At 37.2% G+C, this 72,089-nt stretch overlaps 1 protein-coding gene across 1 annotated transcript; it reads left to right on the top strand.

Annotated features, from left to right (window-relative positions):
* Positions 1 to 18,616: 18,616 nt before the first annotated feature.
* On the top strand, positions 18,617 to 70,685 carry LOC139127022 (SID1 transmembrane family member 1-like). The gene is made up of 24 exons (XM_070692951.1): positions 18,617 to 18,793; positions 29,257 to 29,502; positions 42,183 to 42,304; positions 44,438 to 44,584; positions 44,870 to 44,915; positions 46,603 to 46,701; positions 47,527 to 47,610; positions 49,972 to 50,071; positions 52,998 to 53,069; positions 54,881 to 54,971; positions 55,655 to 55,716; positions 57,939 to 58,000; positions 58,302 to 58,442; positions 61,144 to 61,217; positions 62,553 to 62,667; positions 62,928 to 63,045; positions 64,681 to 64,817; positions 65,255 to 65,357; positions 65,727 to 65,782; positions 66,606 to 66,652; positions 66,912 to 67,017; positions 67,217 to 67,336; positions 67,525 to 67,638; positions 70,421 to 70,685. Exons 2-24 carry the CDS (start codon positions 29,257 to 29,259, stop codon positions 70,484 to 70,486), a joined length of 2,328 nt encoding a protein of 775 aa, XP_070549052.1. The 5' UTR covers positions 18,617 to 18,793; the 3' UTR covers positions 70,487 to 70,685.
* The last annotated feature ends 1,404 nt before the right edge of the window (positions 70,686 to 72,089 follow it).

The raw sequence follows: 72,089 nt of genomic DNA, 5'->3' as shown, positions 1-72,089 counted from the left end.
CAGCACAAAAATCCAGGTATTTTATGTTTGTTTGACAGGGTTGTTGACGAAGGTGAAACTTCAGATAGTCCTGTTTGTTATTACACAAAGTCTGGTATTCTCATGCGAAAATGGAGACCTCCAGGTGTATTGGTTGATGACGATTGGGCTAAAAATATCAAATTGTGGTTCCAAAGTCCCATGGTGCTGAAATATTGCGCCTGGCCCACGAAACCCTCCTGGGCTGGCCATTTTAGAGTCAGGAAGACCTATCATAAAATTCTCAATAACTTTTATTGGCCTAATCTCAGGTAGGATGCAGTACATTTCTGTAAACCTTGTCACAGAAGTCAAATGGTAGGAAAACCAAATCGGGCCATTCTAAACGCCCGTTTACAGCCAATTCCTGCATTTCAAGAACCGTTTAGAAGGATACTTATAGACTATGTTGGGCCCCTGCCGTAAACAAGATCAGGGAATTGGTACATGTTGACAATAATGTGTACATCTACACGGATTCCTGAAGCCATGCCACTGAGAAACATAAAGGCAAAGGCTATAGTAAGAGCTTTAGTCAAATGTTTCACTTTATCAGGCCTCCTTAAATGTGTCCAGTCCGATCAAGGCTCCAACTTTATGTCTGGAATTTTTCAACCAGTCATGGAACAGCTAGGCATTAAACAGTAAAGATCCTCCGCCTATCACCAAGAAAGGCAGGGTACTCTAGAGCGATTTCATCAAACTTCGAAAAGCATGATCAGGACCTACTGTGTTGACACAGAGAAGTAGTGGGATGAAGGAATTTATTTTCTCCTCTTTTCTGTTAGAGAGTCAATTCAAGAGTCTCTTGGTTTTAGCCCATTTGAGTTTTTATTTATACATACAGTCTGTGGCCCGCTTAAGCTCTTTAAAGAGAAATTTCAATCAGAAGATAATTGTTTTCTGAATATTTAACAATAAGTGTCAGAATTTCGTACAAAATTTACAAAGGCATGTGAATTAGCCAGAGAAAACCTGAGTCATTTCAGCAGTCAATGAAAGTCAAATACGATAAAAACCCCTCAAAACGGAAGTTTGAACCTGGTCAAAAAGTTCTTGTTCTTCTTCCGGTTCCTGGCAAACCACTCCATGCTCGTTACTTTGGTCCTTATCTAATTGATAAGAAATTAAGTGATTTAAATTACATCATAATAACGTCTGACAGGCGAAAACAAAAACAGTTATGCCACATAAATATGCTTAAGCCATATTTAGATAGGAATAATCCTACAGTAACACAACCTGTCAGTGCAGTCAGTTCAAACCATTATCAAGGTAGCGATAGTGAAATTGACTTGAGTGAAAATACTCTAAATTCAAAGCTGGGATCGGTCAAACTCCAGAATTCAGAAATCCTGGAGAATCTTGAGTCAAAGTTGGCACACCTCCAGCCTTCACAACAACAACAGGTGAAAGAACTGATCCACGAATACAAACACTTGTTCCAAGATGTTCCAACGAAGACAACCATCATTTATCACGATGTTGATGTTTGCGAAAGTAAGCCTGTGAAACAACATCCATAAAGACTGAATCCAACGAAAGCGAAATATCTCCAGGAAGAAGTCAAATACCTGCTGGACAATGACTGTATTAAACCCAGTGTAAGTAACTGGAGTTCACCGTGCATACTTGATGCCAAAATCAGTGCCATTTCAAGTTTTCTAATACCAAAAACAAAAACAAACAAACAAACAAACAAACAAAACTGATGCGCTTTCTCGGAATAGCTGGTTACTACAGAAAATTCTGTTCAAATTTATCTACAATTACTGAGCCTTTGACAAACTTACTTAAAAAGAAAGTAAAGTTTGTTTGGTCAGAACAATGCCAACAGGCATTTGATACACTTTAAGCCATACTGCAAATGCTCAAACTCTTGTCTGCACCAGGTTTCAGTTTGCCATTTAAATTAGCTGTAGATGCTAGTGATACGGCTGCTGGTGCTATTTTATTGCAAGAGGATAGTCCTGGGATAGATCATCCTGTTTGCTACTTTTCATACAAATTCAACAAATCCCAGAGAAACTACTCTGCAGTTGAAAAAGTGTGTTTATCTTTGATATTAGATTTAAAGCATTTTGAAGTTTATGTAACTTCTTCAAATCAGCCAATAGTGGTTTATATTGATCACAGCCCTCTAATTTTTTTCGCAGAAATTAAAAGGCAAAAATCAGAGATTGCTAAGATGGAGTTTAATGTTACAGGAGTTTGACCTTGTCATTAAACATAATATTATATAGGGCTCAGCCCTTGGTGTCGCGCCAGGGGTTATTAGATCAGAAATGTTATTTGTATTGATTCATAATTAGTAATAGTAAAGGATGAAATAGAATTAATTGTTACTTACTATATACGTTTGTACGACAATTATGCCCAGTTTACCCCAGTCTACCCTCTGATGAAAACATTTCATGTACACGATACCCTGCAAGATCTAATGTTTAAAAATGTTGGACATAATAATTGGCAATTTTTATCATGATAACTCCCTATTGTGTTTAACAAGGGACGTATTGTGCCATCATTATCGTTGCAAGAGAAACTGAACTGCCCAACTTCCACTTGCAAACTGAAAACTGACAATTTTTGCATCCAGTTATTGACACAGAGGGCGCGTTCCAAAATTCAATCCAAGCATTCTTTGCGTATGTCCTCGTTTACATGCATGACAGTTTTCTTACTCTTTCTGTTTTTAGGCGTGATAGTAACTATATTTTGTATCAGTGACGTGGTGGATAATAATACTTACTGGCTATATAAAAGAAGGATATTTATTGATGGCATGTTATAAAATGAAACTTTGCACGTTTGTATTTATTTACGAGCACTAAAAAACATTGCGGCACCCATGAAAGTCGGGTACACTTCCGGTTACTCGCATGGTATATTAAGAATCAGCACATGCGTAGTCAGTTACTCGCATAGTATATTAAGAATTAGCACATGCGTAGTCAGTAAGCCGCTGGCGCGACTATCGAGGGCAGAGGCAATTTGATTGCAGACTGTCTCTCTCGTATTTAGAGCTAATTGTTGTTCATATTTTTATAACACATTTGTAAAAGTAATATTTTTCTTTGAAAAATTGTCTCTTTTTTGAAAAGGGGTGTGTTATGTTGGTCTTTTCCCCAACAATCATGACCTACGTTTAACTAATCTAGAACATTCTTAGTCACTGTCCTTCATGATCTTGAAGTGAATGAGTAATGCTTACAACTTTCTGAGAAATTCAATTCGTCACAAGTAGAGATAATTTTAGAGCAGTAATTACCATATCAATAGAAGTTTTAGATTGTTCTTATATTCTCATATGTAACCATTTGAGTATAATAGGGATGGCGTGATTTTCTGTCAGATATTTGGGATCGTGTCTCTGACATGTTACTTCAAGACTTTGGAAACTCCAGCAGTATTCAAGACTTTTCAAGACCTTCAGAACAGTGCTGGATTTATTCTGTGGGCTTTGTGCAACCTCAAGCCTGCAAGCAAGCCAGGAAGGACTGTTCACTTTGTCTCATTGTGTGACTCAAGTCTGGAGCTGTGTACTATCCAAGTTGAGATAAGTAGCCTCTAAACTTTTACAGTTTGTATTCTATCCCTTGACTTAGCGAGTATTTATAGTTTTTTGTAATAAATGTCGTTGTAAAGGAAATTGCTGAGTTCACAGTTTGTTCGTTTTCTCTCACGTAACACTCTATACAAACCTTTGCAAAATTTGACCCCCCCCCTCCAATTATTGATTGTAAAATTTGACCCCATAAAATGGTTTGTAAAAGTCAATCTCCCCCTGAGTTCTATCGTCACCCTTCCCCGAGAAAAAACGAATGCTCCCAAGTGATTTATAATATTAATTATTGATAACATCTGTGATGCCACTCTTACCTTTGCATACAGACATATTGAGGAAATTGTGTGGGTGTTCACTTGAAGGTTACAAAAGAAAATATCGGGTGAGTTATACAGAAAGGTCTATCGCATGTTGCATGAAGATCTGCAAATTCACAAAACTTACTTAGCTCTAGTGCGACTTACCTTTGAACAATTTTTCCTGATATATTGTGAATGTATTGTGTTATGGATTTCCAAACTGTGAACTTTATCACTCAAAAGTTACTGTATGAAAACACTTCCTTTTGACATTTGATTTATTCGTATTAAGATTTCTGTATCATGTAAATAAATGGGGCCACGGTTTCCAATTGAGGTAGGTAGGTGTTTAGAATGACCAATACAGTAAACATTTATTAAGGAAAATGTCTATAGCCTACAAATTAATAAAATGTTTAATTTTACTATATCATGCTACCATGCACCACTCTGATTGGACGAGAGCTTATTCCACCGCTGCTAAAATATTGTTTTATCATTGATACTAGTGCAAAAACGGGTCCCTAAGCCAGCATATTCGAAGATTGCCCAGTCGGTACATTTGACCGTACCTATCTAAACTTAATCCGAAACACTCCGTTTTATTTCAAGGACGGAAGCCCGAATTTCGATACTCAGATAAAGTATAGGTCTCTAACTCACCTCGCAGTGAAAATAAGTTGAGGAGATGATGAAAGAAATCTCCGAAGCAACATATTTTAATACGATGTACACAAATCATTTCATTGAATAGGGTAGTGCAAGGTGCACCTCCCTAGATTCAGCGTGAGTCGAGACGCGACAGACCGCTCTTTAAAATGAAGCTAGCATTCGTTCATACAAAATAAATAGACACTTCCTCACAGTACCAGTGTGTCAAATATTCTTTACCAAAGTTTTGGCTGTAACAGACCGGGGTGTTCTAACGATGTAGACCAAGAAGTTCCAAATAATGCGATGAAACCTGGCGACTGCTACGAAATTCGACATCAGATGCCACAGGCAGTGTCAGCGTCCAGCTCTCGCTGAATCGGGCAACACACTCTGCAAAACTATTCATCACAGTTGCAATCATCTCACGTCTCGATTATTTCAAAACTGCACGTTTTTGGTACAATTAACGTCAACACTATCCACCAAACAAGCACCTTTATTTTCACTTTACCCTCGTTGAATGTTGCAGAGGTTGGCGCATACGGTACAGAACGAGACAAATCTAGTATGTCAAAAAGCCAGGACTATTGTGCTTATGTAAATCTACGGAAAAAAGTTGTTACTTGTTATTTTGCTTTGAACTGTCAATCTATTGTCAGTGTCTGCAGCAGGTCGCAGCAGGTCGCAAGTTATGAAATGTTAATGAACATAATGCGTATATTATCTGGCGTGTGTTGTCAACGTAATCCAAACTTGTAAAAATGTCCGGTCTCGGGCGCTGAATTTCCGACGCTCGATCTCTCTGATGTTCTGTGTCTGCATTTGGGGCTTCAAGTGATGAAAACAACCACGTAAGACGACAGAGACACACAAGTTGATATAATATAATAGCAATAACCCCGCCGCAGTCAGGTATGCACTCGATGTTGGTACGATACGATCCATATAGCACTCGCCTATCGGCTCGTGCTATATGTCGTGCATTGTACTAAAATCTCGTGTATACCCGCTTGCGGCGGAGGTTATTGCTTAATGTTACTATATTCTTTGTAAATGGAAATGATTATTACTTTATTTTCTTTCCATCTATTTCAATATTGTAGAACTGATAGCAGCCATTGCCTTGTTATGAGAGCGTTTTTGTGATTGTGTATGATAGATTGCAACTGAGTCACGGCTACAAAAGGACGCTTGGTCCTAACAGTTTTATTTCTAGTTTGATCTTCAACACTTATAGGAGATTAGGGAGTGCATTCGTCAGTGTAGCCATTGCCATTAACATTGTAAAGGAGAATATGACTTTGTGCGACGAATGTGTATGTGTTACAAATCTGAAAAAAATAGGCTAAGGCAGAGTGCCACTTCTCAGGAAATGAATATTTGATATGTGTTTCAAAACTATTCTTAATAATAACGATATGATTTCCCGGTGTTTACGGATAGTGTAATTCTTACATTGACATCAAGAAAACCTGCCTCTATATTGTCTAAAGTGCTAGATGACCCCTATCGATCTTATTTCGTTATGAACTTGGTGTAATATTATTTTCTCTTTTGCTTTCAGAGTCGGCTTGTATTTGTTCTTTGCATCATTATCTTCAACTTGATGGCGTAAGTTTCAAAGTTGGTTTGTTAATTTTTTTCGTTGATATAAATTCGCGATTTGTTACAGGGTATTGGTCAAAAGACTTGTAAATATACTATTGTTATACAGCACCTTTCGGGTCTTGTGTCGCAGTGATATCGACAAAGATGCATAGATAAACATACGATGAAGCTAAATGAAGTGTTTTCATTTAAATATAATTCATTTCTTTTTCTTAATCTTATTCATTTTTAGGGCCTTCATAACCGTAATCGTAATCGCAATTGATGTATCTAAAATCACCTTTGCGATGTATCTGTTTATAATCTTACTGGTAAATAGCGCGTGGTACTTTATATATTACATGGTTTGCAAGGTAAATAATACTCCTTTTTTAGTTTAGTCAAAATTTTAAACAACAGTGCGCCCATGTTTTCAAGTTGTAACACCTAAACTCCCAGCATGCATTAGTAAACACAAGCACAACCGATAACATGGAAGTTAAAGAGGCACTCCACTTGGTAACATTTTTAAAACACATTTTTAATGCCAACGGTCGATATTTGACATGGCGACTGCGCGCGGATCGCGAGATATCGATTAATACATGTCCTCAAAAAGGTAAAGTTGGAATTCCGGTGGCCCACCTAAAGTCAGCTTCCGAACATCGAACGTTCGGCACTGGGGCCATTGTCAACTAAGCTATGGAGTACGAGTCTACGCTGACGCTGCTGTACGCCACAGCAGTACCACTCGCGTCGGTGAGCGGTCATGTCACATGGGAGAAAGCCGAGTCCTACTTACTCGGCAAAAAAACCCGAAAAACAAAGTTTGCTGATTCTACCAGAATTCGCATTGGTGACTAGCACAGATAGGTGCGGTTGATACACAGTATGCATCGTGGCCGCCGCGTGGTATGCGCGCATACCACACGCGGCGGCCGCTATGTATCGAACCACGTGTAACTGTGTGGCAGACGACAAAATGTAGTCACCAGAGGCAACTAATATTTTACACGTAAAAACTGATATCTATGCGGTATTGTTAAAAAATTTAATACAACTGATTGAGAATATTGAAAAGGACAAAAACTAAGGAGTAATTTTAAAAAGAATTACTAGAGGTAAAGGCATTGATAATGATGTATATAAAGTCATCGCAGTAGGAGGTAAATTAATTGCGTCATTCGAACGTTTTTGGACTCCTTAGAATATCGTCAATCAGCACAACAGCACACTTTCGGGGGATTTCGGATCATAACCAGAAACGATCCTAAAACTTCGGGATGTGAAAAATACGCTCGGGAAACGACATGTTTTAATCGATATCTCGCGATCCGCGCGGAGTCGCCACGTCAAATATCGACCGTTGGCATTTAAAATGTGTTTGAAAAATGTTACCGAGGGGAGTGCCTCTTTAAGATACCTACAACTAAATTCTGTCATTGCATGTGTTCGCAAGATTTCGTTCTCATACATGAATGTTTATGCAACTATACTGGTCTAAATTTCATTTCAGTGTATATCAGTTTGTAAAGATCCAAAACCCAAAGGATGCTGTTGTAAGTGTTGTAGATATTGTCCATGCACTGGACCAGCTGGCCTATGTCTTGTGTTGAGCTTGCTCCTCTGGGCTGCAGCAGCGTACTTCTTTATTCAAGGACTGGCAAAGTGGGAAGTGAGTTTAAGCCACTCTTATGCATACTTTGTTTACGTTGCATATCTATCTCCTTAGTAGTATAACAGACGCTAGGTGCAGCGTACATATGCATACTTTGTTTACGTTGCATATCTATGGCTTCAGTTGTATAACAGACGCCAGGTGCAGCTGCCGATGTTGGACAGCATGGTTGTACTGTTTCTTAACATTACTTTTATATCTCTGTGCGTGCAAACATTTGAATTCGTATCTTCGCTAACTTGTTTCTTATATTTGTAGTTTACATTTTCATTTTGTACAGAATACCCCAGCAGAATCCCGTGAGGGAAATCGAGATTGTCTTTTTTTGGATTTCTACGATCATCACGACGTATGGCATTTCTTGTCAGCCTTCGCCCTGTTTTTCACATTCATGGTAAGCGTGTACGATGAAGTCATGCAGAGAACATTGTTTACTTCATGTAAGGTGCACTGTTCTGCTCAGCGTTCTTTGCGATTTGCAGGTGTGCGTCTTTCATTACGTTGCTGATATAAACTGCTATCTGGATACTAATATCCTTCATTTAAACATAAAATATCTACGACGCGATCAGGGGAGAACACGAACTTGTCAGTGTTTAACAGGTTGAATTTAATTAACGAAAATCTGTGCATACAACTAAGTCCTTTTTTGCACATCCTTACATAGATCCACCCATCAATCAATCCGTCCGTCAATCCGTCCAATCAATTCATCCAACAATCCTCCCCTCATCCATCCGTTGGTCTATCCATCTATCCATCCATCCATCCATCCATCCATCCATTCATCCATCCATCCATCCTTCCATCCATACATACATACATACATACGTACACGTACGTACGTACACAAACACACACACATACATACATACATACATACATACATACATACATACATACATACATACATACATACATACATACATACATACAGATATACATACAGACATACATACATACATACAGACAAACAAGGAGTCAGTAAGTCAGTCAGTCGGTTTGACTAACTCCATCAGTAGTCCTGCCTGCTGAACAGTTAATGAGGTTACCGACAATGCTGTTTTGATTTGTGCACTCAGACACTGTTCGCTAGATTATAATCCAATGTTATTCATTTCAGAACATTTTTAATATTAGAATTTATTGTCAAGAGTATGTGTTGAAACTTTGCTCAAAATATATTGATTATGAGCAAAGTCGAGAGTAACTTGTAAAAGAAGCCGATGTTTGTAGATAATCTGAAAATTGTACCCTTTCATTGTGACGTAATCAGCAATGGATGGTTTCATCGAACGCCTGCCAGACATGCAAATTTCCTTTATCATTAGCATGACAAAAATTGATGCCCTTTACCAACAAAGGTGCAACTTATTCCCATAGTTTCCTTTAAAGTACTTGTAAGGTTGTCAAAATTTCTTTTGATAAAATATAAAAATCTGCTATTTCCTCTATTTAAAAGAGGGTGATCTTCTCATTCAAAGTTTGAAATAAAAAAGACATGATGATGAGGAACATTTGATTAGAAATTAGAAAAACAGGCGAAGCTACTCTGTGTACAGAAATTTGCTTCTCAGTTAAATGAATGGTCTCAGTCTGTACATATCAAGGATTACTGTTGGCAAAGTCACTTACTTTTTGACGGGCTACTGTGCAGTGCTATCTGCCTACCTTGTCTATACCTAAACACAACTATCTCTAGTTTTATACACGTAAGATAAACGTGTGGTTACAAACACGAAGGCTTACATATTCTAAATGTTGTTGTTTTCCTTAGACTCTGTTGTGTATTGATGATAACGTTGATGCTGTCAAAGCAAGAAACAAAATACCTGCGTTTTAGATTCAGTGTGAAGCAGAACATGTCAACGAGGTCGAGCATCGGGATATAGTCGATTTTATATGTACTTCATTCATTTTCGCAAAGGAAATTGAATAGAGGTAAATAGGATAATAATTTAGCAAAACAGACTTAAAGGTATACTGTCACCTGTTCCAATTTTGCCACAGTTACCATGGAAAGAGAAAATCTAACCAATCACAGATTTTAAGCGGGTGGCTCCTTTTTAAAAACAGCGCCCTCACATGGACATTTTGAATACCAAGGAACGCCCCTCTGACCATATATGGGCATATTCAGATTACAGGTGACTGTACACCTTTAAAGTAGGTACACCCAATTTCATTTGGAAGTATGCATAGTTAATGTCTGGAGATGTCTGTTGCAGATATCTTGATTGATTATGTGTAATTGTGTAATATTATTTCGATGTCATGTTCGTGTGAACAGCTGGCAGACATGCTTTCTAGTTGGAGTGAAACAAATAAAGTGACCGTTTGTTACAACTAATTGCATCAATGAACTGTTATAGCCTACGAACACACATGGAGTGTTATCGTAGCTTAATACAATCAACGAATACAAAACAAGTATGGAGTCATGGTATAATACGATCATATTTTCCATGGTGTAATATTACATACTCTGACTCAAACGAAATCTGGCAAATTTTATATAAAGATACACACATAACTTGCTGTACGGCAACTGCATGTTATTCACTGTAAGCTCTGATAGATGTGATATAGCAGTTATACAAGCTTAATAGTTTTTGTTGTTAAGTAAGGATATGATGTTATTTTCAGACATTCTTTTTCGCGTTTTTGTATTTTTCAGTAGTTTTTTATAATAGACACACTATAGTTACGATCCATAGCACAATATTGAGAATTACGTCTTTCCTTAATTACTTCTTTTCATGTAGTTTGTATCTTTTATCACACTCTTGTTCATACTCTCGTTCTCGTATATGTGTATATTTTTGTTAGGTTCTATTAGAGTATAACGTGATACAATTTTCGATGTGTCTGTACGTACATAGGTATTTTTGATGTTAGGTTTGTTGTACAAAATCAGTATTTTCAGACAATCAATTGCAGTATTAAAATCATTTGTGTTGTTCTATAGTTTGTCCTGCGTTGATCTTAATATTAATGGTGTTACCTTTCTTGAATATTAATGATCATGACTATCTAGAACAGAGATGTGATTGCCAAAATTGATATTCATTTATGTATCGTTAGCAAATTTGGTTGAGAACATTTTGATGATACTAAGAACTGAAAACTGACAAAACATAGACACGATTTTATTACTTAACAACGCTTTTTATTAAATTAAAACATATCGTCACTGAATCATACTTTGCTTTGGTTTCCATTTCATGAGTAAATTATTTCGAGTCACCATATAATAATATATTCATTTGCAAACCTGATTTACGGATTGACATGAGAGAGAGAGAGAGAGAGAGAGAGAGAGAGAGAGAGAGAGAGAGAGAGAGAGAGAGAGAGAGGAGATCGGTGTGGAGTATAGGTATCTTATGAGGACAGAGCCGACGCAAAGCATACTTGACGATGGCTTTCTAAAAATGAAGATATGAGTTCACGCGAATATATTCGTTGTGATTTTCTATTTTATGACCCTTAGCTCAAATCTATTTGGATAAGATAAAATATAATTAACGCCTAACCACCAAATTGAACAGCATTATGGAGAAATTGAAAGAATATTTAAATTTTAGTCGACTTTTATCAAAAGTGTTTAGAGAGTGTTTGAATTATGGCTTGATACTAAAAGATTGAAATGGAGAGGCGGCAAAATTTACTATACTTACGAAAAAGGTGTACAGAGCATTAATGCACCAGGCTAAATTGTCAATCAGACGGTAGTTGCAAAACGTGGTAAATACAGACTGAAAATCAATTCCTGACACCGTGACTCAAAAGGAAGGTGAGAGAAAATCCAGGAACAACATAAAGGGGCAAACAAAAAAGTAGCGATGAAAATGGCCAGAAAACACAGATCAGTACACACTGCATACGGTGGTGGTATTGACAAAGGTGATGCGCCCTCCTCGTCCAATACCTCGGTAAACATCCCTTGAGGCTATGCTGCAATCACCAATCTTTGCTTTCCTACGACAACAGCGTAAGTGACCATTGAACAAAGTATGTCAATCTGGAGAAAGGCGCTGTTTCTTCGAGCAGAAAACATCCTCCAGAGTCACCACCTAACCTCACAAAAGTCTTCAAGAAGAGACAAAAACCGTGACAACTGTCTACTGATTTTCTTGACGTCAGATTGCAATGTGGTCAATCGAGTTAACATTTAATGACACACAGCGTCTCCAGAACACAAAGAGACATCAGTGTTTCATTAGTTACAGGAACAGAAACCACCGGTGATTTTTCTTCGGAGAACTCATTCTACAACGGAAATCGAAGAGGATTTTCAACGCTATTGGAAGAGGCAAGTGTTAGACACATACAACTGTAAGTGTAAGTGTATTGATTTGTCAAACTAGATGTCAACTTTCATGCTGCCCCTTGTTTTAATTATAACATCACTAAGAAGACTTTGATGCCCTTGATTAGATGGTGACGTAATAAGCAGGGGCATAACATGGGACAAAGAACACATTGGCGTGAGCACTTATCTGAGATCAAAAACAGAAGTGTCTTGGAAAACAGTTTTAATTAATTGATGGATGAGAATGAGGATTGGTGGTTACGTCAGCGGCGCAGGTATTGTCATTGTGAAATGTCATGCAGACACTGACGAATCCCGATCCCATGGGACTTATTAAATATTTAATCACAGAAATATATATTTGATTGGAACCTATCAACTATCAGTTTATGACACCATTTATGTTGTTGAATGCGTTGTAAATTGAATGTAACCGCTATTTGTAATAATCTAAATCTAGTACTCTTAATAACGCCAGTCACCTATAGTTTGGGTAATCCAGTAATGATCATACACTTTATTTACAATCAGAAATTGAGAAGTCTCTGCAACGTAGACACGAAATATTGGTTGAAACAATGACAATTTTAACTTGAATAATAATGTTTTGCAGGTTTTTCTTCAAACAAGTCGATTTCTGGAATAAGACCCTGGCATGCCTTGTCTCTTGTGAACCGTAGGGGTAGTGGTCACCCTACTTCTAACGCTAATACGAGTGTTAATATTGCAGTAATATAACACATGCACTATTTTAGTCGTTCGCCCTTCAGAGTACGTGAGACTTGTAGGCCATGTGACCAAGACCGGCATGTTGAATATGAAGAGCTGATGAGGCCTTTTATTGTGATTAGAGTTGGCATTATTGCTGCAGATCGGTTCCACGCCAATATTTACAAATAAAAAATCCTATGATATTGTTGTTGCCAGTGGCCAGTGGATATATGACGTCACTCTTTATCGCTTCAGTAGACTTAATACAATGCGCATTAAATGATTTCCTGGTTTCATATTCGGCCATGACTGTCAGATATTAAGAAGTCTGTGCAACGTACACAAAGTATAGGTTTCGCCATTGAAAAAGTTGACTTGAAAATGCTTTGCAATGCTAAATTTAATCGGAAGATAATGTGTCGATGTATCCCTTTGTCTTTATGATATTGAGTAAATTTATCCGTTTGTCAGTGTGATATCATTTATATTCACGGTTTATTTTTGCTTTTGTTTATATGCATGGGTGGGTGCACCCCCGTCATATTGCTAAAAAAGAAATTAGACTTCGCGTAGTCATCATGTTTTACATCTGGTCTTTTTACTGTAACATTTGATTTTGCGTAAGGTCATTGGGTGTGGGCGTTGAAGCTTTGGCTTGCAGTAGATTGCTCCAATTCGTGGGCATATAAACATAAAAACAGAATAAATAAAAGAAATGAACTTCACGCTATGTGGTAGGCTGGCGCTTGGATCGTTGGATGAACGCCTTAGCCCAGTCAGTTACTGCTGCTAAGAAAAGCCAAGTGGCTTGGGGCCAGTCTAGTTTGCATTCGCGGCAGTGAATAGTCAGACAAAGGTTATACCATCGGCCTGACAGAGGGCGCACTCAGGTTTAAGCCTGTTCTCCCCGTCACCCCTTTTGAGAGAAAATCGGGGGGCTAGGTATTGAGTCAATAACAAATTACCGAGGCTGGTTTTTGTGTGTTCTAATAGTATGAGTGAATTCTTAGACAAATAGAAAGGGCTGCCGAGACAAACGCATGACGATTATGTGACACAAATGTGTTGTATTCAATCGTCAGAAAAATTACAAGGCACGCAAGTTTGGCTGTTAAATTGAAGTGATATTCCCCATAAGGGCCATTGTGTTGTATTTTACATTTTCATAGGGGAAGTGGCTAATCACGAATCAAGCAGTGTTCAATTGAACCGAAAGTGAGATAACATTGAAGTTTTTTAAATGCATGGGTTCCTGTTTTTCGAATCCATTTGTTTTGTTATGTTCGACAACAAATAAATGATTAAACACAATATAAACTACTTACGATGCGATCCCGACTCAAAGCACTTACAAAAGACCAAGGCTTTCAAAACTCACACGAGCTGCATATTTGCCTGCTTATGATGTTTCCCATTTTTGCATTTTGTTTTTCGATTTTACCGTTGGTATGTCTTTGCTATATTCAAATCAAATATAGAATTGCTTATATTAGAAATATACTTGGATAAGTATTGTCTTGATTCAAAAGAAGAACAAGGCCGGACAATAATGATATATTATGTAACTATATACAATTACATCTCCCGTGCTTATGAAAAATTGCATTGTCTTATCACATCGTCACATTTATTGTTGTGTCGATTATTTAATGAACGTTAAAGGTCAAGTACCAAGCAAGTACGTTAACAATTAACCGAAACCAGCTATTCATTGAGCGAATGGTTGACCCACGTACACAATGATAGATAGTATTTCTTTTCCTAAACAATATTTAGATTTCCATTCGGACTTAACACGTCGTAACGTTTAGCTTTAAAATAGACCTATAAATAGTAAATGTTGCTTAGAATAATGAATAGATCATAGCAATTTAAAATGCTGCATTGCAAGAAACAAATATATAAATGTTTTATTTCTGAAGAATATGTACTATTTCTGCGCAGGAACACAAAAGAACTAATGATTTATTAGTTTTTTGGTGCTTTGCGTTCGTTAGTCTTCCTTAATTGCTCTCTCCCTGGATTCTGCAATTATTTAATTCAGAACGCACACTGCTTACTCTCAAGAAAACACCGTAGAACTTGCAGTCAAGTAGACGATGGACGAACTAAAAGATATTGCTTGAAGGGGTGACAGGGTTCAAAGGGAAATCATGCTTGAGGACATTCGCGCCTTTTGTATCTTTTTTAACCCAAGCCTGCTTATTTGAAATGTTATTTCTTTTGTTTTGTCTGACCAACGAGTTGACATATCATAATATTATATAGGGCTCAGCCCTTGGTGTCGCGCCAGGGGTTAAGATTGGCAATGTTATTTATATTGATTCATGATAAACTGTAATTGTTACTTCATAAACGTTTATATGACAACTATGCCCAGTTTCCCTCTGATGAAAGCAGTTCACGTACGTACACGACGTCAAACCCTGCAGCAGGGCAGGTATAGATTTTCTGTAGCGTGTAAAAATTTTGGACAAAAATTGGCAATTTTTACAATGATAACAGCCTATTGCGTTAAACAAGGGACGTATTATGCAATCATTATCATTGCAATGGTAACCGCACTGCCCACCTTCCACTTGCAAGCTGAAAACTATAGCGTTCCGTCTAAAAACTGGCAATTTTTGAATCTAATTATTGACACAGGGGGCGCTCTTCTATAATTCAATCCCAGCATTCTTTGCGTATGCCCCGTTCATATGCACGACAGTTTTCTCCCTTTATCTATATTAACGATATTTTGTATCAGCGACAAGGTGCATAATAACATTTACTGGCTAATAAAGAGGTATATTTTATAAAGGCATGTTATATAATAGTAATTTGTTTCGTATTGTTTATTTACGAGTACTCCAAAAAAAAACATGGCGGCGCCCACGAAAGAAGGGTACACTTCCGGTTACTCGCATAGTATATTATGAATAAGCGCATGCGTAGTCAGTAAGCCGCTGGCGCGACTATTATATTGGTAATAACCGTTTATATCTCTATGGCAAAATTAAGGAGTCATATCCGTCAGACGCACTTAGGGATGGGCAGTACGTCTGTGACAAGTACCAACTTGAAGCGAGTATGTTAACAATGAAGCGAAACCAGCCATATGTTGAATGGATGGCTGACCCACCAACATAATGATTGATGATGTTTTCTTGGCTAAACAGTATTTAGATATCATTTAGGACCATTTTGCCGCAATGTTAAAGCTTCAAAACTGTGCCTTAAGGTGGAGCTGAATGTTGCCAACACAGTTTTTTCAAAGCAATATTTCTCATCGAAGATGACAAGGAAACCCCCTCATACTATACATTTTCTAAAAAGCAGAGACTCTTAAGTTTAGTATGGTAGCAGTAGTTCACTCGAAAGATGGATAAGGTGTATATTTGGGGTAAAAAAACCCCTCAATTTTGGTATTAATGATAAAAATAAATTTAAGTAAAAAAACTTGACACTTTTTTCTGAAATATAATATTTAGCTTTAAAGAAGAGTATCAGTAGCCAAAAACGACTATTTTATTTTACATTATCTATCCTCACTCAAAAATGGCAAGGGTTGACAAACTGACTCTCAGAAAAAGTGATTAAAATCATGATTAGTAAAATTCACATGCCTCTTATTTAAAATGTAAGAACTTTATTGCCAAAGAAATAGTCGTTTTTCAAAGAGCATTTAAAGAACATAATGCGAAAATATCAGATAATTTGACCCTGCAAGAGTGGAGTTAAATTCTTGGAAATTTTGATATTGGAAGGAAAAAGAAGCCAGGAAATCGGGTGATTTACATACATTTGCATAAATTAACACTTCTTTATCACGAAAATTACGACTGCTTGACAAGCTAAAAGGTAAACCCCACCAACATTTTGATCTTGGGTTAACAGATTAATTAAAATTGAATGAGACTTTGCAAAACATGATTTTTGAGCAAAATTTGTGTTGAGTGCAGCGCCCCTTAAATAGAAAAAGTTGCTTAGAATACAGAATATATCATATTAATTCAAAGGCTGCAGCTCGAGGCATAAATATTTCAATGATGTGTGACCCAGTCTGCCTTTTATTTGTGAAGGTTATGTACCCTTTCTGCAAAGGAGTACAAAACAACTTCCTACGTGTAAGAGTTTTCGTGCACTGCGTTTCTTAATCCAGTTTTAGCCGCTCTGTGTTTGGCTACTACAGTTATTTCATTCAGGACGCATAGTGCTTAATCTCAGGGCAACACCGTTTAACTTGCAGTCAGGTGGCCGAGAGACGAACTCTAAGGAATGCTTATCAAATTTTGTAATTTATCTTCGGTAGGGCACCTTGATCACCAATCGGGAATATGGTCCGACCAATTTTAATAGTCGCGCCAGCGGCTTACTGACTACGCATGCGCAGATTCATAATATACTATGCGAGTAACCGGAAGTGTACCCTACTTTCATGGGCGTGTTTTTTGAGTACTCGTAAATAAAAAAATACGAAACGTGCAAATTATTATATAACATGCCATTTATAAAATATATCTCTTTTATTAGCCAGTAAGTGTTATTATCCACCTTGTAGCTGATACAAAATATCGTTAATATCACGCAAAAAATAGAAAAAGGAAAGAAACTGTCGAGCATATGAACGGGGGGGGGAGGGCATTTGCAAAGAATGCTGGGATTGAATTTTAGAAAAGCGCCCCCTGTGTCAATAATTAGATCCAAAAATTGCCAGTTTTAGACGGAACGCTATAGTTTTCAGCTTGCAAGTGGAAGGTGGGCAGTGCGGTTACCATTGCAATGATAATGATTGCATTATACGTCCCTTGTTTAACGCAATAGGCTGTTATCATGGTAAAAATTGCCAATTTTGTCCAACATTTTTACACATTACAGAAAATCTATATCTGCACTGCTGCAGGGTTTGACGTCGTGTACGTACGTGAACTGCTTTCATCAGAGGGAAACTGGACATAGTTGTCATATGAAGTATCAATTAATTTTTTTTATCATGAATCAATACAAATAACATTGCCAATCTTAACCCTGGCGCGACACCAAAGGCTGAGCCCCATATAATATTATATAGGCTGATTTGAAGGACTGCCTGTTATTTGATCAGTGCGTAACTTGTTAGGAACATCTTGAAATTATTCTCCCACGCCAGATCCCTACTTTGAACAAGTTGGACGAAATCAACACTCTGCCAGTGACAAGATCTGGCCATCTGTCTCTAATATTTCGAGAACAGAGATTAAGTCAACTTGTAGACCGTCTCATGTACAATTATTATCCTGCCGTCTCTGATCAATATAGATTGAGAACCCGCAAAGTGTTCGGCATCTCCAGGTACTCTAAACTTTGGATGCCGAGAATAGCACGTCAGAAACGCTAAATTTATGGTCTGTGTTCTCTACGACACCAGCTATTTGAAATGGCGTAGATGCTACCATTGCTTGAAGGGGTTACAGGATTCAAAGCGCACTTAGTCTCTTAATTTAGGAAATTCGCGCCATATATGTTTTTCTTTCTGAACCCGGTCTGCTGATCTTAAATGTTATTTGTTGTTCTGTCCCACCAACGAGTTAATCTTTCGTATCTATACAAGAAAAATTGAGAGTCGTATCCGTCAGACGTAGTAACGGGTGGCCGTTCGTCTATGGCCACTACCAAGCAAGTAAGTTGACAATAAGCCGAATTCAGCCATACGTTGATTGGGTGGTGGACCCACTCAATTAATTCAAAGGCTGCTGCTCGAGGTACACATATTTAAATGATGTATGACCCAGTCTGCCTGTAATTTGTGAACAGCATTTACCCTTTCTGCGAAGGAGCACAAAACAACTTCCTACGTACAAGTGTTTTCGCGCGCTGCGTTTGTTAATCCACTGTAGTCGCTCTATGTCTGGCTACTACAGTTATTTCATTCATGACGCACAGTGCTTAATCTCAAGTCAACACCGTATAACTTGCAGTCAGGTAGCCGAGGGACGAACTCTAAGGTATGCTTATCAAATTTTGTAATCTCTCTTCGGTAGGGCACGTTGATCACCATTTGGGAATATGGCGGGACAAAGTTCAAGATAGATACAGGATGATTTGAAAGACTGGTGTATCAGTGCGTAACTTGCTAGGAACACCTTGAACTATTCGCCTACGCCAGATTGCTACTTTGATCAAGTTGGACGAAATCAACACTAGGTCAGTGAAAAGATCTGGGCGTTAACAATAGACCGAAACCAACCATACGTTGAATGGATGGTTGACCCTAGTACATAATGGTCGATGGTGTTTTCTTGGCAAAACAGTATTCAGATATCAATTGGGACCTAAATTGCCATAATTAAATGCATCAAAATTGTGCCTTAAATAGAAAATGCTGATTAGAATACAGAATATATTATATTTACAAATGCTGCAGCTCGAAGCATAAATATGTAAATGATGTGTGACCCAGTCTGCCTTTGATTTGTAAAGAACGTTACTTTACCCTTTCTGCGCAGGAGTACAAAACAACTTTCTATGTATTTGTTTTTGCACGCTGCGTTTATTCATCCAGTTTATTAGTGGCTCTGTGTCTAGCCACTACGGTTATTTCATTCAGGACGCATAGTGCTTAATCTCAAGACAACACCTTGCACTAAGGTATATTTATCAAATTTTGTAATTTATCTTCGGTAGGGCATGTTCATCACCAATTGGGAATATAGCCTGACCATTTTTAATATAGATATAGGATGATATGAAAAACTGTTAAATCAGTGCGTAACTTGCTAGGAACACCTCGGAATTGATATTTTACGCCTGGTCCTTAACCTAATGGAAAGAAGGTTGACGAAATCAATAAAAGGCCGGTGACATGAACTGGGCGTGTGTTTCATATATTTGGAGAACTGGGGCAACTTTATCAGGTCGCCTCTTATTACCATAAATTGAGCTCCTGCAAAGTGTTTGGTGTCTCGATTTACAGTCAACTTTGGACATCGAGAATAGCACGTCAGAAACGCTAAATATATGGTCTGCAACATCAGCTATTTCAAATTGTATAGATGCTACAATTGGTATTGCTTAAAGGATGGACAGAATATTCGCGCCATTGGTGATTATTTTACCCAGCCTGCTAATCTAAAGTCATATTTGATGTTTTATTTCCGACCACCGAGTTAATCTTTAATTTTATATCGATATAAACATCTTTCCTAATGTTTTGAGAAGAGAAATGGCTCTACAGTTATTTACACAACATTTATCACCTTAATCTTTGTAGTAAAATGTAAGCGCTCAAGTGTGGTCAACTTTATTGCGTACGTTGCTGTCAGAAAAGATATGAACATTAGGAGTCACATCCGTCAGATGCAGTTTCGGGTCGGTCGTACGTCTGCGTCAGGTACCAAATACGCTAACATTGAACCGAAACCAGCTATACGTTGAGTCGATGGTTGACCTACATACATAATGATGGATAGACTAGTGTTTTCTTGGCTAAAGAATACTTAGATTTCCATTCCGACCTAATACGTCATAATGTTCAGCTTTAGAATAAAGTTATAAATAGAAAATTTTACTTAGAATACTGAATATATCGTAGCAATTCAAATGCTTCAATGCAAGGGAGGAATATTTAAAGGATTTGTGACCTTGTCTGCCATTTATTTCTGAAGCACGTTCACCCTTCCTGCGCAGGAGCAAAAAAACAATTTCCTACTGTAATTAACGTTTTTGCACACTGAGTTTATAAGTCTTCTTTTGTTGCACTGTGTTTGGATACCACAGTCATTTAATTCAGGACGCACAGTGCTTAATTTCCAGACAACACCGCAGAACTTGCAATCAGGCGGCCGAGAGACGAACTAAAAGGTATGCTTACCAAAGTTTGTAACTTATCTCCAGCATAGTATGTTTGTTACCAATCGGGAATATGACCCGACAAATTTTAAGATAGATATAGGATGATTGAAAGATTGTTGAATCAGTGCATAACTTGCTAGGAACACCTTGAAATTAATCTCTCACGCCAGATCCTTACTAGGAACAAGCTGAAGAAATCAACACTTGGCCAGTGACAAGATCTAAGCGTCTGTTTCTCATACATGTCGATAACTGATAATGAGTCAACTTGTTACCCAGTTATGTATTAAACACCTTTTATTAGTCTGTCTCTGATTACCATATATTGAGCACCCACAAAAGTGTTCGGTATCTTCAGGTTTTGTCAACTTTGTACACGTACGCCGAGAATTGCATGTCAGAATTACTAAATTTATGGTCTGCGTTATCTGCATGCTGTGCGATACCAGCTATATCAAATTGCGTTGTTGCTAACATTGCTTGAAGGGGATGCAGGGTTCAAAGGGCAATCGTACTTGAGGATATTTGCGCCATTGGTGTCTTTTACTGAGCCCAGTCTGCTAATCTGAAATGATATTTGTTGGATTTTTTTCGACCACCGAGTTCATCTTCCATTTTATATTGATATTTACATCATTCCTAACCTGTTGAGAACGGACATGCCTCGATAGTTGTTTACACCACTTTTATCAATTTAATCTTTGTTGTAAACTGTACTCACTCTTGTGTGATCAATCTTATGACGTGCCTGTCAAAAAGATGTATACAACACAACAAGAGTTTAGATCTATATGGCAGAGATTAGGAGTCGTATCGACATCCGTCAGATGCAGTTACGGATGGGCTGTACCTCTTCGGCAAGTACCAAGCAAGAACGTTAACAATCAAAAGAAATCAGTCATATCCACATACAAAATGATTGATAGTGCTTTCTCAGCTAAATAATAGTTAGATATCAATTCAGACCTAACACACCATAATGTTAAAGCTGGTACTGTCAATTTTAGAAGGTCTGAAACAATAAAACTAGGGTGGCCTTCTCTGCATGCTCTTCGACACCATGTGTTTCCAATTGCGTATTGCTAACATTGCTGGAACGGGTGATAAGGTTCAAAATCACATTATAATATACTGAGCTGAAATCCGACAATCTGATTGGCTGGAGCCGGTTTTATATTCTCAACAAGAAGACCTTTGCGCTTCTTAACATTTTTGAGCTCGCACCAAATTTCAAACTCCAGCTTGAGAGCTCCATGCGCAATAATGTCGAACAAGTCTACAGCTTGAGATTGATTTTGATTGTTATATTTTAGTCTCGTGCAGCTCGATGAACCCATATAATGAAGAGTTTGTATAAGCAGCGACGAAGATGTAATAACAACATCATTAACTGTCCTTTTTAAGCGTTTTTTTTTTTCTGTCAAGTGAAATTCTTCATGTTCGATGTGAACTGCGATATCGATGCGTTGTGTTACCGTATTGTATGGAACTACTGTGCACGCGCGCGCGTTCTGAAACGTCTTTTTAGAGTTTGTGTTGAGGCTTGGCTCGTTATCATATACCTAGATTCACGTACCCATGTAAACCTATGGGAAAAAGCGCTCTTACATGTGTGAAATAATTTGCCGTATCACGCCCAGGGACACTTTGCCCGAATAAGGTGGTGTGCGCGCATTTTCGAACTATTTCGTTATCGTTGCTACGCGCGTTGCCATCCACGTACATTCCATTCGAAAGTACGTCAGCGGGAGATTCGAACCCTTCTCTCGCCGCTTCGCTCGTAGTTTTGAAGCAAATTGTAGACAGTTCGAATCTTATTCCGATCAAAATTGGTTTAAAAACAAATGCTTGATAGTTTCCTCTCACTGTTTTGCTGAGAAAGTGTATTTTAACGAGCAGGAACAACTGCTCATTCTGTACACAGAGTAATATCATAGACAGAGTGCAACACTTGCAGGCCTTTTGTTCCATGGTCGTCTCGGCAGACTATTGGCTTTTCATATAAAAATGAGCTTAAAAGGTGTTAAACTTTTTGGAGGCTTGGTTTGTGGTTGATAATTACACGAGATTATGCGAAACCTACGACGAGATGGCATCGTACTGCCAGTCGCGTAGCAACCATAGTTACTTTGTGAGCTCATAGGCCAGAAACACTGCCTCACGCCAATCAAAACATAACACGCAAGCAGTTTCATAAACATGTCTTTTCTTGGCGCACGTGTAAAAGACGGTATGACTGACCGTAAACCATTGAGTAAAACCAGACAGTATCGATAAAAGACTTTCAAATTTACACACTCATTATATATTCATAAAATATGAGAGGAATTTTTAAAACGGTAAAACCCACTTTCCTGAAGCTCGAAAGACTTCAGTTTTCGCCAGCACATCAATTCCGATCAGCACCACACGACAACAACAACACAAGCTTTGTCGAACATACTTTCGCTTAACAATTGGTGAAAATCCGAAAATTACCGAAGGGTGCATGGTCGGCACTCTTCGGAAAAGAGAGCCAAGAGCTTCGTGAGGCGAGGCAAACATGGATTGCTTACGTAACCGCTTCACGCCTTAAACAATAGCTGTTGCCACTCTGTCTGATATTACTCTGTGTTCTGTAGTAACATTGACGTTCGCATAGGACAAGCTCGCGAAGCGTTCCTCAACGGAACAAATGGTATCATCGTACATATAAATCGGCAAAGTTGCGTGGCTCATGTTTTTTTAATTTACGCCCATAACTTTAACAAAATTATATTGATAAATACTGAAACATTTCCCACCGTTCAATAAGGTATATGATGAAACCTTTACAGCCCTGATAAGGGTTTTGTGGACCTCAGTCGTATGGCGTACGGGCCCTCACACACTCAGGCCCTTCCGCCGTACAACCTCGGTCCGCAAAACCCGTATCAGGGCCGTAAAGACTATTAGTGAACCCTCATCCCAACTTCGGTTCTAAATAACCACCTTGTCCACTTGTATTTAACTTTAGCATATTACAATGGGGTAATAAACTGTGCGCTAGGGTATTTGCTTGCAGATATACGACCTCGGGGTGAAAATTAGCATATATTCGGATGAAAAAAATATTTCCCGCCAAATATACTAACTTTTATTCCCGGGGTCTTATAGCCGCAGCCAATCAATACCCTTGCTTGCACTTTTATAACCTCTTTATCTTACATAAGAGTGTTCGCGCCTTTGGTGTCGCTGCCTACATAATTTTGGGTTCTGATCAGGTGTAATGTGCTTTCGAATGTGGTATTACAGCATTTGCAACACAATCTTAAAACAAGCGTATAATCGGACATTACAGTTCGCTATTCTTTTTTGAACTTTTACTGCGTATCATGATCATATTTGAACTAAACAGTGTGGTGGACTTTGTGGAATGGATATTTATTGACATAATCGTTAAAATTTAAACATGTTGCCATGTAAAGGTATCACGTGAATTACTGATATCAGTTTGAAAATTCAAGTCTCTTTAACTTTATCAGATCACATATATTGGGATGAACTTGATAAAAAAATTAAGGGAATACAAAAGCCAGCACTGGCTAAAAGATCGATGGACTATTGCTTTAAAATTGATAACTCATAAGACATGTTTTCGAGGAGGAGACAATTTCGCAAATAGCCTTCGTATAGTAGTCAAATTCTTCAGAACTACTATTAAGTTTGCGGCAAAAACACACGTGCGCCAATGAGGCCTCCATGTCTGTCAATCGGCCTGTCTGTCTTTCGGTTGGTCTGTCTGTCTATTTGTCTGTGTGTTTGTTTGTTTGTTTGTTTGTCTGTCTGTCTGTCTGTATGCCTGTCTGTCTGTTTGCCTGTCTGTTTGTTGGTCTCAGGAACGCCTGGTAGCATTAGAATGAAATCTGGCATGAGGATTCAGTTTAGGAATAGCAGGGACGAATAATATTAGGTTGGTGTGGTTTGCATATTTTATACTTATTTGCGTACAAGCTGAACACGAATACACATTGAGGAAGCAGATTTGCTACTAATATTGCTCATACAACAATATATCAGCAGTGAAAGATATTAAAATGTAGCGTGATAGTGATAATTTGCATGTTTGGCGATTTTTTTCATAATATGACTATATCTGAATTGACTCGATTGAGTTGACGAAACTTGCTACCTACATTGAAGGTACTATCATTTAAAAATGAAAATTCTTCAACTTCTGAAAATGGGCTAATTACTAATTTGCATATTAATGAATTTGTTAATTAGGGATATATGAATTGCCTCGATCATAGTTGACAACACTTACTATACGTATTTAATATACACTGATAAAACATTAAAGGGACAAAGTCGGCCGTTTTTCATGAACTTTGTTTGATGCAAGATACTTCTTATATTGTTTGACATGTTGAAAGATTCTTATAATGAGTGGCTGACCATGCGTATATTCGACCCTGGTTTTAGACACGATACATGAAACTATCGCGAAAATGAATTAATGGTCATGACCATTTATTCATTTTCGCGATGGTCTCATTTTATTTGTCTAAAACCGGGGTCGAATATATGCATGGTCATCCATTCATTAAGTGTCTTTCAACATGTAAAACAATATAAGAAGTATCTTGCATCAACAAAATTCATGAAAAATGGCCGACTTTGTCCCTTTAATGAATGTTTTTAGCATATTGAGATCAGCTAATTACTAATTTTCATGTTTAATGAACCTTGTCAATTGGGGATGTATATCTGAATAGAAAAGATCAATGTTAGCAGAACTTGCTGTATACATTGAAAATATTCTAATACAACATTGGGAAATGTTTATTATCGTTTTGAGAGCAGCTAATTTAATAATTTCCATATTTAATAAACTTTCATATTTAGGGACATATATCTGAATTATTAGAAATATATAGGTAAATCGATTTGATCAAAGTTGACATAACTTGCTATGTATATTAGAGATACTATGATAAAGTACGAAAGAAAATGGCTTGCATTTTTACATCAGCTAGTTATTAATTTGAACAATAATATGCTAATGTAACTGTATTTAGATGTTGAAGCTTTCAGGGAAGCCGTAGATCGTACGCGATATTCTGTAGCCTCATAAAGGTCAGCATACAAACATGCGCTGACCTCTGTAATCCGTCGGTTCAGTTGATTGATGACTTACATTTTTAAGTGTCTTAGACCTTTCGGTCTACGTCTGTTGACTGATATAGTTGTGTAGTCAATGCTATCACAAATCCTATAAATTACAACAAACTCTGTAATTTCAAGTGACGCTGAAGTGACTTCAACAACAGAAAATTAATAAGTGGTCTTTTGGTCCAACTCTAAATAGCAAATATAGAAAAGAACTTTTTTAGTCTATGTGTCACATTCATAGACGAACTTGATGACCTCTTTTGCTTTGTGGTGTTTTGTAAAAGGCCTGGTCCACTAAATAAACGAACGCCTGTAAATCAGGCCACAAAGAAAGATGCCGGTCAACTCAACCATAAATCAAACCAGGGCAAAAAAACACGGTACGGCAAAACACACTCTGCCTAAATCAAAGTCACCTCTGTTCCATCATGCATGTTCCTAAATTTGCCTGGTGTATTTTCTATTTTAAATGGGAGATGTATCACACTTAGTACCATTTCCAGCTCTAATGAAAGTAACTCATCATAACTTTGTATGCCAGGCTGTGGCGGTCCTTTCAACTGAAGTGGCGGCCAAAGTGTTTTCATTGCTCAGGATGTAAACGCTTCAACTGTAATCCAGAGTGAGTGGGTTGCATCACTGTTGAACGCTGCACACTGCAAACCGAAAGAATATGACATAAAATCGATTCAAGCAACCGTTATCATTTAGGCAAGTAAATCACCAGGTCCAAAAACACTGACAAGGAACTGTGGAATACTATGTTATGTGAACAAAAACGAGATACTAATATTCTGTCAGTCAGCTTGCTTGTTCTGTTCCAGCTTTTAATAAACATTTTCACAATATGTCCCAATGAAAAATGTTTTAATTCCCATGTAATAACCAACACTCTATATTACCTTAAGTTAAGTTACCAGAAATTAACATTGGCATGATGCGACATTTCACAGTTCCACTCCAACATTTTCTCATACTCATTTGACTGTGGTCGATTAGCCATAATAAGGTTAAACTAGGCAAATCCACCACGCCTATTAATAATGTCTGATTTTTCCAGATTCGACACAATAGAAACATCAGTGTCTGCAAACGCATACCCTGAGTGCTAAGGAACCGTACACCCCTCGTGTAACGCATGAAGTAAACGATGAGGAGAGATTGGACTTGTATGATATCAACTATGTTTTTACTAAAAATAAAGTTGAAAGCATATCTACTGCAGAGGAACTAGTATGAACACGTAGCGCATCAATCAACACAGTATGAAGTCAATAAATTACGTTTTGTGAAATCATTGTGCAGAGTGATTCATACGCAAGCGGCGACTCACTCGTGAAAAGGACTGAAAAAATCGCTTGTTTTATATTGTGTGCAAACTTAAGATAAATCAGTGTACAGTGATGAACGATCAATAATTTAGGAAAAGTGTATTGAAATTATTACAGTAAAAGATGACTTGTTTCGTTCATGAGTGTTCATGTCTGCGTGGGCGGCTCGGGCAATTCACCGCATGATGCTATACTGGTTGACTCTTTGTTACGATTAATGTATAGGCAATCGAAACTATGTCACCGCAAGGGAGATAAAGGAAAATGCCATACTAAAATATGACGCAATTTATCCTTTATTATGAACTCAGACAGCTTATGGTAGCTGTCTAAGATTTGACCAACTATTATCAAATATTTCCCAAGATCGAGTGTTGATCCTTGTCATAGTTACTGAAAGTGCGGTGATCAGAGAATTCCGATCCTACCAGGCCTAATCACATGCCGGGGCTGTCCGAGGAAACGTAATGACAAAGCCACTCATTTACACATATGTTTAAATGTTTCAAACTATTTCAATTTTTCTCATGAAAAATTAATTTCCTAATTTTTCAGGCCCCTGCCGATGAATTGGAGTTAAGTATTTTATGACCATATCGCCATCATGTCAGTAAAGTCTTGATGGTCACCTCTTTTGGGTCAAACAAGACATTCGCGAGGTAACGGCCTGGCTTGGAGGGAATTTTATTTATTTATTGAATATGTATTTATTCACATTAAAAGATAACCCATTTACAGACACCAATTGAGTAAAAGTTTCCAAGTTGTGAGGTCCTTCAATATAATAAAGCTGTACACATCGGAAAAACTAATAAAACACAAAGACGAATGGAAAAATTATGACATAACAAAATAATTAGAAACTCGGAAATTTCAAGTGATTTCCCCGCCAACTAAGATGAATTCGAGTAAACCCCCTTTTCAAAGACACAATTTTTGACTGACCCCAGCCCTCGCGACGTAAAAAGTTAAATATCAATACCTGTACATGTATTTGTATAATATACGGGTACAGCAGCAGTAAGGACCTCTCGCCTTCTGGTTTACCCTTCTATAATATCATAAGTTGCCTTTTGACGGATTAAAAAGGTAAAACAAACGTTTACAAAATGAAATTCAAAGTCAGAACAAAATAAACATATTATAGTTTGCCTAATAACCTGTATCCAACTATATAGTATAGTTCAACTTGGATGGGTATGGTAAAATGTCAAAAAGATTGTTGACCTTAAGTTAATTAAATACATATTTGTGTCATACTTCACGATTAATTCACAACATGTCAGTTTTGTTCTGGATCCTGTGCACTAATAAATGCGTCTGCTTAGAGCTGTTCATTCGTGTAGGGTATCAAAACTTTGTTTCTGCAATATTGTGCTCATGAAGAGATCACCAGAACTACTGTCCAAGAGGAAAGAGAAAGTGAAAACGGCAAAGAGAAGACATACATTAAATGTAAAGAGGTTTAATTTACATTTGATTGAAAGATGCAAGGAATCTCAATGGCTGAGGAATTGTTTTACCATGGCATTTTTTTCGTGCAATGAAAAATGGGTTTGATATCGATGCAGTCAAATGTTTTGTATACTTTGCAGAATTGTCTGTCTTTACACATTGTCCTCGATAACCAGTACCCTTTCGAAATGAGAATAGATGTATCTCATGCTTGATCAGGCAAGTATACCAATTTTTCGTCAGAAATACTGGAAAATTACTCAACTAGTAATGAAAATTTTATACTTGGTATACATATATGTATATTAAATTGTACCATGTTCTTATGACATTGTACCTTTTAGCCCCAATACATACCAAAGAGAACTTAACTAATAAGGAAGTCGTATATGTATATAGTATGTCGGTATGTATGTATGTATGTATGTATGTATGTATGTATGTATGTATGTATGTATGTATATAGTATGTCGGTCGGTCGGTCGGTCGTCATTAGGTAGGTATGTCAACATCAAAAAACTCACAAAACTTAGTACCACATCTTAATATGTGGTGTACTGGTGCACCACATAGTTTGTGAGTCCCGTTCAGCACTTTGACAAAATGTTTGCCAGTTACAAACAGATCAAAACAAAAGACACATGGGATCATATTGGTTAGATGAATAACTAACAAACTGATTTTAATTCATTTGACAGATGGAGTTTAAAATATCATTCAAAATTTCAATTTCACCGCCGCTTTTGTTGCTGTTCCTCGGTCTGACCTATTCAGTCCGCACATCGTTGAGTTTTATGTCGACTGACGTTAAAGCCTTGCCAATGGCTGACCTAACGGATGACTATTGCAATTCTGAATGTCACTTTGGCGTGACCTACGATGGTGATGTAAGTGAAGGAATAGAAAGAACATATGTATTCCAAGTGGGAGGCAGCATGAACAAGGTGAGAGAAAAACTGAGATTCACTTTTTTTACTTCAGGGAGAACTAAATACTCTTTATTAGAAAAGCGAAGATTCAAAGATCCTAAGGTATAGACCATTTTCATAAGTCTAGCGCCCTCCTGTGGCCACTGTGAATTTGAAGTCAAAGCGAGGCCACTGGGGAAAACCCTTCAGCCCCTGCCCAGGGTTTTCCCCAGTGGCCTTGCTTTGACTTCAAATTCACAGTGGCCACAGGAGAGCGCTAGACTTATGAAAAGGGTCAATTAGAAGCTCTAAAATCACTGAACATTTTTTGCACATCAATGCGAGGTCCTGTTAACGAAACATGCGTCATACTTTTCATCGTACCTTTACTCTTAAGTTATAAAATATAGCTAACAGTTCCCTTCCAAACAAACCTGTCCTGTCCTACTATCCTATCCTATATCATAAAGCAACGAAACATTGTCACAAAGAGAGTTCCCATGCACATTTTTTCCTTAGTTAAAATGTTTTATGGCGTTGGATGAAAATCGAAATACAAATCCTTAGGGAGCATTCGTTATTTACGGGGAGGGGGGGGGTGTTGAAATCAGGGGGGGTTGACTTTTACAAAACCGCTTTTTAGGGGGGGTCAAATTTTACAATCAATGATTGAAGGGGGGGGGTTCAAATTTTACAAAGGTCTGTATCGAGTTATGGAAAACAAAATTGACTTTGGAATTTCACCGAAATGTTGCTTGTGTAACCGATGTTTCGAGACGGCAGAATAATAACCGACCGAAGCTCAGCCAAATTTATTTCTCTAGCAGGGCCAACAAGTCCGAGACTGGCGTTAACCTCTCTAGAGCAGCAACAGAGCATGTAGCCCTGAGTACAGGTCTGTGTGTTCCTGGCGTATACGGCCTCCACCACAGCCCTGCAACTGTCTGTGGAGATAACTGGGGTCTCTGCAGCGAGATTCAAAATGGGGATCTCCATGGGTAAACAACTTGTCGAGTATGTTATGTTTCAGAAAATGAGCGGTTTTGGACGTTAGGAGAAGTCAATCGCATCTTTTCTGGGATTGGTTAGGAGGTAAAGGTAGGCAGGGAAAGGATTTTGCCCCAATAGAGCAGAATTTCGGCCAAAAAGACAGTTTAGTCTTCATTGCGGTCCAGATCCAGGCCGCAGAGACCTCAAGTCTGTTCAAAGACAATTGCAGGGCTTTGGTAGAGGCCATATAATGCTGGGAACACACGTGCACACACCTGTACGCAGGGCTACACAGCATGGGGCATGAAATGAGGAACCAACACACAGTCATATAATGTTACAAACAACTTCTGTATATTACTATATTGTGTCAAATATCGGGGTCTACATATAAAATAGTAAAACCGTACTTCAAAACTATAAATATTACTCCATGGTAACAGTAACCGTACTGATCGACCTCCCGACGGCAGAAGTCGAACACACTTTCAGAACAAAAACTCTGCTCAAACCCTTTCTAAATGCTTAACAATTTCTATGGAAAACTTAACGTTACCGCAGAGGTACCTCAGACTTGACCACGCGGCTGGGAAACACAAATAGTTCACACGTGACTTTAACTAATGTTCGATGATGAGCACAATTGTAAGTCCCGTGTAATGTCTGCACATGAAAGTCGGCGACAACACACGCAATTTACTACTAAGCAGCGTCCAGTTCAGCTACCACGGGAGCAGCCATCTTAGATCTTTGTTTACACTTCCGGTCGGGACATGCCGAACTAATCTGAAGTCTTCCTCTGCTAACTCCGCGCATCGACAAAAGTTCAGTGGAACAATCATAAATAATGTTCTCATGACAATCTCAGACATCTGACTGAACTCATAAACGGAATAAAGTTCACAGTTAACACACAATTTGCTGCAGAAAGACCAGCTTTCAACTTGTGGTGATATTATCATCTTAGCGTGCAGTGCGTATATTGCAAATATACGGCACGGCTTTCACTTGTGTGAGCAATGTTGTGAACAATAATACTTGTTTTATTGTAGTTTAAATGGGCCGGGCTCGAGGCTGTGAGTGGGACGGTCTCCGGACGAGGCCACTTAATAGTTAATCAGTATTGGCTTCGCCCTCAGAGCGTTCACATGTGGATAACGTTTGTCCACAAAGCTATTGTTCCCGCCAACGAATAGCAACAATGTCAGACAAAGCACAAAGTTTCCGCGAATGGTGTGAGGCAGCAGGCCTAACGGAGGATACACATGACGTGCTAATAGTCCGTGGGCTGGAGGGGCCCACCGTGCACCCCCCCCCCACATCCCTACTTCTTGGGTATTTTTTTGTTCTTTAGGACCTGCTGAACAAGAAAAAAGATGTTAACATTGGATATTTTGGGATGCACTACCTATCTGGGCTGGTTTTTGATTTGCATGTACCGCAAAAAATGGCCAAAAATGGGTAGGGGTAGGGGGTACTATATCCTCTCCTACATTGAGTAAACTAGCATGAAATAACACAAACCATACATTTTTGGAAAGCTGAGATTCTGCTCTTTATGAGAAACACCAACTTTAGCAAAATTAATTTGTGTACATAGAATAGGACGACTTTAAAATGATTTTTTTGACAATTTTGAAATTTTTTACCCAAAATACCATGTAACAATTGTGATTTACTTGTTATTAAGCAAAATTTTGACAGCTTTTTGTGTTTGAATTATTTATTCCCACATATTAAACAAGAAAAAAAGTGTTAACATTAGATATTTAACTATACACTACTTCTCTTGAGTCAATTTTGAATTGCGTGTATCTGTATGGGGTGTGCAAAAGCTAGGGGTAGGGGTACAACATTCTTTCCTTGATGAAGTAAACTGGCTTGAAATGCCATATACCTTATAGTTTTAGAAAGCTTAGATACTGGTCTTTCTAAAATGCATAAAGTTTTAGTGAAAAAATATGACGTCATAGAATTGGATAACTTTAAATCGATTTTTTCTGGTAATTCAGTATTTTTAACAGGAAGAAAATACGATAACTATTGTTTCCTCCTTATGAAGCAAATCAAACACATCTATGGATGTTATTTACTAATTGCAATGTGCTGAAGAAGAAAATAAATGTCAAAATTGGGTATTTACCATGCATTATTGTCTGTAGTCACTAAAAAGCAAGTTTTGCTACATTGGTATATCGTGAATGGGCATTTTATTGTTATGCAATGAACTAATGCACAGCCTTAAAAGAAGACTCGAAAACGTGCACACATAGTCATATTGCCATTTTCTCCTTCAAGTAAATAGATTATTGACGACTGTCTATTGTTATTATTCAATTTTAAATATTTTTCTATAAAATAATTTTGTTTAAGGTGTATTTTGAAAATTGTCTATGCCTCCTTGTCTTACTTAATATACAGCAAGCATTACTAACAATCTATTAGGCCGAGGCTAGAGGGGCGTCTACGTGCACCTCCCCCCTCACCCCACAGGATAACAAACCTGTAATTTTCAGAAGCCTTGGGATCCCTAGAATAAGAAATGGGATTTTAACAGACAAAATATAGGGACTCAATAGCTGTTACGGTCATATTTTGAAGGGTACCACAAAATCACGATTTTGTGACCCACGTGGATTTTTGTCAAATCTGTCTTCTTGTACGTGATCTGCTTAGCTTACTGTTTAACATGACCTAGGTTATGGGGTATCATTAGAAAGGTAATTCATTCTTCTTGAAAATGGTATATAGCAATATGCAATATCTTCTATAGTTTTCATGAAATAGGGCCATAATTTACCCCATACCCCAAAGTTTTATGTCTCAAATTACTGTCAAAACTAATCTAAATTCCACCAATTATTTACCTATACATAATACAAAAGGCAATACTGTGTATTAACTTTGTCTTATTTGCTACAGGTACATGTTAGAAACTTGGAATAAACTTTTAACAGAAAAAATATTGGGATCCTGTAGCTGTAACAGTCATATTTTGAAGGGTACCGAAAAATCACAGTATTACTGACTCGCATTCGTTTTGTTAAACCTTTCTTCTTGTAAGTCTTCTGCTGAGCTTATTTTGAACATAACGAGGCCAATGGGGTACCATTAGAAAGTTAATCAACTCTTCTTTAAAATGATATGTTGCAATATGCAATATCTTCGATAGTTTTCATGAAATAAGATCAAAACTTACCCTATACCCCAACGTTTTATGTCGCAAATTACTATCAAAACTAATCTCAAATTCTACCATTATTTTCCTAGACACATTACAAAAGGCAATTCTTTGTATAAAATATATTTTATTTGGTACAGGGACATGTCAAAAATATGAGTTAGACTTTTAAGAGACAAAATATTGGTATTGAATGACTGTTACTGGCATGTTTTGAAGGGTACCGTGAAGTCAAAGTATTACCGACTCGCATATGTTTTTGTTAAATGTGTCGTCTTGTAAGTTTTCTGCTGAGCTTACTTTTTACCATAGTCTAGATTATGGGCTGCCATTGAAAGACAATTTATTTGGCTTTAAAATGACATATTGCAATATGCAATATCTTCTATAGTTTTCATGAAATAGGACCAAACCTTACCCCATACCCCAAAGTTTTATGTCACAAATTACTGTCAAAACTAATCTTAAATTCTACCAATTATTTACCTAGACATTATACAAAGGGCAATGCTTTGTATCAAATTTGTTTTATTTGATACAGGTAAATGTTAGAAACTTGAAATAAACTTTTAAGAGAAAAATATCCAGATGCTCTAGCTGTAACAGTCATATTTTGAATGGTACTGCAAAATCACAGTACTGCCAACTCGCATACATTTTTGTTAAACCTGTCTTCTTGTAAGTCTTCTACTGAGCTTACTTTTTAACATAATGTAGCAAGTTGGGCATCATTAGAAAGGTAATTTACTCTTCTTTAGAATAATATATTGCGATATGCAATATCTTTTATAGTTTTCATGAAATAGGACCACAACTTACCCCATACCCCAAAGTTTTATATTCCAAATTACCGTCAAAACTAATCTCAAATTCTGACAACTATTGACCGGGACATAATATAAAGGGCAATGATTTGTATTAAATTTTATATATTTGCTTTTGGTTCATGTTAGAAACTTGAAACGAACTTTTAACAGAAAAAATATTTGATGCTGTAGCTGTAACAGTCATATTTTGAAGGGTACCACAAACTCACAGTATTGCCAACTCGCATACGTTTGGTTAAACCTGTCTTATTATAAGTCATCTGCTGAGCCTATTTTTTAACATAACCCGGCTATTGAGGTATCATTGGAAAGGTAATTTTTTCTTCTTTGATATGACATATTGTAATATATAATATCTTCTTAAGTATTCAGGAAATAAGACCAAAACTTACCCAACACACCTAAGTTTATATTGCAAATTACTATCACTACTAATCTCAAATTCTACCAAACTTTTACCTAGACATACTACAAAAGGCAATGATTTGTATGAAATCTGTTTTATTGCTACAGAGACATGTTACAAATATAGGATAGACTTTTAACAGACAAAATATTGGGAATGAATGGTTGTTGCTGTCATGTTTTGAAGGGTACTGTAAAGTCTCAGTCTTGCCCACTCGTATGTGTTTTTGTTAAATGTGTCATCTTGTAAGTCATCTGCTGAGCTTACTTTTTACTCTAACCTATCTTATAGGCTATCATTGGAAAGAAAATTTATTTTGCCTTAAAGTGACATATTGTAATATGAAATATCTTTAATAGTTTTCATGAAATAGGACCAGACTTACCTACCCCATATCCCAAATTCGCAAACTGCAAAGTTTTCGAACAGATGTAGTTTGCAAATAAAACTAAGGGCTGGGGTAAGTTTTTTGCCATTTCATTACAACTTCAGATGATAATACACTTTATCATATGCTAAAATAAAGAGTGATAAAAGCTTTGTAATGATACCCTATAATCTGTGTTACGGATAAAATAAAGGTTGGCAGATAAATTTCAAGGAAACTTGATTAATAAAATTTCACGGGTTCAGCAACATATATCCTGCCATCCTTCAAACTATGATGCTAACAGCTATTAAATCACAATAATTATCCTGTTAATGGTATCTTTCATAGTTGGAAATGTCTCTGTAACAAATAAAATATGTTTCATACAAAGTTTGTCTTTTTTATACAATTCATCGAAATTAAATGCTAGTTTTGACAGTAATAGACAACATAAAACTTTGGGGTATGGGGTAAGGTTTGGTCCTATTTCATGAAAACTATAGAAGATATTGCATATTGCAATATGTCATTTTAAAGCCAAATAAATTGTCTTTCCAATGGCAGCCCATAATCTAGACTATGGTAAAAGTAAGCTCAGCAGAAAACTTACAAGACGACACATTTAACAAAAACATATGCGAGTCGGTAATACTCTGACTTTACGGTACCCTTCAAACATGCCAGTAACAGTCATTCAATACCAATATTTTGTCTCTTAAAAGTCTAACTCATATTTTGACATGTCCCTGTACCAAATAAAATATATTTTATACAAAGAATTGCCTTTTGTAATGTGTCTAGGAAAATAATTGGTAGAATTTGAGATTAGTTTTGATAGTAATTTGCGACATAAAACGTTGGAGTATGGGGTAAGTTTTGATCTTATTTCATGAAAACTATCGAAGATATTGCATATTGCAACATATCATTTTAAAGAAGAGTAAATTAACTTTCTAATGGTACCCCATTGGCCTCGTTATGTTCAAAATAAGCTCAGCAGAAGACTTACAAGAAGAAAGGTTTAACAAAACGAATGCGAGTCAGTAATACTGTGATTTTTCGGTACCCTTCAAAATATGACTGTTACAGCTACAGGATCCCAATATTTTTTCTGTTAAAAGTTTATTCCAAGTTTCTAACATGTACTTGTAGCAAATAAGACAAAGTTAATACACAGTATTGCCTTTTGTATTATGTATAGGTAAATAATTGGTGGAATTTAGATTAGTTTTGACAGTAATTTGTGACATAAAACTTTGGGGTATGGGGTAAATTATGGCCCTATTTCATGAAAACTATAGAAGATATTGCATATTGCTATATACCATTTTCAAGAAGAATGAATTACCTTTCTAATGATACCCCATAACCTAGGTCATGTTAAACAGTAAGCTCAGCAGATCACGTACAAGAAGACAGATTTGACAAAAATACACGTGGGTCACAAAATCGTGATTTTGTGGTACCCTTCAAAACATGACCGTAACAGCTATTGAGTCCCTATATTTTGTCTGTTAAAATCCCATTTCTTATTCTAGGGATCCCAAGGCTTCTGAAAATTACAGGTTTGTTATCCTGTGGGGTGAGGGGGAGGTGCACGTAGACGCCCCCTCTAGCCTCGGCCTAATAGATTGTTAGTAATGCTTGCGGTATATAAAGTAAGACAAGGAGGCATAGACAATTTTCCAAATACGCCTTAACAAAATTATTTTATAGAAATAAAAATATTTAAAAATTAAATGATAACATAGACAGTCGTCAATAATCTATTTACTTGAAGGAGAAAATGGCAATGTGACTATGTGTGCACGTTTTCGAGTCTTCTTTTTAAGGCTGTGATTAGTTCATTGCATAACAATAAAATGCCCATTCACGATATACCAATGTAGCAAAACTTGCTATTTTAGTGACTAGAGACAATAATGCATGGTAAATACCCAATTTTGACATTATTTTCTTCTTCAGCACGTTGCAATTAGTAAATAACATCCATAAATGTGTTTGATTTGCTTCATAAGGAGGAAACAATAGTTGTCGTATTTTCTTCCGGTTAAAAATACTGAATTACCAGAAAATATCGATTTAAAGTTATCCAATTCTATGACGTCATATTTTTCACTAAAACTTTATGCATTTTAGAAAGACCAGTATCTAAGCTTTCTAAAACTATAAGGTATATGGCATTTCAAGCCAGTTTACTTCATCAAGGAAAGAATGTTGTACCCCTACCCCTAGCTTTTGCACACCCCATACAGATACACGCAATTCAAAATTGACTCAAGAGAAGTAGTGTATAGTTAAATATCTAATGTTAACACTTTTTTTCTTGTTTAATATGTGGGAATAAATAATTCAAACACAAAAAGCTGTCAAAATTTTGCTTAATAACAAGTAAATCACAATTGTTCACATGGTATTTTGGGTAAAAAATTTCAAAATTGTCAAAAAAAATCATTTTAAAGTCGTCCTATTCTATGTACACAATTAATTTGCTAAAGTTGGTGTTTCTCATAAAGAGCAGAATCTCAGCTTTCCAAAAATGTATAGTTTGTGCTATTTCATGCTAGTTTACTCAATGTAGGGGAGGATATAGTACCCCTTACCCCTACCCATTTTTGGCCATTTTTTGCGGTACATGCAAATCAAAAACCAGCCTAGATAGGTAGTGCATCCCAAAATATCCAATGTTAACATCTTTTTCTTGTTCAGCAGGTCCTAAAGAACAAAAAAATACCCAAGAAGTAGGGATGTGGGGGGGGGGGGGGTGCACGGTGGGCCCCTCCAGCCCACGGACTATAACTACACAAGGCATCCCATCAACCGATGTCCTGAAGCGGCTCAACAATCAAGACATCATCGGACTTAAACTGCCTATAGGCCAACGCGGACTGCTCCGCTGGGCATGGAACAACTTAGACGCAAAACCGGCAAAACAACAGGCACCTCAAGACCAACCTACACACGGGACAGAAACATCAGGGGCGACTACAAAGTCCCTCGCCAAAGATGAAGAGTTGAACAAACTCCTCGAAGCTTTCAGCAACGACGCGCTAAAAGACATTGTATCGGACCAGCGCACCACATCCCAAAATCTAACGAAGGATGAGCGTAAACCATTACTGATTCCGGACCATATAACCACAAAGACTGCTTCACTGGACTCTTCCGACGAGACGGAACTAGCAGCGGAAGGGGACATGAAGCTAGTTATGCGGACCGCCAAGCGTAGACCGAAACCTGACCAAGTTTCCCTTCCTCAGTGGATATCAGCCAACGCCCGAATCTTAAAGACATTGATTAACCGCGGCATGTCCACGAAGGACACATTGGCGTACCTCGATCACACAATTAACATCGGGGATTACGCGCAATCTTTTACGACATCATCAGTTTTATCGTATGATCACGAGTATCGCAAGAAACAGGCGACGGACTCAATCACATGGGGTTCCGTGGACCTCCATTTATCACTGTATCACCTCGATAAACGACAGGCAAACGGAAATACGCCCAAGAAAAACACTACGAAGGACACTGCGCGCCGCAACTTTGTCACACGAGAAACCGAAATCTGCTTTGATTTCCTAAAACCAGCCGGCTGCAACCGCACTTCCTGCCGTTTCGCGCACGTGTGCATAGAGGACGGCTGCCGCAAAGACCACCCACAACACCGCCACAATTCGCTGCTCAGCCAAGAACTGGTGGTCAAGCCTAGCATAAGGTAGCTAGCCCCCTGACTGATTGCCTGGAAAATTGGGAAAACGAACTCAAATACGACATGGATCGCGACTTCATTCTAAACGGCATAAAATACGGTTTCGACATCATCGACCCTGGCACCCCCCTTCAAAAAGTGGAACGATCGAACTATGCATCATGCACCGATCCAGCTTACTGCGAGACGGTTGAACAACAAATTTACACGAGATATCAGCAGGAAATTACAAGATCACGAACAGTAAACCGCACATTATAAGCAGCCTCGGTGCTATACCCAAGAAACAATCAAACAAGGTTAGACTCATTCACGATTGCAGCCAACCTACCGGCAAAAGCGTGAACTCATATGCATCTACAAATTCGTTCAAATATGAAACTATCGATCACGCGGTCGCTATGTGCAAGCCAGGATCGTATCTGGCCAAAGTCGACCTGAAATCCGCTTATCGCTCTGTACCCATAAGTATTGACTCACAGCGTGCTACGGGCCTACGTTACAAATTCACGCAGCATAAAACTTGGACATACATGGTCGACACACGCCTTCCATTCGGTGCAGCGAAGAGCCCGGAAATTTTCACTCGCATCACGCAAAGTATTACTAGAATGATGCGCAGGAAAGGGTATGATGTCGTCATCGTGTATCTCGACGATTTCCTAATCATCGCGGACTCTAAACTAGCGTGCGAACAAGCATTTAACGCCTTGCAACAACTACTTCAGCAACTTGGCTTTTCCATAAACTGGGATAAGGTGGTCGAGCCTACGCAATGCTTAACATTCCTAGGGATCGAGATAAACGCGCAGACACGGACTCTGTCCCTAGACGATACCAAGCTACAAGAAGTAAGCGACCTCCTGGAATATTGGCTTCCAAAGCGGCGAGCGACGAAACGCGAGCTTCAGCAATTAATCGGCAAACTCAACTGGGCGGCAAGAGTTATTCGCGGCGGGCGCACATTTTTGCGGCGACTCATCGATGTGACAAACTCGGTCTCACGACAGTCTCATCACATATGCCTTAACAGGCAAGCGAGAGCGGACATCAGCTGGTGGGCGAATCTCAGCAAATCTTTTAATGGTACGGCATTCTCATAGAGGAAACTCCGTTGCCCCAGCAGATTTTCACCACTGACGCATGCTCAGCAGCGGGAGCGGGCATTTACGCGAACGACTGGTTCTACACGCGATGGTCAGCGGACCACCCAACTACTGCGGATGCGCATATCAACCTCAAGGAACTTTACACCGTCCTGCTTGCGTGCAGGCGGTGGCATCGTTTCTGGGACAAACGCCCCATAGTGGTATACACGGACAATACCACCACCATGTATATAATAAACTCTGGCACCTCACGCAATGCAACAGCCATGGAGTGTCTACGCGAACTCTTCTGGCTGTCGGCAATCTCCAACTTTCAGATTACCGCCAGATACGTCAGAACTAATGATAACGACGCGGAACTCCTTATCGCGCCTGCACGAAATTAAACACTACTTCAGAGCTTTAGACACCCTGCAAAGTCGCGAGGCACACCCTCTACAGGAATGGCACTACCATATGTCTGTTTCCACACACTCCTTATTGCTCCAGGACCTTTGTAGTAAGAACTTTACAAACTAAGTAACATGCATGGACTCTTTTAGCGACAATGACGCTATTTCCAGGGCGCCGGAGGGCTAGCGCCTACTACTAGTGTTGGGGGCTTTTGGCGGAAATCGGCTCATAGCCTGTCAACATCGGAATAAAGTTGTTGACCTTGACCCCCAACACTTGTGTCTGTCTGTATGTTGTCAGTATAGGCATCATTTAAGTGAACAATAATACTTGTTTTATTGTAGTTTAAATGGGCCGGGTTCGAGGCTGTGAGTGGGACGGTCTCCGGACGAGGCCACTTAATAGTTAATCAGTATTGGCTTCGCCCTCAGAGCGTTCCCCCACCCTCCCTCCCTATCCTACTAGCTTGCAATTGAGTTTTTTTCTTTTCCTTTCTTTCTGCTTTTCGTCTTTGAATATGTATCTTATTACGCCTAGAGTGGCGGAAATCGGCTCATAGCCTGTCAACATCGGAATAAAGTTGTTGACCTTGACCCCCAACACTTGTGTCTGTCTGTATGTTGTCAGTATAGGCATCATTTAATGTTCGTTCCATCGACTAAAGTAGAGGATGGCGTAGGGTTTAAATAAACAGTCCGATCCGCATAAAATTCGATCTCTGCCACTCACCGGTTTCTTTACATATCTGCTGACTTGAGTAAGACTCAAAATAGAGAAATATCTGACTTAAAAAGCACACGCTGACACTCAAACCTTCCAGTGCCAGTGCAGCATGCAACGTAAAACACTCTCTAGAAAGTTCCCGTCTTGGACTTCCTAGGTATACAGTGATAACACACAAGAACTCCCAGGCAAAATAGAAAATACACAGGTCCTCCATACATAATATATGAGAAGCTATGAATAATTTCTTTTAAATACAAAACTGGCTAAATCTGTGTATTTATAGACTCTTGATTATTGATATTAATGTACTTGATAAGACTGGGGTAGTTACCAGTGCATGTGTGAGCAAGAAATTTGATTTTGGAATTTCACCGAATTGTTAATTCACTATCTTGTCAGAGGAAACTATGAATAATTTTTTTCCAATATAAAACTAGTTAAATCTATGTATTTATGTACGCTTGATTATTGATATTAATTTACTTGATTAGACTAGGGTGGTAACAAGTGGATGTTTGTGCAAGAAATTTGATTTTGGAATGTCACCGAAATGTTGATTCACTATCTTGTCTATATGGAAACTATGAATAATTTTTTTCCAATATAAAACTAGGTAAATCTGTGTATTTATGTACTCTTGATTATTGATATTAGTGTACTTGATTAGACTAGAGCGATTACAAGTTCATGTGTGCAAAAATTTGATTTTGGCATTTCACCAAAAATGTTGATTCTCTAGTAGGCCTATGTGAGGAAACTTTTTCAGCCCGGGGCCACAGGGTGCGAAGGGTTAATGAATCAAATCTGATGAATTTTTTTTTCAAGGGGGGGGGGGTCACATTTTACAATTGATGAATTGAGGGGGGGGTCAAATTTTAGAAATTTGATTTGGAGGGGGGTCGCTTTTTACGTTTCATTTGTCGCTCAAATTCCACCAGCCCCCCCCCCTCCCCGTAAATAACGAATGCTCAAATCCTTACTTTGTGTTTTGTTTTCTAGTCTACCACACTTCGAGTCGAGGTGAGTAGTAGTGACGCTCAACCAACGCAGCCCTTGTTCGTTGTAGTAACCCAGGAAGAAAGAGTAATTTCTTGGCGATTACCGTTAGGGACATTGTCAGGGTAAGTATATTGATTTGTCTGCAATAATAAATGTTTAAATTGTAAGCTAAACAATTTAAAATGCAATCTTGGCAAGCCCGTACTGTTTCGCCAATCAGTATTTTATATGGAATAAGGTTATTAATCAAAGAGTGACAAATGGTTTTTATCATATACCCAGCTGCCCATACCGCTTAATCCCAGTGGCGTTTACCGTAAAATATCAGCCGTGATATTTCACGGTAAACGTCGAGATACGCACAAGAAACTTCGTCTTTTTTTTGTGTGTCTCCAAACTATTATTTGCATTTGATGGTAAATAACTTAAACAAACAAAATGGCTGTCGCTGTCCGCCTGTGAAGCGATGTCGCCGACATAAAAATTCGAAAGGCTTTGAGGAACTCGGATATTTCGGGTTGCTAAATACAGAAATGAAATGTTGAGTCTTGTAATGTTTCCCCATGGTTTTTCTGTTTAAGTTCTTGTTATATTTAGACAAGCTCTAGCAATCATTCTTGCCGTTCGCACGGCAGAGTCTATCTCTGAATAGGTAACGAGCCAGTGGCGTGACAGCGATGTCGCGCGCGCGACGCCTATTGACATGGTAACTCTCAGTGTAAACAAACAAAATGGCGGTCCATCTCCGTTTCGTACGACGATCGAGCGCAATCGTAAACAGGAGAGATTTAAAGCAAAGAACAGTTTTTGATCGGTTACAATTGTAATAGCTTATTGCACCTTAAAAGGTTCCTCCTGTACGACAATTTTTGAATCTCGGTGTCTCTCTTTCTTGAGGTTCATTGAGATATGAAGGACTCGCAGCGATGTCGTGCGTGATGCTGATCGTTGACATCTTCGTAAGCTTATCGTTTATGAATGAAACCTGTTCACACAAATATTTCGATATTTATGCGCAAGGTGTAATAAAGTAAAGTCTAGAAATGTAAGGTTTTTCGTATTATTAGTGAAATTCTGGTCATGGGTATATGATAAATCGGAGTCGAGTCGAGTCGAGACGAAGTCGAGTGTCTGACTCAGCACAAATGACACTCATGCTGATACGACGCAAAGAACGGGCGATATTGGGTAATAACCTCTAATTATCAAACGTACCAGACTGCTAGCTCTGGGCACGGTGTGAATAAAACCACCACTACTGTTACGAAACTGGTGAAAGAAGTTGGACTGAATCCAACAACGGCCAAACTAGGCACAATATTGAAAGAATTTGAAACATCAATTTTAAAGTAAGACCAAATGCTCCATATATGATCAATTCGTGACAAGTGAAAATGAATGTAATGTGTTTTTCAAATATAAGCAAAGAGCTCATTCAATTCTCTCTGGAACTAAGAACGAGAAAGCTCAACGTCAAGAATTGAGACAATTAAGTGAAAACGACTTACGTTATATCGACTCATACAGCGAGAAGATAAGACCTGTAAAGTGTGTAAATTTCGTCGTAGTTTGGAAAAGTCGGAATCATTTCATCAACGGAAGTTTAAAACCATTTCTAATATATATGGCAACATTAGTTTCATAAACGTGATAAGTCAAGATTGTTTTATTTATTTATTTATTTATTTCACTTTATTTTGGACTAAATCAGTCCATATAATTCATGATTCACGTGTAGACAAATTTCTTAAAGCATTACAAAAATATGATTTTCTGTGTTGGTAGAGAAAGACAAAATCAAAGGTACAGGGAATCGATCCACAATTTACAAATATCAGAGATGAAATAAAGACGATCATGTACCAGCCTAACGATCATATTTTCACTTCTCGATAAGCGTGTCATAAAAACCATACATTTGTTTTCAACGAAGTGCAAATATTAAGTTAAATTGTGTCATTCACTCTGAATTAAGAAGCTTATAAGGGTTCATGGTGTAACTGCACATTTAAAATTACTTAAATCGAGCAAAAATGATTACTACTGCTTGTAACTTTCAATTTTTGTCATGGAAATGTCTCAAAAAGTGTGCTTGATTATAAGAGGTTTGTGAACGGATGCATTGAGCCTACGGATTGGAAATGAAAGTTAACCGATTAAGTCTTGATAGCCTACCTATGTAAAAAAACCACCTTGATCGCATTCATATGTATTAGATCCCCGTTTAAGTATTGGTGCATGACTTTTTGTTTCAGTCGTAGATACGACACTGTTGCCCGGACGTTGTGTCCCATTGATTTTGGCGATGAACCAAGCGATGTAACAGTTAGAGTGACATGTTCGTCGCCTGACTCCACTCACTATAGTCTGATTGTTAATGTCGTCGATGATTTTCAAATAGGGTAAGTCGTATGATATAGTATCTTATCGTAACAGGCGTTTTGTAACAGAAAATAGAGCGTTTAATGTCATTGGAAGATCTTGAAAAGATGTAAAAAAATTGATATGAGCGCTTCAACTTTTATACCAAATTTTGAGTAATGGGATTTTCACATTTTGCAAAGTGTTGATTTTAGCCTAGAGAATGCACATATACATAATGTATCGATATTTTGATATTAAGTACAATCTAACACTTTATGTCGTGGAGTACAAAATGCCAAACTGTGTTTACTCTACCATTTCAGTTTGTCTGAAAACAAGACAGTAACGGTATCGCCCTCAAAGCCCAAGGTGAGCTAATAAATAAATGTACCTTATCTGTTTTCCGATTACATTCTGATATTTGCTTCGCGAACGCACTTGCCTTACTATTGACTATATTTATTAGGATCAGAAAGCATGTAGGAACACCCCAAACGGCGGGGGCGCTCTAACACAATGAAGAAACCGTGCATACACACACACACACACATAACACTGTTTTTAAATTTTGAACATCAAGACACCCAATGCGTTTCAATATACAAATCTTTGGTGTAAGGCAGGAGGAAGCTGGTATATATGAAATGCCTCGTACGGTGTAAAGTGAAATGCCCTTATGCTGGGGTTTTGCCTGTATCAGACGTCCAGATCGAAGCTGAAAATTTGAAAAAAAAAACATGATTGAAAAAATAAATAAATCAATTGAGGTTAAATTAAGCAAAAATTAACTTTGCTGAGCTAATATTTACGTTTTACTTGATAATGTGGCATCGTACCTTTTTTACATCTCTCATATATCGAACGTCGAGCACTCCATAGGACTCAATGATAGCTTGTTAATGACATCACGGACCGCATATTCATTATTTAAATGAAAGTGAACTTGAACTACTTTCAACTTGACAACTTCGGGATTTAAAAATTGTAAAATTACATATTTACATACCATTTTTACAATACCGTTTTTACAAAAGTAAGCGAAAACAAACCACATAACAGTAATTCAAAAGTTTAATGATGAAAATAGTTCTATTTTTTTAATAGATTTTGTCTAACATTGAAATAAATCTATGATTGTTTTTTGTATGTAAATTGAAACATTTTGAGTGAAAACTACGTAAGAGAGGCATTTAATCAAAACATGATAGCCTAAATAATGGACTATATACCCTCGAGGAAGAAGACCGATTGCCCTCCTTACGCCGGGCAAATGATCTCCTACCCTCGCGCATATGGTACCATGTTTTGGGTCTAATATGTAATATTAAAGAAAAGGCCCTTAAGTCCTACCAGAAATGCAGTGAACGTACCCCCCATGTGTTAATCGTGTCACGAAAACATCAATGTGTTGAGAAATAATGTAGAACGAGCAAGCTTATTATTGGGAAATGCATTTGCAATTCTACAGGACTGCTTTCTTAGAGAAAAGCTAGCTAGAACATTAACGTATTATACTAGCATTTTGTTTGATGGGAGATCACATAAGCAATCTGAATATAGCAACAAAGCCATAATTTTATGGTGTCCGTCAGTTTATGATTAATTCACAGTTACAAATTCGATATTGCCTTCCATCGTCTCGCGATAGTCTTATTGGCTTTACAAGGTGTACCAAAGATCTTTCTAGTAGAATGAAAGAAAGTTGAATAGAATCTTTATTGAACCATATGTCAATCTATCATACTAGCAAGGACAATAAACATATTTCATTATTGAACAATGGAAGGAATTAAATGTTGAAATTTTGTGACAGTGTATAGGAGGATGCCCTCATCACCGAGCGCCTATGTCGTGCTTCGTTTTTGCTCTTAAATAATTTGATTATCCATTTTACGTTAACTGGTCATCCGTATAGACTTCAGAGGTTTCGACACTGGCAGACAGGAATACATATATGTAGCTTAAGTACATTTGAGAAGACAATGCAAACAATGGCTCCAACTCTATGAATCCCACGGTATAGCTTCCATATTTTGTATATTTTGATTTATTTCAGTATTACTACTTCAAGTTTCCTAATGGCACGAACGCCGTTGAAGTCCGAGGATATTCCGAAGATGCGATCTGTGTCACACTGTCAGTCCAAAATGCAACGGTAGGGGAGTAGCATGGCATATCATTAAAAAGTCTGTACCCGATAATCGTTAATGCTCCACTCTCTCTTCACCCGCATCATGGTGTTAAAGGATTATTCAACGATTCATGGTTCTTGAATTTAAGAGCATATGATGATTTTGATTTGATACAGTACATACATACTTACATACATACATACATACATACATACATACATACATACATACATACATACATACATACATACATACATACATACATACATACATACATACATACATACATACATACATACATACATACATACATACATACATACATACATACATACACTGTTCAAAGAATTACCATACCGGTACATAGCTAAGCTCTCAGCAACTTTGGTATAAAAATCCTAAAAAAATGAAAAATCATCTGTCCCTTCCATTTGTATCTACCATGTGATAACACTAGAAGACTTAAAATCGGTGTTCTCTAAATTGATAACAAAATATCCTTGTTCCTACTCCCCCTTCAATTTGTATATGGAAAACACCGCATCAAATTCAGAGAACATCGTTGTTTCTTTTGCTCACATCGAAATTGCGATTGCAATTTGGTGACATTTCAAAAATTGACGTCGCTCATTCTGCACATATCTATGCCTACAGTAAATTATCAAGATGAGCGATATGAGCATGGATAGGGCAATATGGGCAGAGAGAGAGAGAGAGAGAGAGAGAGAGAGAGAGAGAGAGAGAGAGAGAGTGAGTTACAGATAGACAGCCAGAACAAACATACATATATGCAGATCGACAGAAATAGACAAACACAGGCTTATCATACACATGTAATGTATTTCCAGTGCCCTGTGTTTGACTTACCGCGTAATGTAAGGTTTACTGGAAAGTACCAGACATTTACGAAGAAGTCATCAATACCTGTTAAGGTCAGTTTTAGACCCTATATTTGCATAGATAGCTGCTTCTTGAATGAATGGCCGAATAAGGATGAGTATAAATACAGAATTGCGTCACAAACATTCACTATTTTCTATATAGTGCCATTAAATGTCTTATCTAGTTTGCTTTTGTATGACAAATTAGGGAAGAAGCGTTCAATATCGAAGAAAAACATCTTAACTTTATCATAAACCGTATGATAACTTATGTGTCTCGTGGATGATATTAAAATGACGATAGAACGATGATCTGACTATAAATACAGGCCGATATATATATTCATGCATCATAGTTAGAATAGCAAAATGTTGGTAAAGTGACAGCACTTATGATGACATGTTTGGATGACATTTCACTGACATATAGCGTTTGTCTTTTGCTTCTGCGCAAGATGAACTGATGCCGTATGTTGTGGATTCGAACACAATTGAAAAACACCGTATTTAACAGCGTAGATTTGTCAGCTTTATGGTACAGCTGTTCTGATATACAAAGATTGCATCACTTGCTTGCGTTAGAGTAACTCGATGCTTTGTTAATAATTGACAATGAGACGTCAGAGACCTGATCTTTGTCTTTAAAGACCAACGAAACCTCAGAAATTCCGTGCTGTTCTAGTTTATTTTGTAAAGGAACGATTGCATGTGATTAGTGAAGGGCGTCTTCAAGATGTTATCAGTGACGCCGACGAAACCTTTTACTCGTTGACTCACATTGATACCGTGGCCTTGTAAACGACTTGACCGTCACCTTTCAACGGGCATGTGGACTTGCCGTAGGAATTACAAACAGCTGGTCGATCCGATCCTTACACTGGCTTCCCAACAAGTAGACTCATGTCCGTTGTAGATTTGGTTTTTTGATGTATGAATGAAGTGTACCAGCTGAAATATAGGGCTTGACAAGATCACTAATATACGCAGGAGTGCGGTTATGAATAGCCTTGAAGAATAACAGCAAAATTTTGTGGTCAATCCTGAGACGAACGCGTAACCAATGGATATGGGTGAGAAGTGGGGTGATCGGCGCAAATTTCTTGATGCATGTGATTATTCCCGCTGCAGCATTTTGAGCTCTTTGTAACAGGCCTATTGTGTTATCTGAGAGTCCATATAAAAGTGCATTACAATAGTAAATTTTGGCTATCAAAGTTGCATTTATAGGGTTTGGCATGCTTTATTAGCGACGTAGCGTCGCAAAGATCCAATCCGGGGGAGACGGCTGTAGATTGATTTGCATGTGTACTTAATGTGCTGACTGAACATGTGATTATTGTCAAAGACCATGGTGATATTCCCAGCAGATGAGACGGGTACGATGGAAGTGTAGAACCAATTAATGTTGACACTGTTGAGTGCAGCAGGTGCACAGTTGAACTTGAAGGGAATCAGGACTTATGTTTTGTTGTCGTTGAGCTTGAGTTAATTGTAAGTCGTCCATTCCTTGGTGTCATGAATACATGTTTCGTCTGGAGACAATGTTACAGACGAATCAAGATGGAAAAATGAAAGGTAAGCTGGTTGGTGTCTGCGTATTGGAGGAAATCAAGATCATGCTTGTGAATTGAATTTCCTATGGAGCGATGTTGACAGTGGAATAGTGATTAAAAGAGGGCCAATGACAGAGCGCAGTGGCACTCCGAAACTTTCTAAGAAAGCATAGCCACATTTTATTGTTTTTTCTGTAGGAGCTAAATAGTGTAGCGCAAACAGACATGCACTTCAGGCAAATCTAGGACAATTGCATAATGATCACTCATATTACAATTCTCATGGCTTTTGTCATAGAATGTCAGAAAATATTTTTCAAAAGAATGCATATTATCTGTGTAGTTTGGAATACTGAAGATGGCGACCGATTCCATAATTTACAAGAATATTTTGTACTTTGCTTAATTCACGATACTATATATACACTCATATCCCAGGCAAATGGGAATATTTATATTAAAACGTGATCAGACGCAGCAAGAAAATCCTCGACATCATGGGAAAAACCCGGAAATTATCACCTATTTAAAAGTATTTCATAAAAAGTGTGTAGTTCCCTGCTGATTTTATGGGTATCCAGAGTATTTCGACGATATTTTGTAGTTTGTTTTCCGTATTCTGTTACACAAATCTACATTCAGTTTCAAGCTGGTATGTGGAACACTGGCTGAAATTTGCGGAATGAGGAAGGAAAAGTATACTTAAGGCAAGCAGTTTATTTATATAGCTTGTGTGCGGGCGATGCAAATACAAAAATTATCCAAGCCTAGAGTTTACTTTTCTCTTCTACTCGCCGCAATTACTGTAAACCAGGTCTTACATTATCCTTATTTGATAAAGTTGAATTTTCATTTCCAGGCAACAAAGAACTTTTGTGGGTTTTTCATCGTATTAGTGGTACATCAAAGCGACACTAAATGCACTGACTTGAAGCAAAGCCGCTCACAAGGACATGGAGGTAAAAATGCAATGAACTGACCATCAACCAACAATACTGGATTTCCATTTGGTCTTGAGAACGGAAAGTTGACAGTGTGAAATTTTGGCATATCAGCTTTGTTGCTTTGTGTCTGTTCGGCACAAATAAATGAAAACTGCGAAGGAAAAACATGCTACTTTTGCTTAACAAGCCCTAAGTAAGCAGATGTCTAATGGTATCTCACTGGTCACAGCTTTTATAACTTATGTATTTAAATTGATCAGGTGTAAATATTTGGAAAGCGGATTGGTTTCACTATTTGCAAAATAAACAAGAAAGTCATGGATAAAGTCTAAACATACGTTTTGCAACGTTTATAGAGAAACAATAATATCGCTGTCTTAAAAATTTCGTAACTATATTGAGTAATATTTAACGGTAAGATGCAATGAGATTAACACACCAAACTCTAAAATGTTGAAAAAAATAAATACACAAATTGTATCTATGTTGGTATTGATCTAATCAAATTCTAAAGAAAAATACTTCCTTAACATTTATTCATGCTGTGGGTAATTGTTATGCAATTCGTTTATATGGCACGTCAACGCTTTGTTAATAGTCGACGTCGCGTCAGTACTGACTACACATGCGCATATTCATAATATACTATGCGAGTAACCGGCTTGTACCGGACTAAATTCATAGGCGCCGCCATGTTTCTTTATTGGTCGTAAAAATGCAAAGTATTATTTTATAACTTGCCATTAATAAAAATACATCTTTTATTAGCCACTAAATATTAATATGTAACAGGTCTGACCTTAGAGCAAGCGCAGCGTGAGGTATTTAGGTTGAGGTTATTATTCCCATAGCATCCAACACGATCTACGCTGCACATTTTTGAAGACCTGCTGTATAGGAAGAAGGGCTACCAAATATTTTCAAAAATAACAATAGATTTCAGCATTTTAATTTGAAACTGCCAAACAAACAAGTTGATCGATGAAATTAAATTATAATGGGCGAATTACACTGTTACTTGAGGTTAGACTATTGTAAAAGAGGCTTGGACGGAACTGAGAAACCCTGAACAAATATTGGAATCATTGGTGGCGCTCTGCAACGGATTTTGAATTCTCGCGTGAGTTATTAGCAAAGTATATTGCATCAACTTATGTAAGTCTAGCCAGAGTTGGCTTGTTTAGAAATGGCGTCACACAGTGATTACGAAGCTCGGCCTTCAGAAGTGATCGAAATAATCATTTCAAGCCATATTTCGTAATGTTTTGGGGAGAGAGAGATTCCCTTGTCAGAAAAGTCAATTTTCGGGTAGGAATTGTTGTAGATGACATCTTTTATATAAGGCAATCCATGATTAGTAGTTAAAATGGTCGCCTCTATGTAAAGACCGGAAGTGACCTCTTTTCAAACTCGTAGGTATATATAGACTAGAGATTCCATTCCATTCCAAATACACGTACATACGTTGTCGAAAGTGCTGGCTTCTGGCCGCTCCCGCTGCGCTTGCCTTGTTACTATTACAAAATATCGTTACTATCACGCCTTAAAAGTAGAAAAAGAGAGAAAACTGTCGTGCATATGAATCTGGACAAACGGGCATAGAATGCTGGGATTGAATTTTAGAAAGCGCCCTCTGTGTCAATGACGCAAAAAATGACAGTTTTTAGACGGAACGCTAATTTTAGGCTGTGCAGTTACAATTGCAACCATAATTATGGTACAATTTCAATTTCAATTTCAATTACTTTATTATCCACAAAAAATGTAGAAATTTGCCTTCAGGCTCATCATATACAAATTAAAATAGTACAACAAGCAAAAGATTCTATAAAAAGGGACGCTATTACACATTGAGATGCTTAAAAACACACACAAGGTAGCGACATAGATACAAAAATTGAAACATAGACGGAAACAACAAAGGACCAACTGGAGGTTTAAAACAACTACATCGAGTTTGAGTTTAAAATTGAAACTGCTGATGGAAGAAATGACTTTTTGAAGAGGTTTTTCTTTGCACGAGGAACCCGAAAACGTCTCCCTGACGGGAGTTTCTGGAAGTAACCATGGAGAGGGTGATCAGAATCATTGACAATATTCTGCGCTTTCCTATTCACTGCCAGCTGGTAAAGGTTTACAGGGAATTTTGACGACAGCCAATAATTTTTTCTGCCATCCATTATGGTACAATACGTCCCTTTATAAACACAATAGCTTGGTATCATGGTAAAAAGTGCCAATTTATGTTCATCATGTTTACAAATTAAACGGAAAATCTATACCTGCAGAGTCTGACATGATTTGAGCGTGTGAACTGTTTTGATCAGGGATAAACTTTGCATAGTGGTCGTTCAAACTTATATAGCAAGTAACGTTCGATTCTGTTTTATCCTTTACTGTTAGTAATCATGAATCAATACAAATAACATGAATCAATACAAGTAACATTTCTAATCTTACCCCCTGGCGCGATACAAAGGGCTGAGCCCTATATGATATTACTGTTGAGAGGGTTTTTTACCTCTTTTTCATCCGTTCATTGTATATGTCCCTCTCTCTTTCTCTTTTATGCGTCCTTCCTGCAATCATATTTGTTTGTTTGTTTGTTGTTTTCTACCTCTATATACGCCTGCTTGTCTTCCTTTCTGCATAGTTTTGTGACTGTATGTCTCTGCAATCTTATTACATCACAACGTCATCATCGTCGTCATCATTATCATCGTCATCATTAGTATTTTCACTTAAATCCCAATCGTCTTTTCGTCGTCATTATCATTATTAAGATTATTATCAACGTCATCATCATTATTATTCACGCGAAATCAATGACCAACTTGTAAACATTTCAAGATCACTATATTCTTAGACTAAGAAGCGATGTACTGAGTGTTATGCGGCTATAATATGAGTAACCCCAGTTTTACGTTTTCTTAATTTCAAGGTCTACAAAATGGTGGAGATGAACATGATAGAATTAAAAATGTAACGATCAAAATCATACAATCAAAGACAGGTGAGCTCGTATTCCCAATGGAGTGTTAGTAGCCATGCGTTGAAACAATTGGAACAGATTTTGATCAATGAAAACAAAACACCATTAACTAAAAAGGCATTGTAGAATTTATCCGACCATTTTCTCATGGTGTAAGGCTTTATATTTACTATTGAAAGCTTATCGTTTACTTCGTTTGAGATGGGCACAATTTGAGCCCTTACCAACATTGGCGAGAATGGGATTAAAATTTTACCTCTTCAAAGTGACAGCTTAATTTTAATTTTAATTAATAGAGAAATTTGCTTACACGTAATTACGCATACGTCTGATGGTGCGCAATCGCGTACGGGTATCCGTCCTTACATGTGGATTTGGGGTTTAGTTTTCCCTTCTCGATGATTTTGCTGCTTTTTTCCCAAGAAACATGCCAAATTCGTGAAATTAAAAAAGAAATTCTTTACCTGACGACTACCGCCGAATTATATCGGCCAATGTTCTTTGATACCGTTTTTAAAAATCTTGTCGAGGCGTCAGATATATGTGAAATGTGGAATGAGATTTTGTTCTCGTCGCGAAATCATGGCTAGTACTTATTGTACTGATGCAAATTCAGCAAAACACTTTATAATTGGCAATGATATTTCATGAAAAAATTCAATAAAATCTAAAAACTACAACACGTAATTTTTACTTCGCGCAGAAGTTTCATTTGACGTTCCAAACGCCTGTGCTACGCGTACGCGACGTCTATTTTTAAAAACTTCTTTACTAAAATGTTTTCTTCTCGATGAGAATGAATTATCCGGATTTACATTACAGAGTCAGTGGCTGTTCTAGCCATGAGACAAATGATGGAGAATTTGGCTCGTTTGTTACCTTTAGAAATTTTAGGCAACCACAATGATTGCCTTCTTTACCAAGCAAATGCGATTTTCCACTGCAGGTTTTTCACATATCGCCCTTTACCGTGCCTACTTACTGCAACCAGACGTCAGTAATGAATATCAGGAGAACTATGATTAATGGTAGTGTTCCGATTCAGATTCGTATGGACCAGACGTTCTCGACTCTGCTTATCATTTATTTCGATTATCATTTTTATCGGGACATATCGTTTATATGCATAAAATGTTTTCCCTCTATTGATATGTTTTAACAAAATTAGTCAAAGATATTTTGTGTGACCCTCTTCACTTTCATAATAATGACTAACAAACACGAGTTGGCTTAGCCTAAATGCTTGTAGCTACAGCACTTTGACTGTATTTCGCGTTTTGTAGGATATATGAGGATATGTATATTTTTATTTTGTGAGTAACGTGCTCTTAAACCGTTTTCGGGTGGACTTTGAAAGAAAATTCGAAGATACAGTATTATTGCGCCTACACCATCGCGTCGCGATGGCATTCTGAATAGAACGCTTTCAGCTCTTAAGCAAAGCATACAGAACAAATCTCAGCACACAAAAGTGCAGTGCACGCCCCGAAAGGTAGGTTAATTATAGGTGGTAAGTTCACAGTCACTACGTGCTTTAATGATAAGTATATATCTTTGGGTACATAGTAATTCTATTCTAGCCTTTTGATCTTGTTTTGTTGTCTATATTTACATCAAGTTGTTGACGCAAAAGTCAAATCTGCTCAAACTACTCTACAGTTATTGAACTTTGCATCGATGATATTAGACTCCACAATTTGAGTCTGGAATTTGCGTTTGTTATTATATACTTTCACATCAAGATAAATGCATTCTGTACCATATCGTACCATATGTTAGAAACGTAGGCTCATAGTAATTAAGGTGAGCATGCTAGCAATTTTTCTTTGCAGGAAAACAATATGGTCTTGGCATTGGGGTAATTTCAACAATCTACATAGTTTTTTGTGTCTTCTTCTGGTTACTCCAGACGTGTTATCTACGGTATGTATAGTGTATAAGTAAGTAAGTAAGTAAGTAAGTAAGTAAGTAAGTAAGTAAGTAAGTAAGTAAGTAAGTAAGTAAGTAAGTAAGTAAGTAAGTAAGTAAGTAAGTAAGTAAGTAAGTAAGTAAGTCAGTCAGTCAGTAAGTTAGCAAGTAAGTAAGTAAGTAAGTAAGTAAGTAAGTAAGTAAGTAAGTAAGTAAGTAAGTAAGTAAGTAAGTGTGTGCATGCGTGGATGGATGGATGGGTGGGTGGGCGTGCATGCCTGTCTGTCTGTCTACCTCTATGTATGTATGTATGTATGTATGTATGTATGTATGTATGTATGTATGTATGTATGTATGTATGTATGTATGTATGTATGTATGTATGTATGTATGTATGTATCTATGTATGTATGTCTGTCTACCTCTATGTATGTATGTATGTATGTATGTATGTATGTATGTATGTATGTATGTATGTATGTATGTATGTATGTATGTATGTATGTATGTATGTATGTATGTATGTATGTATGTATGTATGTATGTATGTATGTACGTACGTACGTACGTACGCACGCACGCACGCACGCACGTACGTACGTACTTATGTATGTGTGTATATATGTGTGTATGTATGTATGCATGTATGTAATATGCTTCAAATCAGTCTAGTTGAATTCTTTCTGAATTATCTTTAGGGATAATAAAGAGGGGGAGGATGGTTATCGTGAACTCGAGGGACACAAAAGGTGTCGGAAAGGTAATGACAAATACTTTCTCTTCAGTTTTTTTGTTGTGTTCTTGAGTATGTTTGAATTCATCGCTAACAAGCCATCATGTCGAAAATTGGAATTTGTGCAAAACGTGACCACTCAGCAAAGCACTGGTCGTACATGACGACGTTGTGATTCTGAAGTCATTTTTATGTGAATTGTAAAAATGTTACGCCTGTCTTGCATTAGCATTTTGGGCAAAAAAGGAAGTACCTCATAATGAGGGCGTAACTTACCTTATGTTCCTTCCTCTATGCATAGGTCGATTTTCTGTTTTTGTTACATATCAATGAATGGTATCTAGATCTGCATGAAAAAAAATTGTACTTTTTGATGTTTTGAAATTTTGCCCGTGCAAAACAGGCGTAAGTAGGGAGTTACGCCCTTCGCTCACTGACTTTCTCGTGCAAAATTGGCGTAACTCAAGTTACGCCTCTATAGCAACATGAGTTATATTGACCGTTTTACTAGTCTTAGAATTTTCACAAAAGATGCATTTCACTTTCCCGAAAAAATATACCAAAAACTCAATTTTGAGCAAAACATGAATCAGAGTAGAAAGGAAGTCACAATTATTGACCTGTTGCAAACGGTGATATACCACATTGCAAATCAATTGTATCTAAGTTTAAAGTGACCTTTGAGTCATAACATAACTAGGTTTTAAAGCCTTGTTACTTCGCTATAAGATATTATATTTGTTATAGGATTTGGTCAAAGTTGTAGTTAGTTGATCATAGGCAAAGTGATGTTAAAGTGTTACAGTTCACTCTCTCCCTACATGGAACGGTCAGCGTAAGGTCGTCGGGATACAGAAACAGAGCAGTTTGTCAAAGTCGTCGAACGTCACACCTTTTATTTGTTAAAGAAAGATGTTACATACAACCAAGTGTACTTCCTTCCCTTTTATATATAATCTCTATATTGGTTGCGTAGCATTAAAACGTATAATCGTGTCATTTCGAATAAGTGTACACGTAGACATCGCGCGCGATCAGACACTTCTCATAGTGCTACATCACCACTATCGTCATTTTGTGGCCTTCTCTTCTTCCGTCTCCTTGAGAAACATTTCCCAAAAGATTGTAAATTACAATAAGTTCTCAACAGAAAAACAGTCAAATTAAGCTACAGCTGCATACAGAACATGGACAGTATTATAAAATCACACAACAAACGGGTCACCCAGCGCAATGATAAAAAACTCATTGACTTATGTAAATGCCGCATCAAGACCAATTGCCCACTGCAGGGGGCTTGTCAGTCTAAATTTATAATCTATAAAGCTACTGTTACAAGCGATGCAAATGAGGCGAAACATTACATCGGTCTAACTGACAACACATTTAAAATACGCTATGCAAATCATGTCCAATCTTTCCAAAGTAAGGCATACGCCAATAGCATAGAATTGTCAAAATATGTGTGTCACTTGAAATCTCAAGACAAACCATTTAATATATCATGGTCAATCCTATCGAAAGCAAGTAGTTACCCAAATGTGTCAAAGAAATGCAACCTTTGTCTTACAGAGAAGCTATTCATAATCAATGAAGATAAGTCCTGCCTTTTAAACACGCGTTCCGAGTTGGTCTCCAAGTGCCGGCACGAAAACAAATTTTACTTGCCAATTTTCAATCCAACCCACCTCACCAAATGGTTAGACCCAATCTGACACTTAAATATAAGCACCTGAAGCAAATTTCATACAATAAAATTTACCTATCTGACGATAGCGTGCATGCGTGAAACTCGAGTGATAGGTGCCAAACATACTTGATGTGTTCTCATATTTATTGAATATATATATATATATATATATATATATATATATATATATATATATATATATATATATATATATATATATATATATATACTATCTAGACACTTGTTGTTGTCACTCTACAGGCTGTTTCATGCGCTAAGCAATCATCAGGAGTGAGTATGGGACTGTTTATATTGTGTTGCAGGTATTACCGCCCTGCAGAAATGCATTGAGCACTATACTTTGCCAGTATTGACAAGCAAACCATTTTATATATATATATATATATATATATATATATATATATATATATATATATATATATATATATATATATATATATATATATATATATATATATATGAAACAGAGGGACAGACTAGGAGAGACGGATGAAAAGTCTGGTAATTAAGAATGGAAATTTTGTCCTCTGTCACTTAGGTAGAGCAGATCCCGTTGAGATGAGAGAAGAGGGGGGACGAAGTGATGACAATAAGTCGCAGGTAAGAATTAAAAAGTATTTCACTTAAAAGTGGTGGATTTATCAAGGTGTTCGAAAAGAGGGGAAAACGAGCGATAATTATTTGATAGTCTACGGATAATGGTTAATGATTTAAACCTAGTTCTAATGAACTCCTTTTAAATTGTGCTCTCGCATTATTTGAACGATTTTTGCATTAGTAAGATTATTCTATCACATAATATGAGGTTATTATACAGCTGCAACATTGACCATATACGCCTACCCTTGGGGAAATATAAAGAGTACAAAGTATTTTATAATCATAAAAAACTTTCTTTCAGTTGCCTCTTTCTGTGGCTGATTTGTCGAAGAAACCTGATGAAGAACAGTACAAGAAATATAAGTTGTATTGGTTGCATTTGATTCCAATTGCCATCTTCTACTTGATACCGGTATTGAAAGTTGTGTTGGCTTATCAAATTGTGAGTGTTAACTACATAAACAGTAAACAGCACACACACACACACAAACACACACACACATACACAAACACATACCACGACAACACAAACAACACAAACAACAACAACAACAACAACAACTACTACTACTACTACTACTACTACTACTACTACTACTACTACTACTACTACTACTACTACTACTACTACTTTCAAAATAAAGTACTACCAATCAAAAGTGCTTTCCGTAAAAAATTGTGCGGTATAATAGCGTCTGAATAGTTTTGCTGCACGTTGCAAATTTAATAATTTAAGTTACTAACATCAGTTTGGCAGATAAACATGTGCCCATAGCCAGTGTATTAGGTGTGAGATTTGAGCTGTGTATATTTCATGTGTTAATATATTAATGAAGTATATTGGTCTATCTGTCTATCTGTCTGTAAGTCTGTCTGTCTGTATGTATGTGTGTATGTATGTATGTATGTATGTATGTATGTGAGTGGGGTCACTAAAAAATTGAATGCTAAACGGCAGTTGCTGAATATGTAGAGAGAAAGAAGGGGCTTACTCAACTTTTGATGCTAAATAAAATTGAATCACCTCTCAATTTGCACCATTGAACACTTAAGTTTCTCAAAAATTTCCATGCGAGAGGGACACCCCCTTTGCTCTCTCTCCCGTGGAGTTTTCAACCAGTTTTTCTAAGAAAATTGAAAAAACCTTTAATATTGTACCATTGCACACATGAATTCCTTATAATTTTCGATGTGAGCGGGGGAACCCCTCTCTTGCTGTCCCCCTTGGGTGTTCTAACAATATTTAGTGAAAAGAAAATCAAAAACACCTCTCACATTGCACAAAACTGCACCATTGCTCTCATCGATTTCTCAAATTTTAGCACGCAAGATAGGGGACATTCCTCTCTGACACTTTCCCATCTTAGCCTCTCATCTTATCCCCTGTGCTTTCAAATTCTGCCCAGTCAGATATCCTAGTGAAAACCCCGTCATGATACCCATCCAAATTAAGCAATACCATATGGTTGGATTCTGGGTATAGCGTGAGCTTTCATATTTTTATTTTGTTGTGACTTTGGATTTCATTTCTTAGGCTTTACCTTTTACAACCGTCATGAGATAACCAATGATAATCTAAGGTCTTTACTATTGCTTTATATTTGTACATGTTTACAAATAACTGTATTGATATTTAACTTTTCTAGAGGAGTCAGTCAAAATTTATGTGTTAGAGAAGGGAGTTACTCAAATTAATCATGGTTGACAGGGGGTTACTCGAAATTTCGGGGTTTTCGATGAAATTCCTCCGACCCCCACCCTTCGGGCCGTAAATAATGACGGCCCCCTAAAACCACCATACCATCAAGACGTGCAGGCGACTTAACCGTAATTTCAAATGAATTTATTTAAGGTTTGCAACAGCCTGTCCATTATCCTTAGAATGCATTGTTGGAGAAAATCACTTTATGCGTACCATATGCATAATGTTTTGGACAGATTCGGATTAAGACATGCTGAGCTACACACCAAACTCACACAGTCGCAGTGACAAGATAATTTTGCTTTTGAGCATAGTGAAAATGCAACATAAAATACTGAAATGTTAATATGTGCAAGAACGACCGTACAAAGCCATGTTGCTAAAACAAATGATAATTTTGATTTCAGAAGCCTAATCTTTAACATAAACATGACAGCAGTGCGTATGCGACGTCTCATCGTCTGCGTTTCCACTGCAGGACATACTTTGGCTTTGTCCAGTGCAACTTTGTATTGATTTTGTTACCTAAAATATCTCAAAGTCCGGCGGCGGTAATCGATAAAAGCAATACAAAATAGGTGGGAATGCCAGTATTGAATGTCAAAGCGAACGTAAGAATTTACTCTGAGAGAAGATGTACGTGAATAGTGGATTCATGAAGAAAACGACATCTAAACGACTAGAGAAAGCGTAACATCAATCGGAATAGATTTGATGGTCAGTTAATATCGTCGAGGCATTCGAGTGATTTCATGGCTTTAAGGCTGGGCATGACGATGTCAGGGCTTTCGGAGAGCATCAAGCTGCCAAGACAGGATACCTCGGCAAGCAAATAGAAGTTGGACTTTCTAATGGAGAGAGAAAGTTTAACCGTCACAAAGGGAATAAAGTGCACGCTATATCATCAAAATTATCCCTCGAAATAAAAGAATTTGAAAGTTATGCAACTTTCAAGTTCCTATAATGCTAAAGCAACTGAAATGTTCGACAGTATCAAAGATTTTCTTTCATCAAGGGGAAGTCTCTGAGCGAGCATATGAGGTTACACTGAGAATGTTGACCGATAGTTGATCCTAGGTTCGCGAACGTAATTTTCATATCACTTTCGGATAGTTGGGTAAATATTTTATTGGGCCATATAATGATATATGTCAAATACAGTATCAATCAAGTTTTGATGATCGTTATGTTATACGAGCTATCGTCCATCATGTTTTTGCAATTTCCCGAGCTTTCCCGACTGGACGAGCTGGGGTAGCGAAATCGTACCCTGTATTAGACGCTTTGTAAGTTCAATAACAGACGTCATTTTTATTCTTTCAGCCAAAAATACTACTGAAATTTTCGTGAAAATCGTACCTATTATTATTCAAATAATGATAATCAGATGACCGTTTATTTTATTATTATTTTTGTTATTATTTTCTATCTTTTATCATAGAAATTCCATGGTAATGGTAATGAAGATGTCTGCTACTACAACTTCCTTTGTGCAAACTCTCTGTTTGCGCTGAGGTTGGTCTTACTTTGTCTTTTAAACATGGTGCTTATCTCTTTCTCTCAGTAGGATTTCATTTTCTGTGTTTCTCAAACGTTTGCTATCAAACCAAAACAACCTCATGCATTCAATAGTTTAGCTCATAAAAACACTAAGTACACTATACGATAAAAGTATAATGCATTGGTTAGGTAACCATACAATTTGAATAATATACAGATAACAGTATAATATAGTGTCAGCTTTATTTAAGGGGCGCTGCACCAAACACAGCGTATTTTGCTCAAAATTATTTTTTGCAAATATTCATTCGATTTTATTTAATTTGTTAACCTAAGACTATAATAATCATTGTGTTCACCTTTTAGTTTGTCAGGCAGTCGTAAGTTGCGTGTTAAGGAAGTGTAAATTTATGCGAATGTATGCAAATAACTTGATTTCCTGGCTTCTCTTTTCTCCCAATTTCAAGATTTCCAAAGAATCTAACTCCACTTGGCTGGATCAAATTTTCTGAAATGTTAACATCATGTTCTCCAAATACCATATAAAAACGACTATTTTGTTTGGCAATAAACTTCTTACATGTTGAATAAGTGGCATTTCAATTTTGCTTTTTTTTGTTTCTAATGACTTTTTTGAGTTTCAGTCTTTCAACCCGTATTAGAATGAGGATAGATAATGCAAAAGAAATTTGTATTAAATGAGTTATTACAATCGAGAAAATAGTATAAAGTTTTTGACGTAAATGAATTTTTGTCATTGATCCCCAAATTGAGGATTTTTACCCCAAATACGCACCTTCATTATCCTCCGAGTAAACTATTACACCCTGCTAAACTTTTGATTCTCTTCTTTTTGAAAATATATATAGTGAGGGGTCTCCTCGTCATCTTCAATGAGAAATATTCCTTTGAAAAAACTGTGTTAGCATCATGCAGCTCCACCTTAATATTATTATTGGTTATGATTAAGAGTTGAGTTGGTCGCTTGTTAACTAGTATAGCATAACGATATTGTATTATTCTTCCCATGTAAGAAAAATAAGCAGCCGTTTTTGTTGACGACAATTGGCTCTTTAGTCTATGTTCAGTAAGGGTGAATCGGTGATATTTATTTCAACTAAGGCATATGGACTTGAATACGCACTTTCGGACTCCAACATTTCTCCAGAGTATTGCTGGCATTTTGTTCCAGAATCTGGGTCAATTCTTTGATACCGCTTAGAATGCTAGTGTTTAGAAAAACAATGGCAACATTTGCATTAGATTTTATCAATACGTACAGCTACAACCAAAATATTCATGTAGGCTTTTGTCGGTAAATGTAAGGTGTTCTTGATATTTCTCCGCCAGCTCTTTCAACAATATCTTCAGTAATGTCGGTTACATCTTCCTTGGTATGTTATTCATGGTAATAACTCAAATAGAAGAACGAGCGTATAAGGAGAAGTACAAAGATGCCGAACAGGTGATGTTTTAATACAATATCTTTTTTCTTGCTGTAGGGGATTCACACACAAACGAATATGGACAGCATTTATTCCTATTTTCTACAATTTAGGGGACAACCAATCTTTCCCCAAATGCTTGCGATCCAAACTGGTTTCAGTATATTATGTGTTTTCTTATTTGGAGCAAGCATGGTACCAACAAAGCTCTCGTTTCAAAGTCGCATAGGTCCCAAGGGCCTTCAACAATGACATAAGCCATTGAACTGCTTTATTACAGAAACTAGGTCTGCCAAGATACTTTGGCATATTTTACGCCCTTGGTATCGCCTTGATCATGGAGGGAATTCATAGCGCTTGTTACCACGTGTGTCCAACCCATGGTAACTTCCAGTTCGGTAAGTTTCGTTTGCATAGCATTAACAGCATAGATAGGGCTGGCGAAGTAGCTGAAATTTAGATGAGAATAAAACATCCCCCTCCCCCCATTTGAGGGACAATGTAAGCTTAACGTACTCGTGCTGTGGCGACACGGAATATAACCCAAAGGTAAAAAATGGAAAAAATGAAGTACTTGGGATATATTTTGCGTCGCCTCCATACGAGCGTATAGCAAGGGGTTGGACAGCAGAATACACCGCAAGCCAAAGAGCAAATACCCCGGGTCCGAAGCGCTTGCACTCAGGCCATAGGGTTCTGTCATCATTACATAAATTTAAAAGTAAAACAAGTCCAGTACGACGCGATTCGACGTCTGAAATTTGGCTGATTTACATTTTCCTATCTTTGTAATCAGGTTTGATGTACTATGATGATTTTGACTTCTCATGAACTTCTTTTACCACACCCAAAGCTCTGATTACGTAAAGTTATTTACATGTTTACGGGTCTAAAGCTCTTGTATTCGCTCAAGAGGTATCGTACAAGCTTTCGCTGCATAAACGCCCGAAATGAACACGGTAAATAGCTATCCATGTGCAACTTTTAGGGTCTACACTAAATTATTTCAAAACACGGTAGAAATATATAAGCAAGAGCGAAACACAGTTGAACTATTATTATTTTGCGAAAGATTTGAAGCTAGAGCCTGTCAGAGATGGCGGAATAGGGAGGAAAAATAAAGGATAACACTGTGATCTAAATATATTAAAATGTACAGTGAACTTTGTCATAACTTTGTCATAACATCCGTCTTTGAAATCTTCCAAGCTGTTGGATATTTCTCTTCGAAGTAATACATCATGCATAGGACCACTTTCGCATCGCTTACATGATACTGTTCGTTCACAAGAAAAAGTATTAATGGTAACAAGTGCTCAACAACATAAGATTATGGCATAGTTTCTTCGGTATTTTCAATTCAATACATACACCGATGGTACGAGCGCGCCCCGATACAAGTAAACTGTGGTACACGTAATAAGAAATGATACCTGTGAATGATTATGCCTTGAAAGTTTAGTCAGGCAGCCTCATTTTCGTTCAATCTTCCATGTGTTTGGCTTGATAATAGTTGTTATATATACTGAACACGGCACAAACACGACATCCTTTGCTCCACCTTTTACAAAATTTTAAGAAATAGAATTATCGTTTCGCAATTTTGGTCTGATATTCCTTTCTCTTCATTCGCCTTAGTTTTGTATTACGACAGTTCTGCCATTTGGTAATTTTTTACTTCAAAATATCAAATGACCGTAAAATTCTCGGTTTATACTGATAACAATTGCTTAAAAATACAAGGTGGTCAGTGTTACGGTGGTAATGCTGCCAAGATCAATTAGAACACGAAGAAACAATCGTATAGTATAAGTTTATTTTTTGTCTTATCTGCAAATCTAAGTCAAGTTCGGCAGGTTATAATGTATGTAACTGTACCCAAAGCAATACATTGTTTTTTCCTTGAACAAAAGAATTGAGCAGTACTTAACGTTAGTGGCCTATTAACACTGACTAATAGAGGGAGGAAGATTGAAAACATAACTTTGTAAAATCGTACTAGGTTTTCGATCATTATGGTTTTCAAACTCTAGATACATCTTACATGTACATTATGGTTGGTCTAAGTACCTTGAAGCTTTACCAGGGAAGGAATTCGGACATCACGTCATCTGCACATGTCAGCTATACATGTCTTGCTCTTGTCATATTTGTCACTGTCATTGGAGTGGTAAGTATTTCTTTTTCTCTGCTTTGGTGGATTGGATACAGTCCAGATTAAGTTTTAGCATTAGTTTTGTTCGTTTTGACTGTGTGATTTTTATGTGATACCTCTGATACAATACAAAACGCTCGTCCCCGGTGGAATACTATGCGCATCTCGGTACAAGAGATGTCAAACATTTAATTCTAAAGGAATTCTGAGCTTCGCGAAAATTGTAGGAAGATGTTAGTTATATATTCCTAAACCTGTAAAAGCCATGAAAGAATATGAAACTAGATTTGTGTGGTTAAGCAATAAATAGTGGTTTCTCTGTATATTTATCATACATAAAAATATCGAATAATTGTTACGAATTTGATTAAGAAATTTTTGGCACAGAGAAAATTTGTCGAAGTTGTATTTTCTCTTGTTTCATTACAAACTATAGCATTATTTTTTTTCAGGTATTTGAGACTCTGTTGTTTTGGATTATCTTCACTGTATTTTACATTGTTGTAACCCTAGTACTGTCTGCCAAGATATACTACGTGGATGGGATCAGTTGTGGTAAGTCGAACTTCCCTAGCGCAGAGGGTATACACAGTTTAGAGAAAAACTAGTTAAACTTAATAATTAAATCGGAAAAAACATCCTTTCATTTGTACACGTCTCATCTCTTTCCGCGTTTACTCATTTGTATCCATAAATGGCCGATGCCTTATCTCTGTTCACATTTTCATTATGTGTGTGTTCTGTAGAACATATAAACCTAACTGTCAAGGTACTTGAAATATGAAGAAATCACGGTCGGTAGTCTTGCCACGACAATTCACAATGTGAAATGTCACGTTAATCAAAGATACGAGATAATTCCAAATATAGATGTTAAAAACCGGCTACTGTGTGACGCAACGCTACTTTCACCTCTGCACACAGACGCTTTGGCAAAGTCATTGGAGGAAGTGCGAAACTGCTGCGAACCAAAGTATCAGGTGAGTACTTTGTCACGGGAGAGAGATCTATACATTTAAATAAGATATCAGCTCCTACAAATGCATAACAGTTACTCAGTCTGTGCACTTTTAACCTGCGATCAAAATACACCCTCGCACAGTAAATGGAATTATTACATTCATCGCCTCCGATACAGTGGGGTTTACTAAATCGAAAATAATGGGTGTTAACTCCACTTCTTAACGTTTGAGATGTTGATTTCAAATATTTGATTTATTTTATGAAAAAAGTAATTACAGCTGGAGTTTGAACTGAGTGAAGGTATTTCTATAGTATTACAAGTTTCCAAACGGAAGTAAATGAAAGAAATGTTTATTGTCAATTTTCATCACATTAAATGCAAATAACAGATGAAACTAGCTTGAGCGGTGCCCGTCTACTTTATTTTCTAGTTATTATTAAATGATGCGAATGGCGTTCCCCATTATGGATTGCACAGATTTCTCATGATACAAAAGCTCCGGGTAGACAAGACTTGGGGAATGTTTTTATGGTAGCGACCAAACAAATACCTCTTGGTTAATGTTATTTAAATCGTAACAAATTAAAGGGGAAAGTTTGCGTCTTTTCCAGGAGATGCTTTTTGGGTGTGTCTATTTTGAATTACAATCATCTGATGTAACGAAGTTTTCTCAGGCTTGCGCGCGCAGATCTAGACCTGGCTAAGTCGTAATATGGAATGGAAGTACACTTCCCTCAAGTAAGTGTTCAAGCGGGCCACTGTAATAGCGGTTTTCTTTCAATGGTTTGCATTACTCAATCACTCATACTGGCTTCCCTTATTTGTCTTTTTGTTTTTAGGCTCGATCTGTACTACTCGGTCTCGGAATAGTAATCAATGTGGTGATGTAAGTTTCAAAGGCAATTTGCTTTAATTCTTCATAAGAAATGGACATTGTAGGTAAAATATCAGCGGAAAGTGTCACCACATAAAAGAGAGTTGAGGATGTATTAATCTGTTATCACTTCTATTTGAGTGAAAGGTGGCGATTACGTCGACGCGATTACATCGACCGAAAACACGAATCAGGGTACTTTCAGAAGATTACTGACTCGTCATAATTAAAACATCCAAAATAACTTGCCTTTAATATTTTCATGTTTCAGTGCACTGACTGGCGCAATCGTTCGACCTAAATTTTTCGCAACATATATGTTGTTGATCTTTTTGGTAAATTCCATGTTGTATACGGTATTTTACATGGTTATGAAGGTAAATAGCTTCCTTTTCTCATATTGGTTATATTATCACAGCAGTATATAAATTCTTCACGTTTTAACACCTAGCCAGCATGAATTGGCATTTCAACACAAGATAGCATGGAACCGCGAATACCTAAACCTGAAATATACCATTGTTCGCAGCAATTATTTTTATGATTGACGACATGCCATTTTGTATTCAATTTCAGTTTAAAAAGGGTGAGAGAATTCTTCCCAAGTCAATACGAACTATTCTGTTTATCGTCCTTACTATTGCCTCCTGGGTGCCAGCATTATACTTCTTCGTCCAGGGATTAACCAAGTGGGAGGTTAGTATTTATTGAAATGTATACGTACTGTTTGTACAACTATGTCTATATTTACTACCATGCATAATTATCATTATAAATACTGGATGCATATAACATCAGGCGCATCATGATATTGCTGTTTATATTCGTGGTTTTGATGTGTATTTTACTTCGATGTTGATGATACATGTCTTTTCCTTATACAGAAAACCCCAGCAGAATCCCGCGAAGGAAATCGTGACTGTCTTCTATTCGATTTCTATGATCACCACGATGTATGGCACTTCTTGTCAGCTTTTGGCCTGTTTTTCACATTCATGGTAAGCTTGTACACATACTCTTGCTGATTTACATACATGATCCTGAAAAAAAAAACTGACAGTGTTTACCCGGAATTGATTGGTTAGGTTATCCATTTGACTCCTAAAATGCATTGCTATCAAGCAAGTTCCTGAATCGCATTGCCATTGGAACGAAGAGACATCAGACGGCCTATATATCTGTTTATAAATTTACGAATTTGCTTTGAAAAGAAGTAGTGAGTGTAAATTATGAAATGCTCATCCCACCCCTCCTCTTTTTTCAACGAATACTTCTTGTGCTCAATAAATAATTCTAAGGAATAAAACAAACGATGAATATATTTATATTAGAATGCTAGAAAAGCGATTAGACAATAGCAAATAAAAACTTTCTTTTTTACTTTTCTCCTTAGACAATGTTTTTTTATTGACGCTGGACACGGACATTTTTATAAGCATTTTCAAAAATTCAATTGCATAAGAATATGGGTCGTAAATGCTTGTAACCTTAAAATTGTAAACTGATGGCTATCCTCGCCCAGCTAAAGTGTAACAGTTTGGTCGACTGGCCCTTTAATATTATTGAATTAATTAATCCGTCCTCCATGATATACACTACAGAGATTCTGGTAAGGTACTTAATATGAGGTACAACATGTATTGAAAATAGAACATCAAAAAGATGAACAACATTTCGTAGAAAATTGTGATAAAACTCACTACTGTCTACGTGTAGTCTATGATTGATCATTTTATCTATCAGGTGGTCATTAGTACTATGAGTACTAGTACTATGATCAATGGGCTAAATTTCCCAGCTAACATTCTATTTCGAATAGTCTCGCGTCTACCTCCATGCACAGATAAAACTTTACGTTAGTCTTCTTTTTTCCAAATCAGATGCCAATTTACCCATCGTTTCTTTCCAGAGGAAGATACTGTCCATTACAAGTGTTTACTCTTGCAAGTTTCCATGTCTCCGTTCCCATCGTCCATTGAGACTGTAGACAGCACGTGATGATGTTTGTTTTTGAATTTTTTAAAACTACCCGAATATAATCGTGGCCTGTCTCTGGCTTATGATACAGCATGATGAAAACTCATATTACAAATGATGCCACATGAGAAATTAGGACGTGAGACACAGTCTCTCAGAAATGGTAGGATCATGGCAAGCATACATCTGGCAGTGATTTGTTTTGAGCCCAGCGAGCGTACGTTCAACGGCGCCATTGATGCTCTCCATGAAGCTGGAGAACGGAATTTCGCTATTATGCTAACTGGTTTCGCGCGGATATAACGTATCGTCGACATATCACCCTTGTAACGAGGCCCCTAAAAAGATTAGGTAGTATTACCAAAACCATGGAAACATAGAATCATAGAACAATAAAAACTATGACGAATACATTGGCAGTACAGATAATAAGGGTCGTCGCTCATTTCCAGTGACACTACAGACACTTTTCGTGATCAACAAAAACACTTATTTGTTACGACTCTCGCATGAACAGAACAACATGGTGCACCCATGTGCGTGGCTATCTAGATAAGTAGGACGGGAAATCTAGCAGTATGGAGAATTTACGTTCCGAATCACATCAAATAAAAACAAATAACCGTAGCTTAAATGTTTGTCGCAAACATATACATGTAAACACAAATAGTGCGAATAAGTCATAGTATACGTATGGCAGTAAGTGCCCCGAAATATTTTTCTAAGAGATGTCATCTGTCGATATCATACACTTTCCAAGTTCATGCTTCGTAAATATCAAATACAATGTTTGTTCTTATAGATCTACACTTAGCACGTCTACGCACTGTCCCTCCAACGAAGGTGGTCTGTGCGTTGGTCTTCGGGCGAAGGAGTTTTATTTTACTCTCGGTCAAACTTGATATTTAGCTTGCGTACTGAAGAAAAATATTTCTTACGGGAAAGTGCAGCAGTCCATCTTATTTTCCCATACTTTTTTATTCGTTCAGTGATTCCATATTACCATATCCTGCATTCCGTAAATTCCATCTAACGCCTTTAAAAGTAATTTACGAAAACGACTTCTGACAAGCAAGGTTACACTGGTATAACATAACTATGGCCTGCAAGTACATCTATGAATGGTTTTCGGTGGTCAGTTCTCGTACAAAGGTATTCATAACTTTGGAAATGCCCATGAATATAACAACTTCTTGTTTTGCGGTTTCGAACAAGATGTGAAAGTGACCACACAGGGAGATCAAAGGTTGGAAAACAGAAATGGGTGTTAATTTATTTTGAATCGAAAAAGTAGACCACAAACGTAAAACTCCAAAATGACAATTGATTTTATAAAACATCAAAACGAAAACAAATGAACGAAATTTTTAAACAAAAAACAAAATCAGAACCAAATTTTTGAAAATTAAAATCAAAACAAGTAATATCAAAATTAAATTTAAACGAATTTGAAGCGAATTTGAAAACAATAATCTATTTAGCTTCTCAAAGGCCGATCAAACTGGAAAATAACAGCTTGTGTCATGTTCGCCATTTAAATTAAGTTATAAGGTGGCAGATAGGGCTGCAAAATTTATATGACCATAGAAATGAGAGCTACAAAAACACCATTTATTACATTGAATATTTTTTAAAACCGATTTGATGCACCTCCTTAGTTACTGTGATAATGAACTACTATTCTACCAGCCTACCACTACATGATCATCTCTTGTTGGTATTGTTGCTATTTTTCACAAAAAATTATACATATGCTCATAAACATGACAGCTGCAACATTTTCCTTTGTAATGATGTTTCCAGACACTGTTGACTCTTGATGATGATGTTGATCACAATAAACCAAGAAAAGAAATACCGGCTTTCTAGATTCAACCTGACGCATGAAACTGCCGTGAAGATAAAGATTGAGTTGTAATCGATTCTACAAGTACTTCACTGGTTTGCAACGCAGCATATAATCGAACCTTAGGCTATACGTTTGTGAAACAGAAATAGGTACAACCAGTTAGTGAGTAGAGAGTGTACTTAACCTTTAGAAATCTATATTCAATTTTGTGTACTAGACCTTTAGAAATCTATATTCAATTTTGTCGGACAACTTGCAGGTATGGTATGTGTTTTGAGCGAGTCGAGTAAGGTGCTTTTTTCAATACATTTAATAGAAATATTTGTGCGTATTATATCAGGAAGTAGTTATGATGCTCATATTGGCCCTTTATTTAAGAAACTTAAAATTCTACACTTGTAGAAAGAATTCAAGTTTCAGGTCGCCATGGCGTACTTCTACAATTTCCGATGTACTTGAAAGCGTACTTTTCCACAATTGATCATGCAAAAAGTTCTCCATCCACCTGCTGCTTAAGGCTATTGTCTGGGCTATTTTAAAACACTAACCGTGTAGTACCTTGTTTTCAGATTTTGTCATCTTTTTGTTGCAGTAGATGGTAAAATGCAGTGCAGGGGAAAACCGGATATTCGGTTGGCATGGCGACAATTTCAGGGTTAAAAATATGAGGAAATTTGTGGCAAAGATATCTATTGAACGAAAAGTCATACAACAACCGAATTTTTTCTGTAGCATTCAGATGTATATGTATAACAATATGAACTTAAATCTATGACTGTATAAGATGTCAATATAAATTAAATCATAGTCATCTCGGTAAGATTGAAAAATTAATAAATTTCACAACTTTCCGTCAAGTTTCTACTATGACATGATTGGATGACCTTGTTTTTTGAGGGTTTTTTGTAAAGTATTTAATTTCACATATGTTGGCTGATTTTCATTGCATTCCAACCATTCTTTCAAGAGTTATTACTGCCACAAGAAACGAATGCAGTACAAAACGCAATTGTTAGGAGTATTGGATTGAAATGTTACAACATAAAGGTGATACTCATACTTCATGCAAAGTTTACGACCTCAAAATAGGGTATTCGACAAGTTTAAATTGTCAGTTTATTCTATTTACAAAAGCCTGGTTGTAATTGCTTTCTAAGTGAAAAATGAACTGTTAATTATCAAAAAAAACATTGATTTTATAATCAGCATGATAATGAAATTCATGTGAGATTCTTTACTTGTTATGTATATGGACACCATAACGTCTAATATGGTTTGTTTTCTGGTTTAATTGCTATACCTGAATGAAAATCTTCATATGCCTTACAGTAATATCCACACAAAATATAAAACAGAATCATTTGTTGCAAATTTCTTCCCGATTACTCATTGATCTGGCTTTTTTAGACTGCAATTAGTCTCAAACTCACAATTTCCACAACGCCATATTTTTACCTCTGAAAAAGCTGCTTCAATAAGCAAGCAAATGGTCACTACTTCCTACATGATGCCATAACTCAACAAAATTTTTAGGCAACCAAAATAGCGATTTACCTGTTTTGAATATATAATTAGACTAAATAAATTTGACCAGGGGTCAGAGGAAAAAAAACGCGATTTTTC

This window comes from Ptychodera flava, unplaced genomic scaffold (assembly GCF_041260155.1).
Source record: "Ptychodera flava strain L36383 unplaced genomic scaffold, AS_Pfla_20210202 Scaffold_28__1_contigs__length_4768798_pilon, whole genome shotgun sequence".
NCBI lineage: Eukaryota > Metazoa > Hemichordata > Enteropneusta > Ptychoderidae > Ptychodera > Ptychodera flava.
This window is presented reverse-complemented; position numbering and strand designations above follow the sequence as displayed.

Bases quoted from the DNA above. Each gene is read 5' to 3' on its own strand.
- LOC139127022 (XM_070692951.1), top strand. From the start codon at position 29,257: ATGGAGTTTAAAATATCATTCAAAATTTCAATTTCACCGCCGCTTTTG. The intron at 54,972-55,654 runs GTATGTATAGTG...AATTATCTTTAG, and splicing joins CTCCAGACGTGTTATCTACG to GGATAATAAAGAGGGGGAGG. The intron at 64,818-65,254 runs GTAAGTATTTCT...ATTTTTTTTCAG, and splicing joins TTGTCACTGTCATTGGAGTG to GTATTTGAGACTCTGTTGTT.